The 72,089-nt window shown below is 36.4% G+C and overlaps 3 protein-coding genes and 1 long non-coding RNA gene across 11 annotated transcripts; 1 reads left to right on the top strand and 3 right to left on the bottom strand.

The window, feature by feature from the left end:
• Positions 1-30,519: 30,519 nt before the first annotated feature.
• On the bottom strand, positions 30,520-33,050 carry LOC107798578 (uncharacterized). The gene is made up of 3 exons (XR_001650930.2): positions 32,845-33,050; positions 32,667-32,737; positions 30,520-30,843 (listed from the first exon to the last, which is right to left on the bottom strand). It is a non-coding gene; the product is annotated as an uncharacterized LOC107798578 (long non-coding RNA).
• A 6,506-nt stretch (positions 33,051-39,556) lies between these two features.
• LOC142177070 (B3 domain-containing protein At5g26805-like) lies at positions 39,557-40,036 on the bottom strand. The gene has a single exon (XM_075245531.1). The coding sequence runs from the start codon at positions 40,034-40,036 to the stop codon at positions 39,557-39,559; it is 480 nt and encodes a 159-aa protein (XP_075101632.1).
• A 368-nt stretch (positions 40,037-40,404) lies between these two features.
• LOC107791513 (cytochrome P450 716A75-like) lies at positions 40,405-55,033 on the top strand. 7 transcript variants are annotated; one of them, XR_012705908.1, is made up of 6 exons: positions 40,405-41,050; positions 41,138-41,284; positions 41,405-41,480; positions 42,999-43,063; positions 44,381-44,464; positions 45,194-46,750. XR_012705908.1 is itself a non-coding variant. In XM_075246257.1 (5 exons), the coding sequence occupies exons 2-5, from the start codon at positions 45,211-45,213 to the stop codon at positions 54,854-54,856; spliced, it is 816 nt and encodes a 271-aa protein (XP_075102358.1). In that variant the 5' UTR covers positions 44,407-44,464; positions 45,194-45,210; the 3' UTR covers positions 54,857-55,033. The 7 variants fall into 7 exon arrangements, 2 of the variants coding, with proteins under 2 accessions (XP_075102358.1, XP_075102359.1); XR_012705907.1 differs by having other exon boundaries at positions 40,405-41,284; XM_075246257.1 differs by lacking the exons at positions 40,405-41,050; positions 41,138-41,284; positions 41,405-41,480; positions 42,999-43,063 and adding exons at positions 51,541-51,814; positions 53,029-53,216; positions 54,554-55,033 and having other exon boundaries at positions 44,407-44,464; positions 45,194-45,261.
• Positions 55,034-55,174: 141 nt separating this feature from the next.
• LOC107791511 (equilibrative nucleotide transporter 3-like) lies at positions 55,175-59,590 on the bottom strand. 2 transcript variants are annotated; one of them, XM_075246256.1, is made up of 9 exons: positions 59,089-59,587; positions 58,876-58,980; positions 57,552-57,707; positions 57,321-57,464; positions 57,116-57,221; positions 56,832-57,007; positions 56,547-56,750; positions 55,605-55,863; positions 55,175-55,493 (listed from the first exon to the last, which is right to left on the bottom strand). In XM_075246256.1, the coding sequence occupies exons 1-8, from the start codon at positions 59,134-59,136 to the stop codon at positions 55,708-55,710; spliced, it is 1,095 nt and encodes a 364-aa protein (XP_075102357.1). In that variant the 5' UTR covers positions 59,137-59,587; the 3' UTR covers positions 55,175-55,493; positions 55,605-55,707. The 2 variants fall into 2 exon arrangements, with proteins under 2 accessions (XP_075102357.1, XP_075102356.1); XM_075246255.1 differs by having other exon boundaries at positions 57,321-57,707; positions 59,089-59,590.
• Between the last annotated feature and the right edge of the window lie 12,499 nt (positions 59,591-72,089).

Genomic DNA, 72,089 nt, shown 5'->3' on the forward strand with positions numbered 1-72,089 from the left:
CCTATTGATTAGTTCCTAGAAAGAAATCGGGATCTGACTAGAATTTCGATATTGTTGGAATTGGTCTCGAAGATGTGATTGCCCCGGTACCTTTAGTTATAACAGTCATTCAGTATTGTTCTGGCGATCCATTTGTTGAGTACTGTCCAAGTTGTAGATTTTGTGTTTTGGAATAACTATCCAAAATTGAATCATTTATTGTTGCACTTTACATAAGTAACTTCAGAAATTAAAAATCACATACGAAATCTTCTTCCCAATTGTTTGTGATACTAAAAACTAACTTGCTTCACAATGTATGGAAGGATATAACAAGAAACTACAAATGGAATCAAGAGCAACGAATGCCCTTAGATAGGACTTCATCTATGAATAAAAGAGATTTTCTTTCTAGTAGAGCTCATCACGACCATCATAACCTAATACCTATGCCAAACTCTACTTTTGTTGTTGCCAGGTGGAATGATTCATTCAACCTCGATATCAGCAACCAAGACAACCTTCTCCGTCGAATGAATCTTCAAATCATCATTTTCAACCCACAACTCCGATCATGATTTTCAGTTGACTTTATCTAAGGTGACAGGGGCAGGAGAACACTTCACAAAATGCGCTTTGACAGCAAGCGAGATTCTTTGAAATTCAATTAGAACAATACTGGGTGGGTAATTAATTTGATATTTTGATATTATCGCCCCCAAAGAAGAGTTTTCAGATTTTCCAGAGAAGATGTGATTAGTAATTAATAAATTTAAAACTATATTTTAAAACTAAGTTGTCCCAACGCTGACAGTGTGGTTTCACTAATATGTACTCACTTATCAGTCTCTCCAATTATTTTAGTCTCTTTCTTGCATGCACAAGCAAGATTCGGATTGTAATTAAATTCTAAAGTGACATGGGTAATGCTTCCAAATTAAAAGCTCCAAAATTTGGAGGGAATATTACTTCTTACTTAGTGTAAAAGTTTTGTCATGACACAGATAAAAATAAAATCTTTTGATAGTGGCACTTTGTATTGATTCATTTGTTTGTTTTTTTATTTTTTCTTTTCTTCTAAAGATGAACCAAAATTACTAGTTATATAAAATAATAGTGAATATTAAAAAGAGAAATATGATAGCTACATTAAAAACAATCTAACTACTATTTAATATTTACTAAAGCCTACTTCTTACAAACTAAATTTAAGTAAAAGTATTTTTGAAATATTCTTTCTTATCTTTTCAAAAATAAAATGTCAAGACTATTTTTGTATTTTTTTTTTACTTTTATGGAAAGTAATATAAACTAAATATAACTAGACGAAATACCAATTCGCTAAATAAAGAAAAATATTTTGTCGTTTTTATTTTTAAAATAAAAATTAAGCAAAAAGTTAAAAATAGTCAAAATAGCGATATTAGACCTAAATAAATATCTAAACACAAATATATATATATATATAAAATTTTAGGGAGGGTAAAAAATTTTGTGTCTACAAAAAGGCTAAAGTATATTTAATTAGATTAGCTTCTAGTCACATGTTTCACGTGCATTATGTCTCGTGCACCGTACGTACATCTTGTCTCGTGCGTCTTACGTGCAGTCAATTAGTAATTTTTTTTACAAATCACAAAAGTTTCAAAACATATGTGAGGCATATATAAAATAAAATTAAAAGAAAAAAAGTGCGAGTTCAAACATTGAAGGATATATGCACACGAAGTTAAACCCAAAATTACAAATATACTATAATTGCTAAGTATAACTTAGAGTGGAGCTACTTTTGGCATGACTCGAATATCTATTATAGTAGGAATTAGGAAGAAAAGTGTAAGGCACCGTAAAATTTTTGCAAAAGAAAAATAATGTTTCATGGTGTTGGACTAGGCTTACGTGTTTGAGGATTGTAAAAATTTTTTGCGGCTCGCAAGCTCGTCGCGGCTCGGACTTTTTGGGTTAAACAATGCACTGAAAATTAAAGAAAAAAATTTTGGCAGCGAAATGCATTTCTTGGTCCATTATGCGACCGCAGAATCACTCTATGGGCCGCATAATGGCCGCAGAAATGAGGCAAGAGAGGGTCAGTTTGGATGGAATTCTGTGGTCGATTATGTGACCGCATAATTGTTCTGCTGTTCACTATGCGGCCGCAGAACAGGTCTGCGGGCCGCATAGTGACCGCAGACACAGTCAGATTTTTGCCAGTTCTGGACACCAATTATGCGACCGATATGCGGTCCGCATATCGATTATGCGATCGCAGACCTTGTTCCAGAGCTTCATTTTGGATTTTTAAAACCCGACCCTACTTCATTAAATATACGCTTTGGGCCATTTTTGAGCCAAAATATGACATTTTAGAGTGAGAGAGAGTGCCCTAGAGTGAGAAGGTATTCCTCAATAATTAATTCTTCAATTCTTGGAAGATTAACAAGGAAAACCCACAAGGTCTTCAACCTAAAGGTAAGATTCTACACCCTAACCCTCAATTTAGAATTTGTCTAGAAATGGGTAATTAACAAGATAATTTATGGGCATGAGAGTTATTTATTTTACATGCATGTGTTATCAAAGGGTGTAGGAAGATTGTTGAGCTAAAAATGGTAAAGATTGGGTTGTGGGATGATGGAATCCTCCATAAAAGGACATTGAAACCTTAATGCATACATCATCTTCCTAATTTTGATTCAATTTATTATATTTCTATGATAGATTGAAGTTGCTAAGAATTCCGGAACATTTTAGAGTTTAAGGAAACTCAATTGAGGTATGTTGGCTAAACTCTTCTCTTAGAATTGAATCTCATGATATTCATCTAAATTGTGTAAGTCCCGAGTGGTTCATTATAAAATTGGTTATTCCGAGTAAGATTGGGTTGAAAGACATATGTTCACAAGTATCCCAAATGCTTTATCTATATTATATTATCAATTGAGGATGTATTAAAATATGGGCTGTGCATTAATAATGTTTCGACTTCTAGTCAAGTTCAAATGAAGGCTATTATGCCAAATTTTATGAAATATCTCTATGTACCTTAGACCCTTAATTGCTCACAGGTGTACTACACACCTTGAATTGAATTGTTGTTGTTGGTAATGATGACGTTGATGTTTGAAAGTGAAAAGGTGAGCATGAAATACTAAATACGTCCAACGTGCCAAGAATGATCTTATAATTATGGCCATTAGTGCCAATGAAGTAAAAAAGATGTGAAAGTAATATGAAATGCAATGATTGATACAAAAAGGTTGATGTCTCGAATAAGACAGCCTAGCCGATCGGATGGTGATTGTGCTGAAAATTATAATTGAAATTTTAATTATGGTCGATGTCCCTAATGGATAACCTAGCCGATCGAATCGTGATCAGACTCCGTGTTAAAGACGGTGGTACTGATACTGAAAGTAATTGCGGTTGATGTCTCTAATAAGATAGCCTAGCCGATCTGGTCGTGATCGGACTCCGTGCTAAGAGTACGGTGGTATTAGTATTGTGAATAATGGTATTATGAACAATGGAATATCGATACTAAGAATCTCCCAATGTGAAATATGGAAATTAATTTAAACATTGTCTTGATCCTAAATTTAGGTTTGATGTTGATTAAGGCTTTCATTGATATTATGATATTTTTGTTTGTATTATTTGTTCTATTAAGAGGGTGTTTAGTTGTACATACTAGTGCTATTCAACGGTACTAACGTCTCTTTTGCCAGGGGCGCTGCACCTTTAAATGGATGGAGGTGGTTCCACAGCAGGAGATATTGATCAGTGATAGCAGTATACCTTCTTCCAAGCTGACTTGGTGAGCCCTACCTCATCGCGGGGTCATGTATCTTTTGTACTTTGTGTATTCTGTTTGAGGTATAGCCGGGGCTTTATTGCCGGAATTATCATTGTACTCTTCTTTATCTATAGAGGCTCCGTAGACATAGTGTTGGTTGTGTATTGGTGCTGGAAAACTCAAAATATGTTATGTTGTGGTTGTATTACTTGTCTATTTGAGACTTTAAAAATAATAAAACTATTGGTAATGAATTGGTATTGTAGACATGCTTACATTCTAGTTTGATTGGTAGTTTTCTTTTGCTAAATACAAGAATTTATTTCATGTTAAAAATAATCGATTTTTAATTGAGTACTTAAATTATTCATCACTAGTTGATTCAATTATCATCATTATATCTTGGTAAATGATAGATTTCTCAAAGAGCAATTGGTTTGATAGTGTTACATTGAAAATTTAGACTCCGGAATATGGGTTTGGTAGTGTATGTCTCATATTTAAGAAAAAAATGATAAATAACCGAAAAAAACAAAAAATCGACCAAAACCGACAAAAACCGAATCGATAAAAAACCGACTTAATTGGTTTGGTTTGGTTTGGTTTCAATATTTGAAGAACCGACTTAGTTGGTTTGGTTTCTTTTTAGGAAAAAACCGAACCAAACCGAACCATGAACACTCCTAGATACACCCAAGTCCAAAATTACCATCCGGACCTAACGGAACCATCAAAACTCCGATCTGAGGTCAAGTACTAAAAAGTCAAATTTGGTCAACTTTTCCAACTTAAAAGCTTCCTAGTTGAGAATCATTTTTCCAAATCAATTCTGAATAACTTAAAAACTAAAACCGACGATTCACACAAGTCATAATAAATAATATAAAGCTACTCAAGTCTTCAAACCGCTGAATAAAATGCAAATGCTCAAAAAGAATAGTCGGGTCATTACAATGGATGTTTGATTTGGAGCTTCGGGGGCTCGGGTGAGTTTATGACGTGTTTCAGAAAGGTTTGAACTGAAAACAGGTTGTTGGTATGCTGGTGATGTAGTCGTCACAATTGCAAGCACCAACATCACAATTGCGAACATGACAGGGGGGCTCAGGTATTGCAATTGCGTTACCTGGTTCGCAATTGAGAAATCTGGGCTTGGGTAGGTGTGTTCTCATTTGCGATAATTTTCACTTCACATTTGCGAAGTCTGTGTCGCAATTAAGACATCTCCTGGGTTTGTCAGTAGCTGCATTTGCAAGGCACTCTTTGCAATTGCGAGGGTTCTCAATTGCGAATCCAATGTCGCAATTGCGACATCTGCAACTGAACAAAAAGTTAGAAAGTCGGGATTTCATCTCATTTTCTCTAATTTTAGAACTCTAGACTCGATAAGAGGCGACTTATATTATTATGAGCTGTTGTTGGACTTTGACATGTGTTACCAACTCATCACTAATCTCAACCTAAAGTTAGGTTTGTTACTTGTTGAGTACATGGGGTCGGTTGTACTCATACTATACTTCTGCACCTTGCATGCAGATATTGGATGTTGATGTTGCTGTGATCGATGGGAGCTGGATTTGAAGATGTAACTGTGTTTCGGTCGTAGCTACCTCTTGTTCATGGTAGCCTTATATTTATAAAAAAAATTTATTTATGTACATTTCGAACAGATGATGTATTTATTTCATACCAGCTTTGTAAACTTTAATCTTAGAAACTCATGATTTGTACTACCAGTCCTTGGGAAGTGTACTAGAGTTAGTTAAATATTAATTGAATCGGATTGTTGTTATTTGGCTTACCTAGCGAGTGAGGTTAGGTGCCATCACGACTAGTTGGATTTTGGGTCATGACATTGATGGACTTCACGACCAAGGAAATAATGTCATAAACCGATATCCGACATCTCAAACTCATTCATCATTTGAGACTTAAAGTCATTCACATGAAAAGTAGAAGAGCTAGTGTAAATGATACCATCAACATAAAGACAAATAATGATGAAATCATTACCTTCCTTCTTCACATACAAGGTGGGTTCATTTTCGCTTCTCATATATCTTTTTTTCTGAAAATACCCATCGATTTTGCTATACCACCCTCGAGGGCTTGCTTCAAACCATACAATGACTTCTTTTGCTTGTACACTTTTGTCTCATTGCCACCCTTTATGAAACCTTCTAGTTGTGCTACATAAACTTCTTCTTGTAAGTGTCATTAAACTTGATATCAAATTGATAAACTAGCCAGTGCTAGAACAAGTCTCACAGTTTCAAACCGAGCTACTGGAGAAAATGATTTTTCAAAATCAACACCATATTATTGTGCATAGCCTTTTTTCACAAGACGGGCTTTGTGCTTTTGTAGGCTCCCATTTGTCTTGAACACCCACTTCAAGCCAATTGCATTTTTGCCTTCCGGTAATTCTACCATCTCCAATGTGTCATTCTTTTCGATAGATTTCATCTCTTCTAACATTGCTTTCTGCCATTCTTCCTTTTTAGCTGCTTCTTTGAAGGATATAGGATCTACAACATTGAGAGCAATATGACAGGTGTCATAAATATCATTAGCATATTTAGGATTCGGCTTTTTAAGCCTTGTTGATCTTCTTTGTGGATTTGGCTCATCTGAAGTCTCTTTAAGAGTCGGAGATGAAGAGCTTCTGCTAGGTGATGTCGTAGTTGATGAATTTGGAGAGGCCGTAGAAGAACCAGGTGGTGTAGCAGTAGGTGTTAGTTGTTGACTTCCATCAGAAGTAATTCCAATGGGCATAAGAACCTGTTATCGTATCTTCTCATCGCTTTCACTCCAATCCCAGCTTCCATTTTCATCAAATACTACATCCCTTCTAATCATGGTCTTGTCACTAAGTGGGTTATACAATCTGTAACTTTAGATTGTGTACAATAACCAATAAAAATGCATTTTTTCTGATTTTACATTCAACTTATGACGAAATTCAGAATTTACCAAATCATAAGCAGTGCATTCAAAAATTCTTAAGTAGCTTACAGATGGGTTTCTACCATGCCAAGCTTCATATAGAGTTTGATTCATGACAGCCCTTGTGGGAGAAAGATTAAAGAAATAGACTGATGTTGCCACAACTTCAGCCCAAAATGATTTGGATGTCCCTTCGCTTGTAACATGCTTCTTGCCATCTCCACAACAATGCGATTCGTTTGCTCAGCGACGTCATTTTGCTCCGAAGTATAAGGTGTTGTCAACTCCGTGTGAATGCCATTTTGTTCACAAAAAAAAGATTATATTCAGTGGACAAGAATTCACCGCCTCCATCAGTGCAAAGAGCTTTGATGAACTGATCATTTTGCTTCTCAACTTTGGCTTTGAAGTGCTTAAATTTCTGGGAGATTTGTTTTCCAATAAATAAACCCAACTCATGCGACTACAATTGTCAGTAAAGTGTAGAAAATAACGACTCCCACCAAAAGATGTAGTATGCATAGTTCCACATAAATCAGCATGTATTAATTCAAGACACTTTGAAGCCCTCCAAGCCTTTCCAACAAGAAAAGATTTTCAAGTTTGTTTTCCATAAATGCACCCTTCATACAATTCAATAGAGTTAATTTTAGGTAGTCCAAGAATTATACCTTTATCACTTAGTAGTTTCAGGCCTTTTATGTTGAGATGCACGTACCTCAAATGCCACAACTTTGAGTCACTCATTGCACTTGTATCAAGTGTTATTGTTCTGTATTGCTGTAATAAACAATTAAACTTTCTGAAATATATAAGCAAAACAGAAAGTTAGTAATACTTGTTTAACGAAATAAATTCTGGAAAAATAGTATAGGAATAAATCGAGCCCACTAAATACACAGTGTGTCCTTAAGAAAATTATTCCGCTCAAGTACTCGAGGTGCTGGAATATATCCTCCCAGGATAGTACGATTTAACTCACCGGAGGGTTTTTACCAAAACGCCGGTGAACAACGAGCCACTCGAAGGCTGTAAAAACCCACTGAAATTTTTGTGCAGAAGAAGATCAGAAAATTTCGTAAGAAAAGATTCTGGGATTCACACTCTATTTATAGAGTTGCTGGCATTGTTTCTGAAAAGGTTTGCAACCTTTCAGAAATAGCCATGGCTGTTGGAACAGGGTTATTTGAAATATTGTGGGAAAATGGATTTAAAATAATTCGAAAAAGAAAATGGGCCTGACCAGACCGGGTCGCGGGTCATGGGTTATTCCGGATTGAATTTTTCGTTAATTATTTAATTAATTAATTAAATAATTAAAAAAAAAATTGTCCAAAAAGATTAATCAATCAATCGTTGACCAGATCTGAATCCGAAGCCGAAGCCGAGCCGAGCGAGCGACGACGACGACGACGACGACGCGAGGCTTGCCTTCTTCTTAACTCTTTAAGAGCTAGAAGAAGAGCAATTATATATATACCCATCAAAAGCCTTTTCTTCCTCCAATATGGGATAATGTCCCTTTGCCAAGGAGGGAAACTCAGATATTTCATTTTCCCTCAATTTCTCATTCACCCTCTTTAAGTTACACAAGCTTAAAATCCCAACAATCCCCCACATAAATGGGAAATGTCGATAAAATAAAGGAATGCACGGACGCGTGTGTGTTTTACATGCAAGGATTAATTGCATCTGGATAAGTAGGTTTTCCTTTGAACTTTTCGTAGTGAACTTATATCGGATATACTCGATCAATCGGTAGATTTGATATCTTTGAACCGTCGAGCTTTGTTGTATACCTAGACAACATAAGTCACACAATCAATCCTTAACCATCTATGGTTCTCACGGTTGTGTTCGTTTCAGCCATGAACACTGCCTAGTTTCATGAGTGCTTAGAGAATGGGCCTTTACTTTCATTCCCCTTGAAGTGGCTTACACTTCACACTCACATAGGTGATTTCTAAACGTGTAATCCTATAGACACACTATCTGGTCATATCCTGCCAGACGTAGCAAATCATTAAAAAACCTTTAAGCTTTGTTGACTCATCAAAAAGCCTTAATGTTTTATCTCGATTTATGAACATTGTCTTCATCACGAGAATGGGTTGAGTTATTTGACAATGTTGAACCGTCATTCATAACTTTGTTTGATCTCTTTGAACCTAGCTCGTGGGATCTCCAGTCTGCTAGGTAGAGTTACCGCCATGATGACTTGTCCTAGACCTTAACCCCATACCCTTTGATGATCTTTCAACTGCCTTTTTAGATAGGCCTTTTGTAAGTGGATCCGACACGTTATCTCTTGACTTTACGTAGTCAATTGTGATAACACCACTAGAGAGTAGTTGTCTAACGGTATTGTGTCTCTATCGTATATGACGAGATTTTCCGTTATACATAAAGCTCTCTGCCCTGCCTATTGCTGCTTGACTATCACAATGTATACAAATAGGTGCCAAAGGTTTGGGCCAAAATGGAATATCTTCCAAGAAATTCCGGAGCCATTCAGCTTCTTCACCGGCCTTATCTAAAGCTATGAATTCAGATTCCATTGTAGAACGGGCGATGCATGTTTTTTGGATGATCTCCAAGACACTGCTCCACCCCCAATTGTGAAAACATATCCACTCGTGGATTTAACTTCAGATGATCCAGTGATCCAATTTGCATCACTATATCCCTTTTTCTTTATTTTACACTAACCTATATGCAGGTTCCCGATCAGGGCGGTTGAAAGCCCCAATACTCGTTTCATTGCCATACAATGTATGTGATTGGGATTACTTGTAAACCGACTCATTTTACTAATAGCACATGTTATATCTGGTCGCGTACAATTCATTATATACATAAAACTTCCCAATACTCTTGCATAGTCCAGTTGTGAGTCAGTTTCACCTTCATTCTTTTGAAGTGCATAACTCACGTCAATTGGAGTCTTGGAAATTTTGAAATCCAAATACTTGAACTTGTCAAGTACCTTTTCAATGTAGTGAGACCGTGATAATGCTAGACCTTGTGGAGTCTTGTGAATTCTGATTCCTAAGATCACATCAGCAACTCCTAAGTCTTTCATATCGAATTTTCTAGCCAACATGTGCTTAGTAGCATTTATATCTGCCATGTTTTTGCTCATTATCAATATGTCATCAACATATAAACAAACAATGACTTCATGACCTGGAGTGTTTTTAATGTAAACACATTTGTCACACTCGTTGATTTTAAACCCACTTGCCAACATTGTTTGGTTAAATTTGGCATGCCATTGTTTGGGTGCTTGTTTAAGTCCATAAAGCGACTTAACAAGTTTGCACACTTTATTTTCTTTACCAGGAACCACAAAACCCTCAGGTTGTTCCATGTAAATCTCTTCCTCTAATTCTCCATTTAAGAAAGCTGTTTTAACATCCATTTGATGGATTTCAAGACCATACACGGCCGCTAGTGCCACTAACACCCTAATAGATGTTATCCTCGTTACTGGCGAGTAAGTGTCAAAGTAATCAAGGCCTTCCTTTTGTCTATAACCCTTGACAACAAGTCTTGCCTTATATTTGTCAATAGTGCCATCAGCTTTTACTTTCCGTTTAAAGATCCATTTCGAACCTAAAGGCTTATTTCCCGGAGGAAGATCTACCAATTCCCATGTATAGTTATCCAAAATTGATTGAATCTCACTATTGACTGCCTCTTTCCAAAATGCTGAATCAGAAGATGACATAGCTGCTTTAAAAGTTTGAGGCTCATTTTCAAGCAAGAATGTCACAAAATCTGGTCCAAAGGAAGTAGATGTTCTTTGACGTTTGCTACCCCTTGGATCTTCTATACTTGGAGTATTTTCCTTTGGTTCTTCCCGAGGTCGTTTAGGTCTTTCACTTAACGACTCACATTCAGTTTTATACGGATAAATACTTTCAAAGAATTCAGCATTATCTGATTCCATTACCGTATTAACGTGAATTTCGGGATTATCGGATTTATGAACCAAAAACCGACATGCTTTACTGTTTGTAGCATATCCAATGAAAATGCAATCAACAGCTTTTGGTCCGATTTTAACCCTTTTAGGTAAAGGAACTTGTACCTTTGCTAGACACCCCCACACTTTGAAATATTTCAAGTTGGGTTTTATTCCTTTCCATTTTTCATATAGAATAGATTGCGTTTTGTTGTGGGGTACTCTGTTAAGTATTCGGTTAGCTGTAAGGATAGATTCGCCCCACAAACTCTGCGGTAATCCGAAACTTATTAATAAAGAATTCATCATTTCCTTTAATGTCCGATTTTTCCTTTCCGCAACTCCATTGGATTGAGGTGTGTAAGGTGCAGTAGTCTAATGGATAATTCCATATTCCAAACATATTTCTGCAAATGGAAATTCATATTCTCCACCCCTACCACTTCTAATCATTTTGATCTTTTTATTCAATTAATTCTCCACTTCATTCTTGTATTGCTTAAATGCTTCAATTACTTCATCCTTACTATTAAGCAAATAAAAATAACAATATCGAGTGCAATCGTCAATAAAAGTAATAAAATACTTTTTCCCACCTCGTGATTATGTCGACTTCATATCACAAATGTCAGTATAAATTAAGTCTAAAGGATTTAAATTCCTTTCAATAGACTTATAAGGATTTTTTACAAACTTAGACTCAACACATATTTGATATTTTGATTTATTACACGAATATGCCATAAATCATTTGACTCCAATAAATAAGAAGAAGCTGAAATTTTATTCATACTCTTAACAACCATTACATTTAGTTTGAAGAGGCCCTCTGTGAGGTAGCCCTTTTCAACATACATTTCATTCTTTATTACAACAACTTTATCAGAAACAAATACACATTTGAATCCATTCTTAACAAGCAAAGAAGTAGAAACTAAATTCTTCCTAATAGTAGGAACATGAAAAACGTTGTTGAGCATTAACACCTTGTCGGAAGTCATCTTCAGGAATATCTTCCCATAACCTTCAATCTGGGTTGTTGCAGTATTTCCCATGGAAAGCTCTTTTTCGGGACCAGCAGTAGAGTAAGTCGCAAATGCTTCCTTGACAACACAAACATGTCGAGTGGCTCCAGAGTCAATCCACCACTCTTTCGGATTTCCAACTAAGTTGCATTCCGAAAGCATTGCACACAGATCATCAATGTCATCATTCTTCTCCACTATGTTGGCCTGTCCCTTCTTCTTATACTTTTTCGGGAGACAAAAATTAGGGGATTTGTGACTGGTTTTTTCACAATTGTAGCAGCTGCCCTTGAATTTCTTTTTGTTCTGCTCCTTAGTCTGTCCAGAAGACCTCTTTCTCTTCTTACTTTTTGGAGCAGTCTCCTCAACGATATTAGCCCCCATTATCGTTGAATTTCCACGAGACTTCTTCTCGGCTGTTTTGTTGTCTTCCTCAATCTTGAGACGAATTACAAGATCTTCCAACTTCATTTCTTTGCGCTTGTGCTTAAGATAGTTCTTGAAATCTCTCCACGAATGAGGTAATTTTTCAATCATTGCAGCCACTTGAAATGCTTCATTCACGACCATACCTTCAGCAATAAGGTCATGAAAAATAAGTTGAAGCTCCTGAACTTGGGTTCCAATAGTTTTGTTGTCTATCATTTTATAGTCTAGAAACTTGGCAACCACGAACTTCTTCAAGCATGCATCTTCAGTCTTGTACTTCTTCTCAAGTGCGTCCCATAATTCTTTCGAAGTATTCATCGCACTGTACACATTGTACAAGTCATCCTCTAAAGCGCTTAAGATAGAGCCTTTGCAAAGAAAATCTGCCTGCTTCCACGCCTCAACAATCATCAATTTCTCGTTGTCCAGCATGTCCGCAGCAGGCACTGGAGGTACTTCACTAGTGAATTTCTGCATACCAAGTGTGGTAAGCCAGAAGAACACCCTTTGCTTCCATCCTTTGAAGTTGGCTCCGAAAAATTTCCCCGGTTTCTCTGCCGGTGGAACAGCAGTCCGGCTTGACAAGGCTATCATCGTTGCCGCAACAGTTGCAGAAGAATTTCCGTTATCAATTGCCATTTTTTCACTGTAAACAACTAAAGAATTCAATTAATGGCAAAACCAGAACAGTAAACAATACTGTTATTAACAAAAAAAACAGTATGTATAAGAAATAAAATCAAAGTTTTTTATATACTATTTCACAGAAAACGATGAAGTTTTTATTTTCTTCAAATCATTTTCTGAATTTCAATACTCTGATGAAGTTTTTATATCTTCAAATCAGAATAGTAAAATTCAGAAGGAGTAGAAAACCACATAGGTTTTAATCTCCACAAACAAAAATACAGAATAAAATAATTTCCTTAAGATTGTTATTGTTCTGTATTGCTGTAATAAACAATTAAACTTTCTAAAATATATAAACAAAACAGAAAGTTAGTAATACTTGTTTAAAGAAATAAATTCTGGAAAAATAGTATAGGAATAAATCGAGCCCACTGAATACACAGTGTGTTCTTAAGGAAATTATTCCCCTCAAGTACCCGAGGTGCTGGAATATATTCTCCCAGGATAGAACGATTTAACTCACCGAAGGGTTGGTACCAAAATGTCGGTGAACAACGAGCCACTCGAAGACTGTAAAAACACACTGGAATTTTTGTGCAGAAGAAGAAAAAGATCAGAAAATTTTGTAAGGAAAGATTCTGGGATTCAAACTCTATTTATAGAGTTGCTGGCATTATTTCTGAAAAGGTTTGCAACCTTTCAGAAATAGCCATGGCTGTTGGAACAGGGTTGTTTGAAATATTGTGGGAAAATAGATTTAAAATAATCCGGGAAAATGCCTTAGTGTCTTTCTTCTTGTTAGCTCGCAGTTTGTTTTCTTCATCAGGATCTACATACCTTGTTCTACCAAGTTCCAAAAGCTCCTGAGAGTTGAGTACAGTTTTCATACGGATGCTCCAGAACTAGTAGCCTTCTCCCTTGAAGACAAGAATGAGTGGTTGTGCTGCACCCAATGCACTGCTGTTACTTGCCATTGTTCTCTATCTCAAATGTATCACTCAAGTTTGTGTTTTCCACTACTCACTCTCCATAACCTGGCTCTGATGCCGAAGATGTTGAGTAACGTAAGTAATAGATTGAAAATCTGAGGAGAAAATCTATGGAGTGCAAGATTTGTGCTGAAATCTTTTTAACTTCATTAATTAATAAACTGAAGCAAACATTGTCTTTATATAGGCTTACAAATAAACAGACCATTAAGCCACTAAACTGACCACTACTACGACTGATAAAGCAACAACTATCCATTACCAGTAAACCATAAAACTATACAATAACTACTGCAAACAAATCCAAGAATATAGGACACTACTAACAAACTCAAATTTGACCAAGTCATGCTTTGAATCATTTGTCAATAATTCATCATTAATATATATTCTTGGCTTGGGTGTGCTTGTGTAAAGATCCGATCGATCGTTTTGAGAATTTGTATCTCATTCGGCGGCTTAAGATCTCGAGCAGCTTCGTATTATGTGTTATCACTTGCGTGTGTGGTCAAGTTCGGTTTTCGGATAATTCGGGATCAATTTGGAAGAAAGATTCTTGTTTTAGAAGCTTAAGCGGTAAGAGTTGACCAAAATTTGACTTTTATGTAGACTACTTCAAAATGGTGTTTTGATGATTCCAATAGCTTCTATGGTGATTTTGGACTTAGGCGTGCGTTCGGATTTGGATTTGAATTTGGAGATCCGTAGGATAATTTGAAGTATTTCGGCAAAAATTGGAAAGTTAAAATTTTTGAAAGGTTGAGAGGATTGACCAAGAGTTGACTTTGGTGATATCGGGGTCAGAATATGACACCGAGAGTTGGATTAGCTCCGTTATGTTATTTGAAACTTGCATGTAATATTTGGCGTCATTCCGGGATGATTTGATATGTTTCGGCACGAGTTTTAGAAGTTAGAAGATTTAGAAATTTATAAGTTCGATCTGTGGTGTGATTTGTAATTTTGACATTGTTTGATGTGATTTGAGATCTTGAACAGGTCCGTATTATGTTATGGAACTTGTTGTCATGTTTCGACGGAGTCTTGAGGGCCTCGGGTGTGTTTCGGATGGGCTACGGGCCATTTTTTCTAGTCTTTTGAGTTGCTGGTTTCTGGTGTCGCTGTTGCTCTTCGCGATCGCGAAGATGAAGAACGATCGCGTAAGGTTTCTTGGAGCTCAGGGATTTTGTTCATTGCGAATGCGATTGTGGTCACGCGTTCGCAAGATTATGCAGTCAGATGTCCGCGTTCACACTCTTCTTTCTGCGATCGCGAATTGCTTTTCTTTGGGCAGTGATATTTCACCTTCGCGATCATGTAGTGTTTCTATTGGCAGGTGATGATTCCTTCTTCGCGATCGCATACGAATTTCTGCGATCGCTATGCATGTTACCTGGGAAACAGAATATATTTTTCAAAATCGTGGGTTTTGTCCATTTTTCATCTTTTGAGCTAGAGACCTCGGATTTGAGCGATGTTTCGTGGGTTTTTCAAGAAAATTATTGGGGTAAGTGTTCTTCACTTGTAATTGATTATACTTCATGATTTCATCTTTATTTTTATCATTAAATTAGTGTTTTGAGTTGAGGACAAATGGAAACTTTTGAAGAAATCTTTCAAAATGTAAAACGAGGATTTGAAGGGTGATTCGATATCGGAATTTGGTAATTCTTGTATGGTTCAACTCGTCATCGAATGAATGTTCAGGTTTTGCAAATTTTATCGAGTTTTGAGGTGCGGTCCCAGGGGTTTACGTTTGGGTTGACTCTTTAGTTTTTGTTAAAGATTGAAGCTTTATTATTCGGAATTATTTTCTATGAGTTTTATTTATGAATTGAAGTTATTTTGGCTAGATTTGAGCTGTTCATAGGTTGTTTCACTCGAGAAGGTCATTTTAGAATATCGATCTAGCTTCCTTGAAGTAAGTACCTTGCCTAACTTTGTGTGGGGGAACTACCCCTTAGGATTCAAGTCATTTGCGCTAATTGTGTCATGTGAAGGTCGTGTACACGAGGTGACAAATACGTGCCCAGGCTTATTTGTGGAAGCTTGACCTTTAGGGCTCTTAGGTTCTTATGTTCATTAAATATGAAGTTGTTTTGTCATGTTAATTTTCCTATTTACTGAATATACCCTTACGTGTCTTATTTGGAATTAATTGTTTCATGTTCTACCCTTATTGCCGATTAAAATCTTATGCGCCTTAAATGAAGTTGTTGCCTTTTTTATTGCCATGCTATGCTCTTCGTAATTGTTTATCCTTGATTGAAGTTATCATTATCTTTCCGTAATTGCCGATCATTAGTTGAAGTTATTATTATCTCACCCATAAATTGCTTATCCCTAATTGAATTTGTTGTATCTTTCCGCAATTGCTCAGCCCTAAATGAAGTTTTTTATCCCTCATCATTATTGACTTATCATTATTTGGAATCATTGATTCATGTTATCCCTCCTATCGTTGAATTGTACTTTTGTGGTATCATTGCTACACATTATCTCTTCCTTGTTGAGCTTGTTCTTCCGTTTCTTTATGTTTTGAAGTTCCTGAGTTGATTTACTTGCCGTATTCTCGTATTATTGTCATTGTTGCTATTGTATTTATTGTTATTGAGCTGAGGGCTATGCGTGGTTATGATATTGAAATTGTTTTGAGAATATGTTATGGCATATGGGCACATATTGTGAAAGTCATTTTGTTGAGTTTGTTATGTTTTGGCATACGTGTTATTGTTGAGATAATTTTTATGTTATTTGCATGAGGTTTTTGCCGTGATATTGTCATTGTGTTTGCACGAGGTTTCTGTCGTGTTATTGTTATCGTGTTGCATGAGGTTTCTACCGTATTGTTGTTATTATTTATACGCGTGTAGTGGTATAAGGTATGGGTGTTGAAACGCATGTGGTGAGATAAGGTGGGCTTGAAACATATGGCTAGTAGGGGAACTACTAGAAGCCATGCAATGTGATAAGGTGGGCTAAAACACGGGATGCTATTTCGGAAAAAATGATTTTCAAAAACTAAATGTAAAGGCTCCCGCGATGATATAAGGAAAGTTTGTGATTCATTTTATGATTTGAAACTACGAGGCGGTACCTCGGTAGGGCTCTTGGTGTATTTACCCATCTTTTGTACTCGTATTTAATTATTGTCTTCTTAGAATACTATTAATTGTCTTCCTCCATGTTGCACTATTTGCTTAGTTCTATGTAGCTAATCTTGTTGTGCTAGTCGTTGCTTCAACTTCATTGCTGCCCTTATTATATTGTACATTTCGTGGTGATCATTTCTTATGTGACATTCATTGTCTCTACTCTTATTGGTTGACTTGAATTGTATTAGAACACTTGCACAAGCATACGCGTAATTAAATCACCCATATCAGTTATAGAAGATGAATCCTGATGTTATTGACCATTATACATACTCTTGTCTACTTGCCTTCTGTGTGATGATTGTTTTATTGGCACGTGAGTCGTCCGTGCGATTATGAGTTGTAATGTGGGCATCCAAGTGATTAGGGTTCATGAATTCGGACCCATGTGCTATGATTATGAGGTTCTCGTGGGAATTCCTGAACATATCTGGTGTGAAAGCGGTTGTTCTTATTGAGTTGTTGTTGGTTTTCCTTTATTTGGTTTCACCGTACTTAGACTGTGATCAGCGTAGTCTACATTATTATTACCTGATTGCTTCCTGTTGAACATTGTTGTTACTAGTGTATCATTGCAAGTATTGTTCTGTATTCCTTATCCTGCTTAGCTTTATATTAATATTGTTTCTCTATTAGTTCACCTTCAACTTGTTCAGGTTGTTTAGTCCGATAGGCATCTTGACTGTCCCTTGTCACTATTCCACCAAGGTTAGTTTTGATACTTACTGGGTACCGCTGTAGTATACTCATACTACAATTCTGCACATTTTTGTGCAGATCCAGGTGCCTCGGTTATTGTTAATTATTAGCTAGCTGGTCGAGCACTGCTGTGGAGACTCAAGGTAAACCTGATATCGTGTTCGCGGGCCTCGGAGTCACCTTCTATTATTGTACTTGTACTGTTTAATTCTAATCCAAACAGTTGTATTTAGGGACTTTGTAGAAAACTCAGTAGAGCATATGACTTGTACTACCGGTTTTGGGATTGTAAGTTGTGTATAAAGAATTCTATTTCATATTTATCAGTTGATGGTTGAATTCTTTTATTAATGCAGTAAGTGTCAGGCTTACCTAGTCTTAGGGACTAGGTACTGTCACGACATCCTACAGAGGGAAATTGGGGCCGTGACAAGTTAGTATCAGAGCTCTAGGTTCATAGGTGCTACGATTCATAAGCGAGTTTAGTAGAGTCTTGTGGATCAGTACGGAGACGTCTGTACTTATCTTCGAGAGGCTACAAAACTACTAGAACAGTTTCACTTCTTCCATATGGGAGTTTATTGATCTCAGGGTTTGAACTTTTGTCATTCTATTCTCTCACAAACGATGAGGACACGAGCTGCAGTTACCGACGATGCTGCACCCAGAGCCGGTATTGTTAGGGTCTAGGGCATAGGTAGAGGCAAAGGTCGAGGAGGAGCACATACCGCAAGTAGAACACTTGTTAGAGCTGCAGTTAAGGTGTCGCCAGTAGCTCCGGTTGGGGGACAGGCACCGAAGGCGCCTGTTGCTACCCCGGGACTTCAAGAGATTTTGGCATAGTTCTTGAGAATGTTTGGTACATCGGCCCAGGCGGGGTTGATTCTGGGTACACCAGCTACTTCACAAATCGGGGGATAAGCTCAGACTCCCGCCCCCGTACTCCAGAGCAACGAGTCCATGTTGGTCAGGTTCCAGGTGTCATGCCGACACAACCTGTTATCCCAGTTCCACCCGTGGTTAGAGCATCATCATCTGAGGAAGAACAACTCAGGTTTGCGAGGTTCAAGAAGTATTACTCTCCTACGGATGCGCATGGGTTCCTAGGGGAGTACTACCATATCCTCCGCACTATAGGTATCAGTGGTGGCGAGCGTATGAGTTGGGTAGTCCGGCCGATGCAACTTCACTTTTATGGGTTCAGTTTTCAGGGATGTTCTTGAGAGAGTTTGTTTCCCAAACCCTTCGGGATGCACGTCACATAGAGTTTGAGCAGCTGCACTAGGGCACTATGTCAGTGCCAGAGTATGCTGTTATATTTAGTAATTTGTCCAGGCATGCGCCTACTTTAGTTTCTACAGTTAGAGAGCGAGTCTGCAAGTTCATTAAGAGGCTCAGTTATGATATCCGGTTCAACATGGCTCGGGAGTTGAAGTTGGGTCTGTAGATTCATTGAGGGCATGAAGGACCATGAGGGAGAGGTCATTCTTGGTCAGGAGAGAGAGGGAAGGGAGGCTAAGAGGCTTTGTAGACCGGAAAGATCTATTGGTCCTAATTTTGGAGGCAGGGTACGACATTGTAGAGGTTTTGTGGGTCAGCCAGTTTTGTTTGCACTTCAGGCTTCGCATAGTGGTACAGATACCCATAGGTCTCAGGGTACCCGTACTGGACAACTTTTACAGCCATATCAGTGAAGAGGTTGTTTGAGTGCGGAGAAACTAGCCACATGGTGAGAGATTGTCCCAGACTCTGGACATGTGTGTCGTAGTGGTGTATTCAGGATATGAGTTTTGCTTCAGTTACTGATATCCCTGCTCCGCCAGCTTCGGGTGCAGGTCAGGTGAGTAGAGGGCGCCCAAGAGGGGAGGTCCGACCCGTTGATGTGTTTTCTACAGTAGGGCCGAGGCTGCTACACCAGATGATGTCGTACAGGTATGGGTTCGAATTGTTATAGAGGAGCATCGTTCGAATTATTATTGGCTTACCTAGTCTTAGGGACTAGGTGCCGTAACAACGTCCTACAGAGAAAAATTGGGGTCGTGACAAGTTGGTATCAAAGAGAGAAAGGGAGAAAATAATTGGAGCTTAATATATTACTTTGCGTGCAATTAGTAAAGATAATTAAGTTAAGTAATTAAATGAGAACATACATAATAACGGTAACTACGTTTATCATTTTACATATATGGTAAAAGATTCCTTAATTTTAACGGATACAACACTCTTATTTAAAGAGGAAGCAGATAGCCAATCAAGTCTCAGTCCAAAACATATGGGCTAAATTAGCTGGTTAGCCATTTTTCGTGAAACAAAAGGAGAAAAAGAAATAAAAGATTTCAAAACCATAACATTTTTTGGGGATGATCTTTAACTTTTAACCTCACTTGTCCCATGGACAGAATTTTAAAGTCAAAGGTTAAAAGTGTTTCTGTAACGACCCGGCCAGTCGTTTTGAGTGTTGTAGCCTTGTTTCCCCATCTACTGCTCATTGTATGCTTATTAGTTGCTATGTGAGTTGCTGGGGTAGTTGGTTCAGTTCTAGGGATGTTTCGGAATAAGTTGAAATACTTAGTCTCAAGCTTGGAAGCTTAAGTTGAAAAAGTTGATCGGATGTTGACTTATATGTAAATGGCTCCAGAATAGAGTTTTGATGGTTCTGATAGCTCCGTTGGATATTTTGGACTTAGGAATGTGTCCGGATAATGATTTGGAGGTCCGTAGTTGATCTAGGCTTGAAATGGCAAAAGTTAGAAAATTAGAAGTTTTGGAAATTGAGAAGTTTGCCCGAGAGTTGACTTTGTGGTTACCAGGCTCAGATTTTGGTTCCGGGAGTTGGAATAGGTCCATTGTGTCATTTATGAATGTATGTGAAATTTAAGGTCAATAGGACGTAATTTGATAGGTTTCAGCATCGATGATAGAAGTTGGAATTCCTTAATTTTTATTAGGCTTGAATTGGGGTGTGATTCGTATTTTTGATGTGATTTGAGAACTCGACTAATTTCGTATCAGGTTTTAGGACTTGTTGGTATATTTGGTTGAAGTCCCGGGGGCCTTGGGAATGATTCAGATGAGAATCGTGTTGAAATTTGAACTTGAGAGGAAATTTGGGTTGTTGGTGTCTGGTGTCATTGCACCTGCGTGGTTCTGGTCGCAGGTGCGTGACCGCAGAAGCGAGGGAATGGTCGCAGGTGCAGTTTTGACGAAGCTGGGTAGTGATCGCAGGTGCGAAGGGTTGTCCCACCTGCGAGGTCGCAGATGTAGAGAGGTCTCACAGGTGCAAGATTAGGAAAGGAAGCCTGGGGGCGCAGGTGCGGAAGTATATCCGCAGATGCGGATGCGCATCTGCGCATGAGAGACCGCAGATGCGGAAGAGGGCTGGAGGTCCTAGATCACAGAAGCAATAAATAATCCGCTGAAGCGAGACCGCAGATGCGGTCAAGTGATCCGCAGAAGCGAAAGCACTGGGCAAATTATATTAATTCGAGGGTTTGTGATTTTATCCTTTTTCGACATTTCAAGCCCGGGTTAAGGCGATTTTTGAGAGGGATTTCGAGGGGTTTCTTGAGGTAAGTCACTTGTGATCATTTTTATTCAATATTTTTTTTCCCCATTGAAGTTTCCATCTAGTTTGTGTGTTTTTTATGTGGAAATTGGGAGTTTGAGGCTAGGGATTTGGAGAGTTTAATTTGGGGATATGAGTGGTGATTTGGTATGGTTAGACTCGTGGTTGAACATGCTTCCGAGTTTTGTAACTTTTATTGGATTCCGAGACGTGGGCCCGAGGGTCGACTTTGAGATGACTTTTTGACTTTTTATTAAGAATTTAGTATTTTCTTATGGAATTGATTCCTTTAGCTCGTGTTGATTGTATTGAATTATTTGTGGCTAGATTTAAGGCATTTAGAGGCCGATTCGCGAGACAAGGGCTTATTGGAGTGACAATTTGCACGGTTTGAGTTAAGTAACACTTCTAAACTTGGTTATGAGGGTACGAAACCCCGAATTACGTGTTATGTGATTGGTGTTGAGGTGCCACACATGCTAGGTGACGGGAGTGTAGGCGTGCACCATAGAAATTGTGACTTGGTTAACTCCATGGAACTGTATAGTTGAATAATCTTGCCGTTACCCGTATTTTTACCATGTGTTAGGGAAGTTGAGCTGCCAGCCATATTAGAAATCATGCTTAGGCTACGTGTTGGTACTGTTGGAACTTTAAGAGGTCATGTTGCATGTTGAATTATTTGTTTAATTTTCTATTTTATACTCAGTCACAACTATTATTTGCATATTATATCTCAGTCTTTGTTGTCCTTTATTGATATATTATATCATCATTGTTTGGGCTGATTATCATGATTTTTGTGAGCCTGAGAGACTGGAGAGATTGATGACTGAGTGAGGCCGAGGGCCTGATTGTGAGGATATTTATGGGATTGGGCTATTATTGATACTCAGTCACAACTATTAATTTATGAAATTGGGCTGCACGCTGCATCATGTTTATTTGATTCATGCCATGATTGGCTTATTATAGCACTTGGGCTGGAATTGCCCCTCCGGAGTCTGCACATCTACAGTGAGCGTAGGTACCTACTAAGTGCAAGTGCGAGTCCCGAGTGATTAAGAAGACTGGGTGTCACAACCCAAAACTCACTATAGGCCGTGATGGCGTCCAACGTCGCCGTTAGGGAAGCTAACGGGGAACTACCAACTTGATTACACATTTTATTATTTTCGAAATCATGCATTTTATTAGATGAAGAAATCAATTGTTTAAAATCATGGAAACTTAAAAGTGATGAAATTCAACTCAAGAGGAGTGATTTTGAACAAGGACAAAAATCAAGCAAAAAGGCTAAAGTGCGGACTGCAGAATTCTGTCTGCGGCTGCAGAACAAGAAGAAAATTTGTCAGTGCTGCAATGCAAAGTGCGGACCGCACAATAATTGTGCGGCCGCAAAAGTCAAGATTCAGAGAGTTGGGAATTCAAGACAATCAAGATTTGTGGACCGCACTATAATTATGCGGCCGCAGAAATCAAATGTGCGGCTGCACCCAGAATTGTGCGGTCTGCAAAACTCAAGAAGTGCGGCCGTAGTGCAAAATTGTGCTACCGTAGATCCAACTCCTATCAAGAACTGAAGCAAAGTGCGGACCGCACATATAACGGCCGCAGAACCTTCGAAAGGGCAATTTTATTAGAAAATTTCAGCTTTGTATAAATAGACTACTTTCACGAAATTAAGGCAAGTTTTGAATACCAGAAAGCCTGTAGTCGTTTTTCTTTACTCTTTTAGGCAACTTTAGTTTTATCATTGGATTTTCATCTATTTATCTTTCAATATGAGTTTTATCATCTTTTCTTCTTTATTTTCTTCATTACCCACTATGAGTAGCTAAATTTCTAGCTAGGGTTGTGACCCAACCCTAGTGTGGAAACCTAATGGGTGTTTGATTTAGGGCTTGTTTATGGTTGGGTGTGTATTATTTAGCCTAGTTCTTGCTATAATTGTAGAATTAATAGTTGCAAACATGGGTTTAAGCCTATTTGATTTGGTCTCTACTTGAGAAAGAGAGACTTAGTCTAGAAAAACTTGGCTAACAAGAGTTTGGGATGAAATCAAGAGATTGATAGTCCCAATTAAAGGGTTGAACCTAGAGATAGTAAAACCCGACTTGAGCAATTTGTCAATTGTTTAGTTCAATACCTATTTGGACTTGAAAAGGCCAAATTGGGCAAAACCACTCTCTCACCGAGAGGTATTGAGTGGGTATTTGAGTGTTGATTGCTATAATAAACCCCGACCAACGAAACTCGCTCTAAAGCCCACAACCCGTTAGGCAAACACCTAGGTGGAAGACACAACCCTAGACCTTTTACACATTTGATAAACAACAACAAAAATATTCTTCTCTAGTTTCATATTTTTCAATTGTAATCCTTAGTATAATTTTAGAAGTAAAATCAAAACAAAGTTTGTGAAAGTGCAACTTAGATAATTCACGGGCTTAGATCAAATACATACCACTAATCCCATCTATGCTCTATGTGGATTCGATCCCGACTCCTAGTTGAGTATTATTATTACAATCGACCGCTTCACAACCCCAATTTGTGGTGTGACTTGGGCGAGATTAATTTTTGGCGTCGTTGTCGGGGAGTGTAAAAAACGAATTTAGCTATATATTTGGTTTTGTGTATGAATTATCTTCTTTTCCTTCCATGTAACTAATCTTTTTGGTGAAACAATTGTAGGTGAAATAATGGCCCTCAACAACAATGATCCTATCGGAAACATGCCTTTGGGGGATGTAGACGTGGAAGATGACCAAGTTGAAGAGGTTCCACCTGAACCTCAAGCAAATGGACGAGGTCGACCGTCTCAAGACAACATTCCCGTTCCACCCCCACCTCCACCAAGAGCGGCTCCACACCGGGTGTTGCCGAATGAAGGGTAAGCAAGTGTCATAGTCCCGCCCCACATTAGGGCAGGAAACTTTCAAATCACAAATGTTATGCTCACATTGCTCGAGCAATGAGGATTCTTCATCGGGGCTCCAACTCAAAATGCGTAAAAACACTTAAAAGGATTTGTGGACACTTGCTGGGGGAGTAAACAGACAAACGTCTCCGAGGATGCTTTAAAGTTGAGGCTATTTCCCTTTTCACTACGGGGGGAAAGCCTTGGATTGGTTAGAAAAGTTGCCAAATCATTCCATCCATACATTGGATGAATTGGCGGAGAAATTCATTGCCAAGTTCTTTTCTCCCGGGCATATGTCTACTCTTAGAGTCGAGATTCTAGCATTCAAACAAGAACTCAATGAGCCTTTGCATGAGATATGAGAGAGGTACCGAACTATGGTGAAAGAGTGCCCGAACAATGATATGATGGAGGTTATGATTCAACAAACTTTCTATAGGGGGATTAATACTACCAATCAATGCATGGTCAACCAACTTGCCTGTGGAAATTTCATGACAACACTATATGCCGAAGCTTGTGAGATCTTAGATGAAATGGATGATACTTCATCGGCATGACAAAGTAGAGCAAATGTTCCTCAAGGTGATCCAAATATGATTAACCTACATAAAGAATTACATGATCATGGGCAAGCAATTGCCGAGTTGACCACTACAATGAATCAATTAGACAAAGCTCAACTTCAACAAGTTCAAGGTCCTAAGCAAGTAAATACAATGGAGGGTATCAATATGATGGTAAACAAGAGAAGGCAAAAAGGTCGTCAAGTGCAAAACCGTGCGGAACATTATGTGCAAGAAGATAGTGGGTTCGATCACGATGAATCTTACAATGACCAAGAGGAAGAAGTACAATATGTGAACAACTTCCAAGGGCAAAGAAACAACTCTCAAGGCCCGAATCAACAACAATGGCGCCCGAATCAACAACAATGGCGACCTCATAGTAATAAAGGGAATTAGAACAATCAAAACAATCAAGAAAATTGGAATGGTCAAAATAACCAAGGCAATTGGAGTGGAAATAGTCAAGGATATTGGGGAGGCAACAACTAAGGGGGATGGAACAATAACCAAGGAAATCAGGGGTCGGGCTTTCAAAGGCCCCCGATGTATCAACAACCGAGCAACCCGCCTCCTTATCCTTCCCAAGGTCCAAGTCTTCCAACAATGAGATAGGGCGAGTTGAGAATATGTTTAAACAAATGATGGAGAAGAATGTCGACTCTGATGCTCAACTAGCCTCGCACAACACTTCAATTCGCAATTTGGAAGTTCAATTGGGGCAAATCTCGCAAGCTTTGAACACTCGTCCTAAGGGGGCACTACCAAGTGACACGGTGGTGAACCCAAAGGGTGGAAACAACACAGGACATGCCATGGTTGTGACTACAAGGAGTGGAAAAGGTGGGGTTTTAACCACCTCAAGTCAAAGAAAAATTGTGGATGATGAACAAGTGATTCAAGAAGATGAGATTCCAAACAATGTGGTGCAAGCAAATGACAAAGTGAAAATTGATATTGATGAAAATGTGGAGGAGACTCAAGAAGAAGTGAACCCGTCTAGGGAACACATTGTTGACATATCGAAACCGGTAGTGCCAAAGGTTAAGGCACCAATGCCAAGGCCTCCTCCTCCATACCTTCAAAGGCTTGCCAATAAAAATGGTGAGAACCAATGCAAAAAGTTCATTGACATGATGAAGAGCTTATCTATTAATGTGCCATTGGTTGAGGCTTTGGAGCAAATGCACGAATATGCAAAGCTCATGAAGGATTTGGTGACAAAGAAGAGGTCGATAAATTGTGAGACTATAAAGATGACATATCAAGTGAGAGTAATTGGGCACTCAATGGCTCCTAAATTGAAAGATCCCAGTGCTTTCACAATCCCTTGCACCATTGGAAGCGCCGACTTTTCCAAAGCTCTTTGTGATCTAGGGGCGAGTATCAACTTGATGCCCTACTCGGTTTTCAAAACGTTAGGGTTTGGGCAACCAAGACCCACTTCTATAAGGCTACAAATGGCGGATCGTACTATGAAGAGACCATTGGGTATTATTGATGATGTGTTGGTTCGAGTTGATAAGTCCATCCTCCATGCGGACTTTGTGATTCTTGATTGTGAAGTGGACTATGAGGTGCCTATTATTTTGGGTAGACCTTTTCTTGCTATGGGGAAGGCACTTGTTGATGTGGAAGCCGACGAGCTCACCTTCCGGGTGGGTGATGAAAAGGTATTTTTCCATGTGTGCAAATCTATAAGGCAACCAAATAGCAATGAAGTTTGTTCGTTTGTGGATTTAGTGACCGACGTGATTGATGATGATACTAGTGCCATGATGAATGTTGATAATACTTTGGAGGCTGTATTGCTTAATCATGATGATGATGAGAAGGATGGCTATGTGGAATGTGTGAATGCATTGCAAGGAATGGGATCGTACACTTATGAACCCCGCAAATTGTCCTTAGATCTTGAAAACCGGAAGACTCCTCCAACAAAGCCCTCAATCGAGGAACCTCCCACTTTGGAGTTAAAGCCATTGCCTCCACATCGCAGGTATGAATTCCTTGGCACGTGGTCTACTTTACCTGTTATTCTTTCCTCTTGTTTGACTAATGTACAGGTAGACTCTACTTTGGCGGTGCTACAAAAGAGGAAGAAAGCTATCAGATGAACATTGGTGGATATTCGGGGTATAACCTCTGCCTTTTGCATGCACAAGATTATTTTGGAGGAGGATGCCAAACCCTCCGTTGAACATCAAAGAAGACTAAATGAAGCAATGCAAGAGGTGGTGAAGAAGGAGATCATAAAGTGGTTGGATGTCGGGGTTGTTTACCCCATTTTCGATAGCTCGTGGACCTCTCCGGTGCAATGTGTCCCAAAGAAAGGGGGCATGATTGTGGTCACCAATGACAAGAACGAGTTGATTCCTACAAAACGGTGACCGGGTGGAGAGTGTGTATGGACTATCGTAAGCTCAACAAAGTCACAAGGAAAGATCATTTTCCATTTCCATTCCTTGATCAAATACTTGATAGATTGGCCGGTCGTGCTTTCTATTATTTCCTTGATGGATATTCCGGCTACAATTAAATTCTTATTGCCTTGGAGGACCAAGAGAAGACCACTTTCACATATCCCTATGGTACTTTCGCATTCTTACGGATGCCATTTGGGTTATGCAATGCACCGATGACTTTTCAACGGTGTATGATGGCTATCTTCACTGACATGGTGGAGGATTTTCTTGAGGTCTTCATGGATGATTTTTCTGTGGTTGGGAAATCCTTTGATGATTTCTTGAAAAACTTGGATAAGGTCTTGGCAAGATGTGAGGAGACAAACTTGGTGCTCAATTGGGAGAAGTGTCACTTTATGGTCGAGGAAGGCATTGTCCTTGGCCACAAAATTTCAAAGAATGGTATTGAGGTCAACAAGGCAAAAATAGAGGTGATTTCTAATCTCCCACCCCTACATCCGTGAAGGGAGTGAGTAGGTTCTTGGGTCATGCGGGGTTCTATTGCCGCTTCATCAAGAATTTTTCCAAAGTGGTGTACCCCTTGTGTAAGCTTTTAGAGAAGGATGACAAATTCCATTTCAACGAGGATTGCATGAAGGCATTCAATTTTCTCAAGTTCAAATTGACTACTACTCCTATTATCACCGCACTGGATTGGATCTTGCCTTTTGAGCTCATATGTGACGCAAGTGATGTGGCGGTCGGAGCAGTTTTGGGGCAACGTATCAACAAAATCTTCCATCTGGTCTACTATGCTAGTAAGACCATGAACGATGCCCAAGTTCAGTTATACGGTGACCGAAAAAGAGCTCCTTGCTACTGTCTTTTCTATGGAGAAGTTTCGCCCGTACTTGATGGGTACAAAGGTGATTATCCACACCGATCATGCGGTGCTTCGGTACTTAATGAGCAAAAAGGATTCAAAGGCGAGGTTAATGCGGTGGGTGCTTTTATTGCAAGAGTTCGATCTCGAAATCCAAGACCGCAAAGGCAGTGAAAACTAAGTGGCGGATCACTTGTCTCGTTTGGAGGAGGAGGAGAGGCCACATGACGGCCTTGAGATTAATGACTCCTTCCCCGATGAGCAACTTCTAGCCATTTCAATGACCGAGATGCCATGGTTCGCCGACTTAGCAAATTATCTTGTGAGTGGTATTGTACCGAATTAGTTCTCTTCAAACCAAAGGAAAAAGCTCAAACGGGATTGCCTTGATTATTATTAGGATAAACCGTATCTCTTCCGGATTTGTACCGATGTTGTGATTTGATGAGGTGTGCCGGAGGAAGAATAAGTGGAAATTCTTGAGGCTTGCCACTCTTCACCATATGGTGGTCACCATGGTGGAGCGAGAATGACGACAAAAGTGTTGAGTTGTGGATTCTATTGGCCTACCCCCTATAAGGACATTAGTGATCTAGTCAAGCATTGTGATGAATGTCAAAGGGCCGGTGGGATTTCTAAGAAAAACGAGATTCCACTCACCACCATCTTGGAAATTGACATTTTTGATGTGTGGGGCATTGATTTCATGGGACCGTTCGTAAGATCTTGTGGGAACACATACATTTTGGTAGCTGTGGAGTATATGTCAAAGTGGGTTGAGGCCGTTGCTCTACCCAACAATGAAGCTCGAAGTGTGGTGGCATTTTTGAAAAAGAATATCTTTACAAGATTTGGTCCAATCACACCAACAAGTCCAATACATGACACAAACCCGCTCAAGGCCTCAAATCACACCAAACAATATCAAAACTATGAATCGACGATCGAAATCTTTGTTTAAACTTTTAAACTTCGACGAACGTGTCCGAATCATACTTAAACATTCTAGAATGATGCCAAACTTTACGCACAAGTCATAAATCACGATACGAACTTATTCCAAGGCTCGAAATCCCAAACGGACATCGATAACACTAAAGTACACCTCAAAACCAAACTTAGAAAATTCTAAAACTTTCAAAATGTCAACTTTCCATAATAAGCATCGAAATGCTCTCGGGCGACCCGATACTCAACCCGAATAGACGCCCAAGTCCGAAATCATCATATGAAGCTATTGGAACCTTCAAATTCTGATTCCGATGTCATTTATTCAAAAGTCAAACCTTAGTCAACTCTTCCAACTTAAAGCTTTCGAATTTAGAATTTTCCATCCGAATCAATTTCGAACTTCCCGATATTTAATTTCGACCACACGTATAAGTCATAATACCTAAAATAAAGCTACTCAAGGACTCAAACCTCTGAACGACGCGCTAGAGCTTAAAACGATCAGTCGAATCGTTACACTGGGTGACTGTAAGGATGGAGTGAATGGGAGGACTGGGTGATTGATACTCTAAGAGTATGCATATGATTTCATCACTGTCTATACTTCAGTTGGCATACATAAATGACATGTAGATATCAAGATGTACCATATCTTGTTTCAATTGAACTTGACATAATTTACGTGTTTGGGCTTTAACTTTTTAACTTAGAAGTATGCATACATTATTTATGTACTGTAATTTTGTAATTGAACTGTAACTGTGAAGTCCGTCACTTCTTTCAGCCCAATAGTTAGACTTATTACTTATTGAGTTGGTTGTACTCACGCTACACCCTGTACTTCGTGTGCAGATCCAACCCTGCACTGAGTTGGTTCTCAGAGTTTACTGTCGTTCGGATATATTCACTACAATAAATCTATCTTTTAGTAGCGACCAAAGTCTCCACAAAATCATTGATTGTAGCCACTAAATGTTTACAGTAGCGACTATGGAACTGCTGCAAGTACTTCCATTACTGAATGTTACTAGTGGAGACAACATGAGGTCGCCACAGAATGTATACATGTTGTGACGACATTGTCGCTACAAAAACTAAATGTACTCGCCATAAGAAAGAGTTCCACCAGACTGATTTTATTGAAGTCGCTACTGAAGAGTAACATTTAATGGCGACTTAGTCGCCACAAAAATAATTAATCATCAGTGGCAACTCTAAATAGCGCTACTGTAGAGTGATGTTTAGTAGCGACTTAGTTGCCACAAAAATGATTAGCCATCCGTGGCAACTCTGATACCGCTATTGAAGAGTCACATTTAGTGGCTACTTAGTTGCCACAAAAATGATTTTCCATTAGTGGCAACTCTAATAGCGCTACTGTAGATTGACATTTAGTAGCGACTTAGTTGCCACAAAAATAATTTGCCATCAGTGGCAACTCTAATAACGCTATTGAATAGTAATTTTTTGTGGCAACTGAAACTCGCCATTAATATTACTCTAGTAGCAACTGAATACTAGAGTTTACATTAATATATAAGTTTAAGATCATCCAATAGTATTTAATAAACACCAAAATAATTTCTTAAACCAAATACTAAACATTTCCATTACTAAAAGTTCAGTTACATATATACTATGCAATACTTCATTATCATTGTACGCACATACATATAACCAAAATGCAAAATATTGAGTGCCTTAGCTTCAAGCTCCTCCGCATATACACTACGTGATACATTATTATCATTGTACGCATATACATATAACCAAAAAGTAAAATATTGAGTGCCTTAGCTTCAAGTTCCTCCGCATATATACTAGGTAATACTTCATTGTCATTGTACGCATTTACATATAACTAAAAAGAAAAATATTGAGTGCCTTAGCTTTAAGCTCCTCCTTCATTGTCACCACTATTTAAGAACCTTGTCCCTATTATTAAAGAAACAAATACAAGATCATATTGTTAGAGCTTGAAGATAACATCAAAGATACAGATAAGAACATTAGGCCGAAGAAGCGACTTAAGCTCGAGAGTCATAATAAACAGAAAATCCATGCGCAAAGCATTGATAATTTATTTCTAAGACAATAACCAAGCTTCATTTTACTTCAAAGCATTGATAAATCAGTATGATACCAAGACAGAGAGATTCCATAGAAATGCCACCAATCCAATAACTAAACATTTGCACAAGGGTACTACATCGAACAGAAAAAGCTATATGCAACTACTTTGGTGTAGAAAGTAAATTTATCTACAACTATCCAACTGTAGGAATATTTGGATCCAAACTACTTTGGTGTAGAAAGTAAATTTATCTTTTATTAGATGATTAATCTCTGAAATCTACTTATCAAGCAAAACAAATATAAACACAAAAACAAAGCATTTCACATGTAAAAACAATTTGAGAAAAGGATTTTGTAGCTTGCCATTATCTTAAGAGTATCTGTTCAGTCACAATTACTGCAAGCAGAGAAGACATTCCCATGTTAAACCATTCCAAGTTTAAAATAATAATTTAAAGGACCAGTGATTGTATAAGTGTTATAACCTTCAAAATATTCCTATTTTGTTCAAAAGTGAATGTGTACTAGTGTCCTTTCACCAGTCCTATTTGTTGTTCCTTTTTAAAACAACAGAAATATTTCCATTGAGTTTTGGGTCAGTTCTTGCTGATGACTCATTATCAGGAACTTAAAAGAAAAGGAAGGACACCATGTGAATAAAAGTCGGATATTCTATCCAAGTGCCTTGTTATCACAAAATAAAAGAGTAAGAAAAAAAAAGGTACTGCAACACACTATACATCAAACAGCTTCCTTAATCTATAAGTTCACACTTTTTAGACAATTATCAAATTTCGTTTTCATCTTTTTCTTTTGAGAATGATGAATTGTATCTTCTTAAACAAATACATGTGGAAGATTTGGCACAGACTGAAAGCAAAGGCTACTGATAAGTAGTTCATTAGTACAGTAAGTAGTGCCACAGTTAAAAAGGAGGGGAGATCCCAAAATAGATATGAAGAAAGTTCTGTCATTTTTAAGATGATCAAATTTCCTCCAAATGAAATTAAAATATTACAGCTCCATTATAGACTTTAGCAGTCGTAGAAGCTAGAATTCAAGAAGCTTCACTTCATTAGTGAAACGGGGGCAGAGGATTACTGTTTGTCACTCAACCGATGAGGTGTACCTTAGAATTTTTCAGCAATGTGTTGGCAATTTTGTAGGCATAATATAATTAGAGCTGAGCAATTATCATCTGTGTCGCCATCCTAGATAATTTTTAAGTCTGCGAAAAGGCCAATCATTGTATGCTTGTTCATTCTTTCATCAAGTTATAAATTTGTCCGAATTCGGGTTGCTCTAACCATCTACGTGAGCCTCAGAGCTTTTGCAGGCTTCTGGAGGTATGGTTAATTGCTAATGTACTCCAAATAACGTTCAGTAAAAAAATATAGCAAATCGAAAGCTACAACCTTAACAAGCACAGTTAAAAAAGACTAGAAAAATAAACCAACCAACCAAATAAACAAAAAGGAAAAAAACAATATCGCGCAAAAAACAAAGAATCGCGTAAAAAATAAAAGAATCAGTTGAAAACTGCTATTTAGAATTTTGTCGAGAAATATCAGAAAAAATAACAGACCCATACCACACACACATCTCATTTCAGCATTTTGAGAGGAATACCAAACATGCAATCACCAAAAAGTTCAGAATTTCCAAAAAAAAAAAAAAATTACCCAGCGAAGAGATTGTCAACACCGAGAAGGGCTTTACACGATGATATTGTTGGAAAAATTACTTTCTACTCCTGTAGATTTTAAATGGGTTAAAAAAATTAGAGGTAAATATGATGAAATAGTCACTCTTGCTAACTGCATTTAACACCCAAAAGAATTTGGGGTTTGAACACATTACCCGATTTGAGTACAATCTTAAAATACAAATGGTGTTAGGGCTTTTGGGTTTCATAAATTAGATTCACATCTTGTGATTAAACAAAAGTGAAAGATTTAATTTGAGAATTTGAAAGAAGAATTTGGGTTTCATAAATTAGGTTTCAACCTGGCTTTTGCAGAGAGAAAACGAGAAGAGGAAAGAAGAAAGGGACCGTCGTTCGGCCTTCTTTTATTAAATGAGAAGATTTAACTTAGGTATTTAGTTTTTTATTGTTAAATGTCAGATATTTACACTATTAGAGGCGACCCTGTCGCCCTAAAATACCTTTAGCGGCGACTCTCTATTAGTCGCTACTAAATATTTGAAGCCAAAATTTTGGTCATAGCGGGAACACATAATTCAGGATTTAGTGGCACATATTAGAGGCGACCTGCAAAAGTTGCCGCTAAAGATTTTTATTTTGTAGCCACTTATCAGGTCGCCAATATTAATATACCATTTGTAGCAATAAATAAAGTCGCTACTAAATATCGCCACTAAAAGACAGATTTCTTGTAGTGATTCGAGATAGCTGCCCTAGCGTCTGCAGACCTTGACTCTCATCCCCTATCTCTCAGTCTTATTTATTCAGTTTCAGTTTTTTTAGACAGTATTTCATACTTGTGTTGTATAGATACTCATGTACTCAGTGACACCCTGATTTTGGGAACTTCTGTATTGAGTTGCGACAGTTTTATCAGTTTTATGAGATTTTTATTTATTTAAACCTGTTTTAGCATATCTTAAATTTGAAGATGTTGGAATTGTCCGAGTGATCAGCTTTCCTAATACCATGATAGGCGCCATCACGACAGGTTGAGTTTTGGGTCATGACAGTTGCCCATGAAGTTATTGAGGAGCAACACTTGTCTTGAAGTTCTGCCCATGGGGCAAGTAGAAAAAGAATTCAAGACCATCCATTTTGAAGGCTATTTGTGTATTTTACCTGAAAAGAAAGGTTTGGATTTATGCAAATATATCCTTTTTAGGTTATTGTTTAAATTTTGCCTCTCTTTTAAAAAGTTGTGTAAATATAAGATTATCGTGTTTGAGCAATGTGAGACTTGAGTCTAGTGTTTGCTAATACGATTTTTAGTTTGCTCACAAAATATTAAATTGTGATTTGATGTTTGTAATAATTTATATAAAAAATTGATTTTGATTTAACCATTTCTCATAAAAAAATTTATTTGCCAAAAATATCTTTAGACTGCAGTCTAAAAGGTCACTAGCACAATATATTGCAAAAATATTTGTAGCAATGATACAATAAGCTTATGAATGTTATGAAAATATTATATTGTGGATGTCCATTTATTACACCGCTATAGATAATCTTTCTAAAGAATATTATCCGTTAGTACTCTATTGAAGTTTATCTACAAATAGCTGATGCAGGTAGGTTGCAAGCAACTCAATGAAATGATTTGCAACAGCTTCTTATTAAACAAGTAGGTTGCGGGCAGCTAATGCAGACTGCTTCCTAAAAAGACTTGCAGTTGCTTCCTGAAAAACCTCGCAGCTGCTTTCTTTCTTCTATAAATAGAGGAGTTTTCAGTTCATTATGTACATCAGTTTGAAGTTGAATAATATATCAATCTCTATCTATACTTGTCTTCAGTTTATTTACTTTACAGTTTTTATTTTATAACACGTTATCAGTACGAGACTCTGTCATTTTGAGCACTTACTTCGAATTTACTTTCTATTTTAGTGTTCATCTCCGATGTAAGGCGATGCTCTTACGTCCGTGGTTAGATCTTCTTCATTCCGAGCATCATAAGGCAGATTACATCCTTAAGGTGGTGAATAGTAGAGCTTTAAAATTAAGTTTAAGTTCTGACCAGCTGAGGTGTTGAGATGCTGGCAGTAACGTCCTTCCCAGTTAAAGATATGTTAGCTTTGCATGACATGGTTATCTTGTGTGGTATTATGCTCATAACCGTTTAATTCCAATTATATTTTTCTTGGCTTTATTGTTTGAAAGTGTTCCAACTAAAGTCACTCTCTTGGTTACGATGATTTCATGAGCAACATCGTCTATCATGTCTAAAACTCAACCACCACTTTAAAAGCATTTCATGCTTATCAGGTAAGGTTTTTACCTTAAATTGAAGTCCTATAACTTGATTCTAAAGGAAATCAAAGACAATAAGTTTACTTGCAACTCTGGTAGAGTTTGAAAGTAAAATACGATCACTATAAAAGGGTAGATCTCATATATTTTATTGTAACTAAATTTATTAACCATCATAAGTGGTATATACCTAGGACCACCAGAATTAGTAATTTAGGCTTGCTATGGTTACAATGAAGATAAGTTAGAGAAAATTCTCTATATTATATGCATACCTCAATTTGCTCCCGAAGTAGAAAATATCTTAAAAGAGGTTCGAAGCTTGTAAATATGAACACACACACTTAAGTGTGATGATATCACAATTCACCTCCAGAAGAGGTAATACGATTGAGAGAATATATTCTCAATATTTCATATTTCAAATTTCTCCTGAAGTAGTAAATAATTAAAATTTCCTCCTGAAGAAGAAAAATATTATGTAGTGGTAAAAATATTAAAATTCTTAATTTTTGTCATTTATAAATTTAGAATTGTCTTTATATTGTTCATTTGATTATGATTTTCTCTCATGACACCAGAAGTGTCTGAGCAATATCTGGTAGTACAAAATTTATCAAAAGCTCATAGAATAGCTAATTGTTTGTCTAGAAGACACATTACACAAGTAATGTCTGAATAATATTTGATTGTGGACAATAAATTGAAGGCTCCTAAAGAGCTTATTTGTCATTATTGTGGTCAAAACATATGTTATGATAAACCCAAAGTTTACTAATACAAATAACTATCATACTGAGATTACAAATGATTGAAAGATTGAAAATCTTCTTGTTTCAACAATCATAAGGGGTAAATATGTATGTGAGAAGCTACCCGCCTTATTCTTCAATTTGTACTACATCACATGTCACAGTAAATCAGAAGTTTTTACTGAGGCAAAAGTAGCTACAGTAAATCAGAAATTTACCGATACAAAGGTAGCCACAGTAAATCAGAAGTTTACTGATATAAAAGTTTATTCCATAGTAAACCAGAAGTTTACTAAAAGATAACACATGCCATTATAAACTAGAAGTTTTTATTTGCCATCTGGTTTAAATATGATGAGCTAATTGAGAATTCTAATAAGCATATATTGAAGAACTAGAAGATTCTTCAAGAATTCTCTTGTGTTGCTTGAGCTCATAATAAATTGATTATACCAGCTAAAGTTGGGACTAAGACCCCTGATTCTGAAATATGTAAAAGGTGAATATGGGTCCATTCACCTATCATGTGAACCACTTATAAATGCATATATGAGATGGTTACATGGGTGATTATTGTCAACCTGTAGTTTGGCATTTGAAATTGCTTTTCTCAAATAAGAGCATAATTTTCAGATTATGAAATCAAGTCAGTTCATCTTGATAATGCTGGTTTATATCCAAGCCGGTTTAGCATTGAATACCTCATATTAATGGCTAAACTATTGCTTATGAGATGAAAGCTTTATGTGTTGGTCTAAGATTTTCTAAATTACATACATCATCACTTGTATGCATCAGACCAATAATATATGATAAGTCCTCCCCTCACAATTGGTTTAGCATCGGAAACCAAATATTTTTACTATCTAGTAACTTTTGATGTGTTGTATATGATTAATTTCTCTACCATAATGCACAAAGATAGGTTTCCCAAAGAAGATTGGGGATATATGTTAGTTTTTCTAACATTTGGGGGATGAAATAAGCAGCTAGAGAATATGCTATATGAATTGAATTATTATTAATATGATCCTCATTCAGAAGATAATTCAAGTCAAATGCAGAAGCATTTGCTGATCCAAAATTAAATATCATATTTCAGCTGTAAATGCTCCTATTAAAATTAAAGTCCCTAAAGGATAAACTTTACTGCAAGCATGAAGCGTAGTAAACCGGTCGGTTCCATAGGTAACAATCTTAGAAAAATCATAGGAGCAAATGATCATAATGAGGAGCAAATGAGCTCTAGAAGAGCCCACGGCATAACATTTGATGAAACTCCAGAAGAAGTTCAGGTACCCAAAAATAAAGAACATGATGCGATCTCAACAAGTTATGTCGCTTAGGAATTGATACAAAATAATCGTTAATGATATATTTGATACAATATAGTGCACAATATTGTAAAAGATTGTAAGTTTAGGTACCTGGAAATAAAGAAAGTGATGAGAAATGTACTCGATCATATATGACTCATTTGATCAAATTTATATGAAGATCCCTGAAGGATTTAAAATGCTTGAAGCATATAATTCAAATTATTGAGAAATGTACTCGATTAAACCATAAAAAATTATGTGTACGATTTAAAGAAATCCGGGCGCATCTGGTTTGATCGCCTCAGTGAATATTTACTGAAAGAAGGTTACATAAAAGATGTTATCTGTCCATGTATTTTTATAAAAAAAAATATCTTCAGAATTTGTTATATTTGTTGTTTATGTTGATGACATAAATCTTGTTGGAACTCCAGAAGAGCTCAAAAAGACAATTGAATATCTTAAGAAAGAATTTGAGATGAAAGATCTTAGAAAGATAAAACTTTGTCCTGGTTTGCAAAATGAATATTTTGCAGACGAAATCTTTAGCTATCAACCAACCTATACAGAAAGGGTCTTAAAACGCTTTTACGTGGACAAAGTGCACCCATTGAGTACACCAATGGCTGTTCGCTTACTTGTAGTGAATAAGAATCCGTCCCGACCTCCAAAAGAGGATGAGGAACTCCTTGGTCCTGAAATGCCATATCTCTGTGTAGTTGGTACACTTAATGTATCTTGCTAATGCCACAAGTCCTGACATAGTATTTTCTGTTAATTTACTAGAAATATATAGCTTTTCTCATACACAGAGACATTGGAATGAGATTAAGCATATATTGTGATATTTAAAGGGAACTCTTGATATTAGTTTGTTTTATGCTAACAAAGGTAGTGCAGATCTTGTTGGTTATGCAGATGCAGGTTATTTATTTGATCCCCATAAAGCTCGATCTCAAACCGGATACGTGTTCACATATGGAGATACTGTACATATAATGGCACTCCAAAAGCAATCTATTGTTGATACTTCTTCAATTAATGCTGAGATAATAACTATTCATGGAGTAAGTAGGGAATGCGTATGATTGAGATCAGTGATTCATTTTATTCGAGAAAAATGTGGTCTGGAATGTGATAGAAGACCCACAATTTTATATGAAGACAATATTGCATGCATAGCCCAATTGAAAGGAGGATTTATAAAAGCACATGATCTTTAGAAAAACGGTGACATTAGTGTGCAACAAATCCGTTCAAGTAAAAATCAGGCAGATTTGTTCACCGAGTCTTTGCCAACTGCAACCTTCAAGAAGATGATATACAAGATTGAAATGCGAGATTTGAATATTTTAAATAAGGTTTTTCATCAAGGGGAGTGAAATACGCGCTGTATTCTTTTTCCCTTACTAAGGTTTTTTTCCATAAGGTTTTTCTTGTAAGGTTTTTAATAAGGCAGCTAGAAATGCGTATTACTAAATATGTGTACTCTTTTTCCTTCACTAGAATTTTTTCCACTAGATTTTTCCTAGTAAGGTTTTAATGAGGCACATTATCTTTTAATAAGCATCCAAGGGGAAGTGTTATAAAAATATTATATTGTGGATGTTCATTTATTACACCGCTATAGATAATCTTCTTAAAGAAGATTATCCGTTTAGTACTCTATTGAAGTTTATCTACAAGCAGCTGATGCAGGCAAGTTGCAAGTAACTCAATGAAATGATTTGCAGCAGTTTCTTATTAAACAGACAGGTTGCGAGCAGCTCATGCAAACAACTTACAAGTAGCTCAAGAAAAGGCTCGCAACTGCTTCCTAAAAAGACTTGCAGCTGCTTCCTGAAAAGTCTCGCAACTGCTTCCTTTCTTCTATAAATAGAGAAGTTTTCAGTTAATTATGTACATCAGTTTGAAATTGAATAATATATCAATTTCTCTCCATATATGTCTTCAGTTTATTTACTTTACAGTTTTTATTTTATAACATTGAAGAGGTTCTTTGTACTTTTTTCAATTCAAAATTATGAATATATTACAATGTGAGATAAGTTGTCTTAGCAAGTTGTCTTTTTTCTTTTTGTATTGGAAAGAAAGCAGATAATATAATACTTTCTCGGTCACAATTTATGTGAACATTTTTGCGTTTCGAAATTTAAATTATGTGAACTTTGATCAACTTTTTAAAATATATATTATCATATTGACACGAAAAGAATTGCAACTTATAGTACTTTTCATATAATTTTTGAATATTTAAATTTTATTTAAAATATTGAGTGATAGATCTAATCCAATTTAGCTTTGAAGATTTAGTAAATTAATTCTCGAAAATCCACTTGCAGCAAAGTATAGGAACAGAAATTAAGTAAATTAAAAATAAGATCCAAACCAAAATACTGACAAGAAGTTAATAGTTTCATTATCACTATATCATCACTACTCTTTTATTTAATAAGAGTATCTTTCAATCTCCATATAGTTTGAAAACTAATAAGAAGAAAAAAAAATCTACAATTAATCATTATGATCTAGTTCCTGAATCATCAAAATATTTCCTTAAACACGAACGTAGAAGACCTAGGATCCCAATATAATCCAATCTCATCATCAACACTTAATCCTCGATCTTTATACAAATCCAAGCACACAAGTGCATAATCATCATTAGGCAACATCTCAAAATAATTATCATACTTCTTAGGGTTATTCTCTTCTGTAACATCCCATAAACTAACATTAACCTTGTGCCCTGACACTACAAGGTTAGCCATATCCAACGTCCAATATCGAAAAATATACTCGAAAACGTCAATAAAAGGCAGCACTAGCTTTCCGACGACCGCCTCGTCGTACGTGACGGTTTTCTTGATTTGCCATGGATTTTTTAAATCAAGAACTGGAGGAGGGTATATGTCTCTTATTTCTATTAGCTGACGAGTTACTACCCACGGCGTGTTGCTAGCTTTGCATGCTTCTTCTTCTGCTTTTGATGGGATGAAATTGTAAAAGAATGTCTTCTTCATTATAATATGGAAGTATTTGATGAATTGATTGAATTCACATACAAAGAAATTGTGGTACAACGTTGAGAGCAAAGGTGTTTAGGATTTTATAGGGATGATTTTGTATTGATTTTGGAAATTTAAGGTACTAGGGAATGTTTTCCTAGTAAAATTGGGTTTCCTATTTTTACTCTATATAGGAATATAGAATAAACAACTTATGTCGGTTTATGAAACTTGCCTTGTATTATTACCATTTTACTACCATATTAACTATATAATAAGTGATCTTTTTGGTACGACGAAGGGTAGTTTCGTAATAACATTATTTCTTATAGGTATTTTGGTACTTGTGTTTCAACCCTTTTATTTCCCATTGGTGGACTCATTCGATTTGGGCATATCTTCTTCTTCGTCATTCTTTACTCTTTTTCATTCTCAGTTCCTTCCTGGTCTCTTCACTCATCTCATCGCCTGCTTCTATTGTTGTCTTTGGGTTCTGTAATTTTTAGGTGCAAATAAACGGCCATCTGTAACTCTAGAAGTTTCTTCACTTTCTTTTATCTTCATTTTCCTCCTACCTATCTCTTTTTCTCTTCAAATTTTAGTGTCCTCTCACTTTATATCCCTTTTTGTATTTTCCATTGAGTTTTATAGTATTCTGGTGAGTATTTTGTGTTTTGTATTTTCCTTTGTCCTTTTTCATTTTAAACGTGTCCATTAATAAACAACACCCAACTTGCTCTTCTTCTCCCTTGTAATCTGAAAGCATTTTTCTTCTCTTTCTTTCTCTTGTGGTGGGTGGTTGTCCGTTTGATTCTTAGCTTTGTGTTATTTTGTAAAGTTAGCAGCGTCTTTTCGGATTTTTTTTGATTTACAGAAGCATAACTTATAAACTCAAATATTACAGTCAAGAAAAGGGAGGGGAAGTCCTTTTCTTTGTGGGGGAAATGCATCAATCGACGAGATATATTTTCCTAAAACTTCTCCTGGCTTAAACATAACATGCATGTGGCTATTTTTTTGTGAATTTAGGTTTGTCGATGTAGCGATTTCTGTATTTATCTTTTTCGATTCTATTTAATGTGATACTGACTACCTTTTCGTTTCCTCTTATTTGAGTTATGCTTTACTCTGCACCGCCGCATCTTATGGGGTAGGCGTCTAGAAAAGATTGGAGTAAAGGGTGCTTTCCCCTACAAATTGGCTGAAAGTGATGTCGGACTGGTGGAGGATTTTGTTGAAATCTACCACAACGGCATACGATATGTAAAAATTGTTCTTTTGCAATTCTAATTTGTGATAAGTTATGGTTGCAATGCGTTCATTGATTCCATCCATGACTAACAAAGATTAATTGCATTTGCTTATTTCTAATCTCTATTGCAGGCAGTGGCTTGCCTTCAGGAAAAATTAAAAAGCTTTTAGGAATATAAGTTCCTCCATTGCATAATTTGGAACACAGGTACTCTGGAATTATGCTCTGCCCTTGTTCAATTATGCAGCAATTTTTTTGTAACGACCCGACATGTCGTTTTGAGTATCACAACTTCGTTCCCCCATTTACTGCTCAATTTATGCCTCTCAGTTGATTTATGACTTATCGGGTTAGTTGGTTCGGGTCCGGAAGGATTTCGGAGTGAAATGAGATACTTAGTCTCATAATTGAAAACTTAAGTTGGAAAAGTTGACAGGATATTCACTTATGTGTAAACGACCTCGGAATTTAATTCTGATGATTCCAATAGCTCCGTATGGTGATTTTGGACTTAGGAGCGTGTCCGAAAAATTATTTGGAGGTCTGTAGTGGAATTAGGCTTGAAATGCCGAAAGTTGAATTTTTGGGAAGTTTGACCGGGGGTTGACTTTTTGATATCGAGGTCGGAATCCGATTATGAAAATTGGAATAGCTTCATTATGTCATTTATGACTTGTGTGCAAAATTTGAGGTCAATCGGACTTGATTCGATAGGTTTCGGCATCGAATGTAGAAGTTGGAAATTTTATAAGACTAAAGTTTCAAGTGAGTTCGCACAAGACCTAACTTAAAATGAGTACAACTCTCACAATACAAAGTGTTATATGGTGTATTACCTATCAAATAAAAGATCTTTGAGTCTAGTTTCTAACGCTTCAAGCCGTTCGTCATTTGGACATTCCTACAAAAAGTTATGACCAAATTACCAAAGGCTGGAAAAATGCAATTCTGCGACCAATTATGCGATCGCAAAACAGTTATGCAATCGCAAAACTGCTTCTGCGACCGCAAAACTGGTCGCAGAATGGACCAGAAGAGCCCAGTTTTGGGCGCCGATTTTGCGATCAATTTTGCGGCCCGCATACCCATTCTGCGGTCCATTATGCGACCGCAGACCTGCTTTCGGAGGGTTAATTTTTCTATTTTCATAACCCGACCCCATTTTGATAAATAGGCTTTGGGGCTTATTTTGGGCAATTATCTGATGATTTTAGAGAGAAGTGAGAGTGTTCTAGAGAGAGGAAGTAGATGAAGTGTCTTGTTCATCAAATTCTTGTCCAAGCCTTGAAATCCAACAAGAAATCCCTCAAGTTCTTCATCAAAGAGGTAAGGTTCTAACCTCTAATCTTCAATTTCGAGTTTGGGTAATGATGGTGATTAAGAGTATGATTCTTGGGTGTAATAGTATTATTTATACGTATCAATAAGGTTTATGGAAAGAGTATTGAGTTCAAATGGGTAAAGATTGGGTTGAAAATGGTAGAAATCTTCAAAGACTTCAATTGAAGATTTGAGGGTCGAGTTGATGTCGGAATTTGGTGAAATTTGTATGGTTGGACTCATGGTTGGATGAGCGTTAATATTTTATAACTTTTGTCGGGTTCCAAGACGTGGGCCCCACGGACATTTTTGAGTGTAATTTCGGATTCTTGGAAAATATTAGTATTTTGATATGGAATTAATTTCTATAATTTTTGTGGGCTGAATCAAATTAATTGTGACTAGATTCAAGCCGTTTGGAAGTTGATACGCGCAGAATGGAATTTCTGGAGCATTTTGGCTTGTTCGAGGTAAGTAACTCTTCTAATCTTGGAGTTGAGGGTATGAACCCTGAATATATGTATTTCGTGAATTGTTGGGAGGTGACACACATGCTAGGTGACGGGCGTGTGGGCGTGCACTATAGAAATTGTGACATAATTGTTTCTGTAGAATTTTGTAGTTAAATGATCTTGGCATTTTTCATGCGGTTTTATGAGTTAAAGAAATTGAGCTGAAAAGCATATTAAAAATCATGTTGAGGCTATGTGCTAGTATTATTGGGACCCACAGAGGTCATATTATTGTGAATTATTTATTTTAAATTGAAAATTTATACTCAGTCATATTCATGTCATTACATATCATATCTCAGTCTCTGTTATTATTTATTGATACATCATATCATCATTTTGGGCTGTTCTCATGACATTGTGAGCCCATGAGAAAGAGACTAGAGAGATTGATGACTGAGGGAGGCCGAAGGCCTGATTGTGAGGATATTTTTGGGATCGTGCTGCACGCCGCAGCAGGCCATGTTGGCTTTATATATATTATACTATTGCACGTGAGTTGGCCGTGCGGATCCAGACATTTATATTATGGCACGTGAGTTGTCCGTGCAGCACGTGAGTTGTCCGTGCAGCACGTGAGTTGTCCGTGCTTATAGCGCTTGGGCTGTAGGAGCTCCTCATGAGTCTGACACACCCCCAGTGAGCGCAGTCGACTATAAACAGGAATCGGGCTGCACGCCGCAGCAGGTATTGTATAGCGCTGAGTGATTGAGTGTGCTGAGCACAGTGAGAGAGAATGCGAGACAGTGAGATTGAGTACTCTGAGAGTGTGAGTACAATCTCTGAGATACATTGCATTGACATACACACATGACATATATGCATAGAGATGTGTTTTGCTCATGCTGTACGGTATCACATTATTCATGATTTCTCACACATGTTGACAGATGGGTATAGTGATGCATTTGTTTTACAATGGTTATCTGAAAAGAAAATGAGATAATTTATTTATTATTGAAAGGATTTTGGAAAAATTTCTGTTTTCAAACTTATTCATATTTTTGGTAACTTTGGCGAAAGATTTGGGTTTTCACTGATGTACTTGGAAGGAAGAACTATTATTGCTGAAATCATGATGTGACTGGGCATTTTATCTCTGAGTTACTTATGGTATTATTTGCTTTATGTCGTTATTAACTGTTGTGGATTAGTGGATTTGGACCCGACCTTGGTAGAAGCTCGTCACTACTTTCAACCTAAGGCTAGGTTTGTTACTTACTCAGTACATGGAGTCGATTGTACTGATACTACACTTCTGCACATTGCGTGCAGATGTTGACTGCTGATGTTGCTATGCTATGGTTGCGAGATTTGAAGATGTACCTGCGTTCCTGTTGTAGCTGCCTCTTGTTCATGGTAGCCTTAAATTTATAAAAGCTCTGTTTATGTACTATTCAAACAGACTATGTATTTATTTCATTTCCGCTTTGTATACTCTATTCTTAGAAGCTCATGATTTGTACTACCAGTTCTTGGGGAATGTATAAGGTTAAGATAATTATTTACTTAAATTTCTTTAATAATTGTTATTGGAATTGGATAGTTGAAAGTTGGCTTACCTAGCGGGTTGGGATAGGTGCCATCACAACTAGTTGGATTTTGGGTCGTGACATTTTTCTTCTTTCACACTAGGAGCAAATCGTTTTTCAACAGAAGTGTACTTTAACATTTAATAAATGAGTGTAAAATTCAAGTGGTAAACACTAACAAGCACTTGGTAATTCTGATGTGTGGCATTTGAACCTTATTAATAGTCCAAAAGTTTTCACTTCTTATTGCATTTCTTTCTATAATCTTACACCTTTGTACTATAATTATAATTGCACTTTGAACTCTATAGTTGTCATTGGGTATTCATAATTTCTCATTCTTAATTGAAGCATAATGTCTACAAATACTCATTGGATGTCTAAACATATACTAAATTACAAATTGATATTGATCTTAAGTAATCAATAGCAGTTTGTTATTTCAAATTGCTATATCTTAGTATGATACTTTAGTTCCATTTCAAAAAATAGTGTAATAGTTCTGTTTATCAGATCTCATGAATTTTTTTCTTCCTTTTTTACCTTTTGCTAACAGTGGCACCCAAAATATTGATGAAGCTTTATCTCTTCAGTTTTCTCAAGGAGGTATATTACAGTGTTCAGGTACCATTTCTAGCTCCAACTTGCTACCTAAAGTAAAATTCGAAAATTTTCAATTATGTTGTGTGCATACTTTACGACAGATTAATCTTGGGAGTTAAAAGAAAAAATAAGTTATGCTTTAGTAATCCAAATGGAAGAGTAATGATGCATTAGCAAAATATCTGTGGATTATTGCTTGTTCTTCTCTTAAATTCTCTATTTGATGTCTGGTATTAGGATATGTTCAAGATCCTTAGTGATAAATAGAAAGATAATTGACGATCAAATCACTTAGGTAAGTGAGGAATTCTACCTTTTGGACTTCCAAGGTATTGGATCCCCGTATGTAAAATCTAGATTGTTTATTTCGTTACTCATATGTTCTTTCGTTATCTTTTGATACGTAAATCTACAGATGCTGGAGTTAAGCAAGTCAATCCGGCAATTAGATTCTATTCCTAGGGTATGACGAATTTGAATCCGTCTTTAAGGCTTGTGCTGAGTTTAGTCAAGAATTATTCAGAGAAGATACGTGAACCTCTTTTTTGAGTGCAAAAAGTTACTTACTGTCGTATTTTCTCACTCCTGAAAAGGTAAGACTAAAAATCTTGGTATTCAGTTATTAATGATGCATAAGCTTTTCAGTTTTCGATCTTCTTTTACGGTAAATAGAGTCAATTACTGGTTGTGGTTGTTTTTTTCCATAAAACTTTTCAGAGTGAAGCTTTTCATATAAAATATGTGTCGTTACACAAGTAATTAGGTTTATGATAAATGGTTGGTTAAAAAATGTTTGCATTTGTTCCCTTTATCTCCCGTGGATGGATCTTGTGGCTTATGATGAATGGTTGTTTTGGATTGGTTGTTCATGTTTGAAGAAAAGTTTGACCTATTGAAAAGTATTAACAAAAGTTTAACTAGAAAGAGTTATTTTTATAGTGTTAAATTTAAGGATGATTCTTACCTTTTCCATGTTAACATCTTTACATGTACCAACAATCTTTTGAAGCGTTACACTGCCTCAAACCTCATGTTTGAATATTACTTTGCATCAATAAAGTGGTAACTTATATGGGAGAAACAAAAGCATAGTTTAATTTGAAGAAAAACACATAATTACAATCATACAGATTCATATTTTCTTTCCTTAAATGCACAGATTTAGAGTGATTGGATATGTGCAGTATCTTGACTTCGAAAAATTGAAAGTTATGCTTGATGAAATACTTGGTTAAATTGAGATATGTACCTTTTATGTGTTAGCTATACAGTAAGCGTTCAACTAACACCATCAATTATTTTTGTATGACTCGATACTCTGCGTAATAACATAATTATGTTTTTTACCTTCAGATGTTGTAATTGGTTGCAAGTTGTGCGTCTAGACTACCTCTTTTGTGTCTAAACTTTTTGCTTCTTTTTCTGCGAGGAGTATACATTTCTTATCCGAATTTTGAAGGTAAAACATTCTCCATCATTCTTCAATAAATTTCTCAGAAATTGACTGATCTTTTGAGATTTGTTCATTTTTCACATATACCATGCGTTCAGGAAATAGTTTGAGAAGTACCTATATCTCAAAGAATGCGACCGTCTTTGCCGTCTCAGTTATTATGTTGAAACACCTTTTAAAAGGTCTAATTGACACAACAAGTCGGGCATATATGTGCACGGGCGCCACCTATCTAGTCATATTATAAGTTAATACAGAGTAAAAGAACAAAGCTGTTGGAAATCGAAGAAGAGAACTAACAACTTCAAGAATTTGGTACTAATTAGTATTTTAATGAGGTTCTTATATTAATTAGTTGGTTCTATTAAGTCAGGTAAATGTTTGAATCACCTACGCACGGTAAGGGCATATATGAGATGACCTATTAACGATAGCCATATCTGCCCAATTTCGCAAAGTTGAAGGGACTATCTGCCCCCTTTTCTGTTTAATTTATAAGATAGGATCTAAGCCAAACTCCCTGTTATCTTAAGGTGGCTTTTTGTTAAAAAATATAAGTAAAAAGTCATTTTTGCTCCATTGTGGGTGTAATTTCTCTCAACTATAATATTTATTCCATCTCCCTATTTCCTAATAGTTAAGTTTACTGGTGAAGTAAGATGAGAACTGAGTGTTTATTCAATACTGGAGATTTATTTTTATCTCAATGATGCATCTCTTTTTGGTAAAAATTTATCTGACATTCGATATTTACACCAAATCATACTACTTTCATTAGTTCATATAATTAAGTGATAAATTAAGGGTAATATATATGATTTGATTGATGTAAATAAATTTTTACCCTCTTTCTTTTTCTTCTTCATCGTTGCCCGTCCGCGATTCCTCTCTCTCCTTCCTCCCCTCAGAAATATAAGGGGGGAAAAAAGGGATTCCGAGGAATTGAAGATGTTAACTTGTACTATGTTCCTTTTTCATGTACTTGCCTTTCTTTTCATCAACAGCTATAACTATACCAAACCCCTCAGGTTTGAAGCTGGATTCTTCTAAAAAGGTTAAACTAGAGGGGGGAAAAAAAGGGGGGGAGGGGGGGTGAGAATATTACTACAACAACAACAACCCAGTATAGTCTCACTAGTGGGGTCTGGAGAGGGTAGTGTGTACGCAGACCTTACCCCTACCATGAGGTAGAGAGGCTGTTTCCAATAGACCCTTGGCATCCTTCCCTCCAAGAATTCTCCACCTTGCTCTCGGGGATTAGTAAATTTCAAATGAAACGGATAAAATGTCCAAATATACTTTTGTACTATCTGATATTGCTTAATATTTTTGTCCTTCGTTACACTTTGGGTTCATTTATATCTCACAGTTACAAATTACTGGATATTTTTCTTTATTATTAACAGAGTTCCCGCGTGAACTGTAAACGTGTGAACGTACATAAGCAAATTTGACCATTTTGATTAAAAATATACTTCCGTATCATCTAGGCTTGTGGAAAGATACATGTAAACGTGTGAAGTACTTAAATGCAAAGCTTACCACCAAAGTATATGGTGCGGATGGGGCTGCTCCTCCCATAATTAGATATTTCGATTTCGAGCTTTGAGTATAAAAAAATCCTTGCTAGGGAATCAGAGGCGGATCCAGAATTTGAAGGTTGCGGGTGCCACTATACATACATAATATACCTACCACTAGCCACAAAGACCGAATAGGAAGGATAGATCGATTCAGTTAGTTTTTGGTTAATTCAATTAGGTCTTTTATTCACAAATAGGCAAATAAGTTTGATTTTAGTTCAATTTTTTAATGCTTGATTTAATTATATTTAGAATAAAATTAATATATATATATATATATATATATATATATATATATATATATATATATATATATATGAAAGCATGCCTCCAAATATAAAAATTTCTTAATTACTATATATTCTTTGTTTGATTTGATTAATTGGTCATCGTTCTTGGGTTAGTTTTCTCAATTTAATTGTCGAGTTATATGAAAAATATTTTCAAAGCAAAAGTTTCAATTTTCATTCTATGAGTTTGTTTTTTTCAAAAGTCATTAAATGATACTGCTCAAATTATACTCCAATATATAAATTAATGTTGTATCATTAAGATGAGAAAAATTACATATTACCTAGAATCATTAAAAATTATGCATCAAAAAAAATTGTTCGTGAAATAAGTTGTAATTATACAAAGCAAAATGAAGGCTAATATAAAGAAAAATTTAAAAAGAAAGAAGATAAAGAGATTTAGCAACAAATAACAGGAAGAAAAAAGAGGGGAAAAAGAAAAGAAAAGGAAGAAGAGGTGAGGCCCAAGGCCCAATGAAATAGGGATTAAAAGTAGGAAAAAGATAAAAGGAAGGGAAAGATGGCGCTGTCGGAAATCGAACTCGAGTTGCAGAGGCAAATGAGAAACCTCAGTGGCAATGCTGAACTATGCCACCCACACAATGTTTGTGTAATCCGAGTGCGACTTTATCAATATAACCGCTTTTGCACAGATATCAACATGCTTGCTAAGAATTTTTGCCGAACTATATATGCGAGTGACGTACCACCCCTACGCTATAAGGTAGATCCGCCCCTGTACGGAACACTTTTCCCCGAATGGGGCGCTACCCGGCGCGAATTCTGATATAATCGGGCTTCAATACATGTAAACGTGTGAAGTACTTAAATGTAAAGCTTACCACCAAAGGATGTGGTGCAGCGGATGTGGCTGCTCCTTCCTTAACCAGAGGTCTCAGGTTCAAACCCTGGGTATGGAAAAATCTTTGGTAGGAAGCGCCTCCCCCCCGAATGGGATCCTACCCGGCGTGAATCCAGATATAGTTGGACTCCAATGTTGGTATCGAATACCGGGTGGGGAACTAAAAAAAATAAAAAGCTGAAGGACAATTTGTATGATTTTATTCTTTTAATAAAAGCAAGAGATAATTAATATAGCACGTAGGACAAAGATTAATTAAAGAGGTGTTCAACTCTCAACTCTACGACTTGACGTACGTATCACAACAAATCGACGTACATTTAATTTTTGTGCTCATCAACACGATATTTAAGACCAATATATGAATTCCAACAAAAACTAGCTAGGCTATATATTTTTATTTTTATTTTACTTTTTCTGGGATGAGATGAGAATTGCTTTATACTCGAGTGTTTGAGAAAATCGATATTTGATCCAAATTTAAAGGGGATAAATAATCTTATTAGCTGGACAGCTATATGTCTCAAGTTTTGGTTGAAATGGGTTGGAGATTAAAGAGTCGAAGTAACTTTTGGGAAATGTCACATGCTCTCTTGTTATTTAGACTTGTAACTCTACTTAATAGTGTTAGATTAATGACGGCAACAACTGCCCAGTGGTGTCCCACAAGTGGATTTGGGAAGGATAGTGTGTACGCATACTTTATCTCTACCTTGAGAGGGTAGATAGGTTGTTTCCGATAGACCATCAGCTAAGGAGGGAAGAAAGAAATAATAAAAACAGGTATTACCAACACCAAGTGCCAGAAAGATAATCACAACAAACTACGAGCCAAAAAATAGATGGAAGAGGGCAGTAGCATCGAGCATCAACCACATCGAGAAACTAACAAACCAACGCAGATGGTAATGGGAAAACATATAAAATTAGCAATCTAAGAGTAAGAAAACACTATCAAACTACCCGAATTCCCATGTATGGATCTAGAAGTTGCGTTCGACTACCTACTAACCTTCTTTCCTTATTATCGACCTTCACACCCTCCTGTCAAGTATCATGTCCTCGACAAGCTGAAACTGCGTCATGTCCTGCCTCACACCTCCCCCTAATATTTCATAGGCCTCCCTCTAGCTCTTCTCATATCCACCAAAGTCAACCGCTCACACCTGCGTACTGTAGCATCTGGACTTCTGCTCTTCACATGCTCGAACCATCAATAGTGCTGATTAATGGAAGAATTTATATATTCGGAAACATAGGTGAAAAAAGGTTGTATAATTTGTATTAAAGTAATATAAAAATAAGAGTTTAACTTATATATACTAACATATTAAAAAAATATTGTTAGGCCACCTAATTAAAATATAATTACATCCAATCGTCCATATATATAATAATATTTAATAAAATAAAAATAAACTAATAAGATAATTTATCTAATGCATGCAACATGTAAATATACACATGCATAGTTGATTGGAGACAAGAAGTTAGCTTCCACAAGATCATAGTCGAATTCCCATGTTATGTATCTAGAGCAAGAAAGAAACGGGATTGTTACGCAAATAATTGGTCACATTTAATATTTACTTTTTTTAATCCGTATATATATATAGATATAATATGTCGATGATTTTTAGTTTAAGATATGCATAGATTATATATTGATTACATATATTATATATCTGCAGGCTATTTTTAGTTTATGAGATTAGGTGGACGGCTATTTGGGTTAATTCTTAAAAAAAAAAAGAGCAACCAATATTACAATTTTACTATATATATGGCAGAAAGATTTTTCCTATTTATAATCTTGCAGGTTACTTGTATGGTATACTTGAACACCACACTTAGTCAAAAATGGACCTCTTCCTCCTCTCTATTGCAATCACACTTGCTATAATCATCAATTTTTTGTTCAAATATTCCCTTGCTAAGCCTAAAGAAAAACTCCCTTTAGCTCCAGGGACTTATGGTTGGCCAATTATTGGAGAAACGATAGAGTTCCTTGTATCACTTCGTTATGGTTTGGTCCATGAATTTGTTCAAAAAGAACCAAAAGATACAAATCCAATGTCTTCAAAACCTCATTACTTGGCCAAAATGTAGCTATATTTTCAGGTCAAGAAGCCAATAAATTCATATTCAACAATAGCAACAAGAAGAGTAGAGTTACAAGAAAATCCAGATCTTCCAAAGGTTGATGTGTTAACACAAGTGATCACTGAACAAGACGAAGATGGCAAGTACTTGACAGAAGTTGAAATGGCTGATAAATTATTTGGCTTTATAGTTGGTGGTTACGATACTACTGCTACAACTATAACTTTGGTCATGAAGTATCTTAAAGAGAAGCCTGAGTTCTTCAATGAAATAATGGAAGGTATTTCTTTCTCTTCAAATTAAATTGCACGATCTATATGTTACGGATTCGAGTCGTGGAATTAGCTATTAATGCTTGCATTATGATAGGATGTCTATATAACATTCCTTAGGGTGTGACCCTTCCCCAAACCCTGCGTGAATACGAGATACTTTGTGTATGAGGCTGCCATTTTTTAGTTAAGCAAAAATACAAGATTTTTGAGCTAAAACAAAAATACCGGGCCTATTACATGTCATTATTTTATTTTCAATCTATCATATAAAGTTTGTCATGAAAATTTATGTGTTGTTGTAAGTCAACTAACTAACCAAATGGTGTAAAGAATTTATGCATAGTAGTTTGTTATAGCATACAACCTGCCTTACTTTTAATATCACAATCTTACTTTTAGATGATTATTTTTAGTAGTTATTTTTTTTTATGAAACTGATAGTGTAAATTTTTTTATACGATTGTCCGTGTATATATACAAGTTAAGCTCTTCCACTTATGTATCTATAATTAATTACCTTCTAAATGACCTGATAAAATTAAAAACTCTACCCGATTAGCGTACATAAGTTAAACTCCATTCTAAATTCTGCCAAAACAAAATTCAATCCCTCACAAAAAATATTGAAGAATTAACCTAAATATACAATCTGTAACATCAAAGTACCTCCGGGGGCTGCTGAATGCATAATATATATATATATATATATATATATATATATATATATATATATATATATATATATAATTTATGTATAATTATTTATAATATATGTTTATCATTTAGGAAAAATAAACGGGGAAGCCAAACGGTTATTAGGGTAAAAATCCCAACAATGTAGCCAAAATAAAACATTGACCTTTTTTATCCAAACGTCTCTAAGTGTTTGTGTTCTAGAAATGAAGTTCTACAAAACATTATCTAAATTTTACCGAAACGATTGGTTCTCTTTATTAGAGGCAGAACTAGGATTTGAAGTTTATATGTTCATGTCACAATCTCAAATTAAAATACAATAATAACTGAGTTCACAATTAGATATTTATAGATATTTAGTAGATTTTTTTTAATAAAAATAAAGTTACTGGGTTTCCCGGGAACCCATATATTGTACTCTAGATCCGCCACTGCTCTTTATCACAGCATGAAATGGGGATTCTTTGCATGAATATTCTTAAAATTTTCTGACTTTTTTGCAAATTCGGATCTAAAATGACAGAGCAAAATGAGATTTCAAGGAATATGATGCCAAGGATAGTGCTATGTTGGGATGACATTCAGAAAATGAGGAAAACTTGGAGCTTTGTGAATGAAGTATTAAGAGACACACCAGTTGTTCAAGGCCTTTTCAGAGAAGCCATAGAGGACATCACTTATAATGACTTCCTCATACCAAAAGGATGGAAGGTACGTACTCCTCGACCTTTTAAGATGTCTGAAAGTAATTAAGTGGAAATTCTGAGGGCGTAGAAGCTGAGAATTAGGGTAGATGGTTAGTAGGTAGTCGAGTGTTTTTCTTTTTCCATACCATCAATATTAGTGTTAGTCTTGTATTCTATTATTTCCTTTTCGCTGTTACTTGAGCCGAGGGTCTATTGGAAACAGCCTCTCTAGCTTCACAACCCAGACCCCACTTGTGAGATTACATTAGGTTTGTTGTTGTTGTAGTTGTATTCTATTATTCTTAGATTTCTATTACTAAATGTTGTTTCTTTCGCTTCGTTTTCTTATTATTTTGTTGTTGTTACTGCTCTGCTTTCTTTTCATCTCTCCTTGAGCCGAAGGTATATCAGAAACAGTCTCTCTACCTTCTCAAGGTAGGGATAAAGTGTGTGCACTCACTAGCCTCCCCAAACCACGCTTGTGACATTATATTGGGCTTTTTGTTATTGTTGTTATTGTTTCGATTAAATTTTTGTTCTTTTTATATATTGCTCCATCGTCCCAAAATCTTAAGAATAATGGATATTGTATCTAATTTAACTTCAAAAATTAGCTTTACGGGGTGAAAATTATCCAAAATCAAATGAATAGACTACACTTCATTCCCTCAATCAATACAGAAACAATAAATTGTTAACCACTTGGAAAATAATTTCTGCATTAATAATTTAAAGAACTTAAACTCTACCATTAATCTTGTAGCCTTTAACTTGATTCCTAATTGACAAATTAGTCATTACACTCATTGTGATGAGTATAATATACTACTAGGATTTTAATTCTATGTACTAACAAGGTCATTTAATATATAAGTAATACATAAAATAGGCATTGTTTAATAACCTAAATTAAATGGTAAGTAACCTGCAGGTTAAATCATGGTATTCTTTACACTTTCAGTGTATATAACTAAGGGGTCATTTGGTTTGAAGAAAAGTTATGCTGAGATTAATTATACTTGAATTAGTTATATTGGTATTATTTCTTATTAACTGTTTGGTATGTCGTATTGATCATTAGATTGTCAATTTTACTGTTATATCTTGGGATAACTTATCCTGGATTATTATTCCACCCTCTGACATGTATAAGTTATCCCGGTACTATTATTACTTATTCCAAGATTAGTAACCAAACAAGGGATAAGGCGGTACTAACTTTTTATCCCATGATTATTTTTGCTTATCATCGTAACAAACAACCCCTTAAAGTTTTAATAATCCCATTTCAGTAACTCTTCTTTTTTTGCTATTGACTTTCTTAGCATTCTTTGCTTCTAAGTATGCTATCAAAATTTGCAGATATATTTGAGTTTTGGAGCTACACAGAAAAATGGTGAATATTTTCCAAACCCTACAAAGTTTGATCCTTGTAGATTTGAAGGAAATGGACAGTTAGTTCCTTATACATCAGCTCCATTTGGTGGAGGACACAAAATATGTCCAGGAAGAGAATTTGCAAGAATATTAATTCTTGTTTTCCTTCATAATGTACTGAAAAACTTTCAGTGGGAAGCTAAGGATCCTTCAGAAAAGATATTGTGGCCTTATTTCCTAGTACCCATCCCCACAGCTGGATATCCTGTAACCCTTTCTACTGTGTGAGTTTTTTTTTTAAATTATGCAAAAGGATGTATCCTAGTTAACGCTGACAACCAAACACTGAATAAAATTATGCATGAATTAGTTTTTCTTATACAGCCAACCAGTTGATTGTTAGGCTCAAGACTTCCAGTTTTGGTATTGCCTTCAGGATCGGGATTGTATGCAGTTTATTATGATGCTTCGCGTGTTGGTCTTGAGTGTGTTGTTGCAAGACGGTAGGGTGATTGTCTATGCGTGTCACGCCAGTTGAAACTTAGGCAGATATCATCAATCCTCAGCTCAAACACGTGTCGCACCCACAAGGACACTAACAACATGTGAGATAACGTTCACGATCCCTTGTGTGGTTTAACTTATCAGAGATGACCTCATATTCTTTTTTCTTGAAAATAAAATCTATTATATAGGGGATTAGGTAAGGGGACGCACATCTACTGTGTATGACGTTGTTATCAATATCTATATATATACATACCACTATGCAGCTTGCCATATGATTCTATCAAATTTTAAAAAAACTGGTCTTTTAAAATGTCCCATTACCAATAATCCATAACTAATCCAGTGCAACACCACACAATATTCCAGCCAGTAGGCATAACACCAGCAAGTTGCCCAATGCATTTTGCTCAGGCCCCTGTTGAAACAGAATCCAGTAAGTTCAAAACTTTAAGCAAAGACTAACTAATGAAGAAATTAATGTTTTTGTTTGTGTTTTGTATAGACTTTCGAAGTAAATTTTACCAACCTTGTATCCCTGAGGAGCAACTGTGAGGACACAAACAGTGAGATAACCGTTGGTCAATCCTAGGACGGATACGAGAATTATCATCCATCCCTGATCACCATACTTAGCAGTGAAGTAAAAACAAGGAATGAACAAGAAACGAGATAGTGTTGCGATCATTAGGCCCTTTCGTGATTTTAGCTTGATTTTCTCGATCAGTGGAATGTATCTTGCTATCAGATCTAACATGTTGTAAACTGCTATTAGGACTAAAGCATACCTGAAACAAAAAAACCTTTCCTTTTACTAACATTATTCATTTAGCAGATCAACCCGTTCATATACTCTATGTAATTGAATGTTTCTTGCATGCATGAGTTCTATACAAAGTAATAGTAGTTTCCTTAAAGCGTCGTCTTCTAGTACTCCTTTTGTTACTCAAGTTGTAGTTAAACCAACTTAAGTTTAACTCGAACACCGGTATTTTCTATTTTTGGTGAGACTCCAAGGAACCTAGTTGACTCTGCACGTGCTCAAAATTTATGGATTCTGAATTTACAGCCGAACACAAAGCTCTTCTTAGTTAATGGGTTCGCAATTAAATATTTTTACATATTTAATGGATTTTCTAATACAAATAGAGGGTCTAAACAAAAGCTATAGGGTTCTTCTGAACCCGTACGTCAAACTTTGGCTCCGCCCCTGCATGAAATGGTGTGCTATATAAGATTTCAAGTTTAAAGCATGTTATTCCAATGTACTTACACAAGAATACTACTTCAGATCGAAATAGTTGTGTGTATGTGTTTTTTGTACTCTCTCTGTACATTAGCTTAAAAAGCCTACTCTTTTATGAAAGGAAACAGTTCGAGCGAGAAACTGAAAGGTGTAGCAAAAAATTTAGCAAGAACTGAATGCAGGACATAGCAAACTCGCCAGCTGAGAAGAGACAAGCAAACTTACCATGAGCCTAATTTGTGGGTACCAGTATTCTCGTACAAGAATCCAGGGAAGATTGACAAAGTCAGGACATAAATCAAGAACAAATCCAGGGAAGATTGACAAAGTCAGGACATAAATCAAGAACAAATCCAATAAGTAATCAATGTTCTGAAAGAACAATTGTTTGTTGCTCAGGCGCTCCAATTGTATAGCACTATTAACAGCCTGTTCAGTTGACAAGAGCATATCGAACATTAAGGTCAAGAAATCAGTAACAAAGTTTTTAGTTAAGGATAAGTTATGTACTCTTTTGGTTGCTTCAGTCTGGATGCCTGCTGCAGCTAGGTCCGCTGCAACCGTTTTTGATCCCTCTGCTGCTGCCTTTGTGCGGTAGTACTTAACGATTGGTAGCTTAGGAAAGATGAATGCATACAGAAGAATGCATAGAAATTCAAAGAATGTGGAGATAGCCAGGAATAACACTGGAAAATCAACAACCACAAGATTCTGACTTAGAAAAAAAGATTATCAAATAGAAACTACATAGTGTTCTAACTTTTGATCTAACAACAGGATTTCAAATCACGTACTAACTCCTTTGTGAAGACCGTTACTAGACTTTTCAAAAGCTGCTTTAGTCACTAGCCTTAAAGCAGAGGTGAGAGCCCCAGAGGCAACCAAACCAGCTAAGTACGACTGCAAATTCATAACAATCGCAATACAACATTTCGCAAATGTGATTCAAGAAGTATAATAGTAACTTACTAGAAAAAAAAATAGAACTTTGAATCTTACTTGGATAAATTCAGGGCACATGAAGGATAAATCTCCTACCATCCCACCTTCAACAAAAGCATCTGCAACTCCAAAAGCAGCGATTATAGCACATATACCGATATAATTTCCAAGACCACCCTTTCCTGATGTGGCCAAATCCAACTTGCAAGATGTGAAAAGTAAAGTCAAGCCTGGATAAACAAAAATTAGAAAAGAAAAGAAGTGACTAGGAAAATCATTAGAACATACCACTAGGAGCGCGAATGTGGTTAAGAAGAAAAGAGTAAATCCGGCTAGGTTGCGCTTTCTTGTATCAATTCTTGCCTCATTATATGCAAGAATTGCCATTGTTGCCAGCGCAAACGGCTGATAAACGAGGGTAAGAACCCTTGAAGGATGGTATTTCTTCATTGTACATGACAAAATAAAACTAGTTAGCAGATAGCTGAAATTTGAGCCCGTTTTCTTTGAAGAACTAAGAAGCCATTTGGGATTGCATCATTTCAACTTTTCTATGATTATTATACTGTAAAGTAGATATTACTAACCCATCTAACTACAAAAATTTCACTCTTTGCAGGTCATAGGCTCGCAGAAACCCTGGTCTCAACTTTTATTCATACAAAAAGGGCCTAACTCTCCCAATGAAAGTCAATTAACAGAATCAATTCCAACAGCTTACAGTCAAGTGGTACCGGTGGGCAGTGGCAGAGCCAGGAGTTTATACAACGTAATTCAAAAATATACTAAAACATTTAGGATATGAACCCGCAACGCAAAAGTAACCCTTTTGCCACCCTATAGAATCTTCCCTTAATAGTGTATATATAACCAAAAAAAATTGTTTTTAGCCATATTATGCAGCATCATATTTCGCGAATAATCGAATCCCTTGTCCATAACCTAGCTCCACCTAAGATGGTGGTAGTCTCTCATACAATAGGTGTGTGTTCAATTCTCATTGTCCTTCTTCCCCCTTCCCTAAATATAATAAAACAATAACAACCAAGTGTAATCCCACTAGTGTAGTTTGGGGAAGATAGGATGTACGTAGACCTTACTCCTACCCGAAGAAGGTAGAGAGGTTGCTTTCGGAAGACCCTCTGCTCATAAAGGTAGAGAGGAAAGAGTAACACCAAGCAGCAACACCAACAAACCAAAAATAAAAACCGAAGCAAGGGAAACAGTAAGCAATAACAGAAATCTAAAAATAAGAAGATACAAAACTAACACTAAGGGATGCATTAAAACTACTGGAACAAGCAAAGAAACTGCTCAGTTACCTAGCCTACTACCTTAATTCTTGACCCTAAATGTAATAAAAGATTTTTAAAAAAAATGTATTGAAGGATTCAACGAAGATTTTTGCCCTTCTCTCTTCTTTGTACATATTCAAGTTACAAAAACAACAACAAACCCAATATAATTCCACAAGTGTGATATGGAAGGTTAATGTGTACGCAGACCTTACTCTTAAAGGTAGAGATATGTTTCTGATAGACCCAAATGTGTACAAATTAAAACTCTATTGGAGGAATAGATAAAAGGAAAAGATGATTAAAGGGACACTCACTGGAAACAGTGTATAATAGTAATCTCCAATTGTTAGCATACTATTCCAAGCAACAAGTGATCTAAGTCCAAGAATCCAACATACCACCATTCCACTATATTTCCCCTGAAAATTCAGATACATATCTCAGTCAATAACAGCAATTTAAATTGCAATTCCATTAATGGGATTAAAAGTAATAAGAGTAACAGAAATTGAGAGTCTGAAATAAACCTCTAGCCTTGTTGGGCTTGAAATTCTGCTTGAATCAGCAATAGTCATGGCTGAACAAAGTATTTTATAACAACAATTCCAACAAAGACAAAAAACCACTAATTTATTTCTTTCCGTCTAAGCTTTGGTGAGCAGAATTACTAGAACTGTTATACACAAAATATCAAGAAATCATCTACAGCTTAATGGGAATGAAACTAAAAAGATACTCTTGTTTATATCCAAAAGATATTTTCTCAATACAAATGGGAATGTAAAAGGCATTAAACTGAAATTCAGAAGAATAAGGAGGAAGAGGAGGAGGAGGTTGGAGTTGTAAAATATGTGAATATACAATAAAGAATCTAATGTGAAAAACTATGAGATTGCATTATTATTGTACAGTGGACTTATCAACTGCCAGGATTTAAGAAAGATTAGGAGAGTGTGAACACTGGTGTTGACAGCTAAGTATTAAAAGAATGCGAAGTGCAGTTTAGTTAGTAATCTTTTGTGAATTTTCTTAATGTTTTTTTTGGGTCAATCATTAATGATTATAGCGGAGATATCAAAACCTTATAAAACGGCAAAAGTGGTTGGTCCCAGACACTTTTTATTTTTCTAATCTATTAAAAAATCATTTTTTTTATATATTTGGCCATTTCCCGATTAAAAAATCATGTTTTTATATTTAAAATAAATTTTAGATTTTTTATTTTACCCCTAATATCATATGCTTTATAGCCATAATTTGTGTAAATGCACAAGTTTTAATGGAGTGTCTTTTTTTTTTTAAAAAAAAAAACTTTATGTAATAAAAAGTAAAAAGTCAAACAATCAAAAGGACAGAGTATGCATAATGTGTGGCATTATTTTGAAAATGTCAGTATAATAGATTTAATATAATATATGAAGATAGTTGAGGCTAACATGTATATAATTTCTTTTTTTTAAATCACATTGCATATTGATTATTAAAATTTTTCTACACAATTAGAAGCTCATCTCTCTTAATTCATGGTGTTATGTTCAGATTACTGAGTGTACTTCTTTTTTTAAAAAAACAAAAACTCCTTTCGTCGAGTCAAATTGTCAAATTACTTAAAAGTGTTAATAGTTAAATGGCTATCAGTTGACAGTTAGGACTTCCTCTTAATCTGGACAAAAATATTAAAGGGTTATTTTAACATTTTAGATTAGTACTTTAGAAGTACTAATTTTAGAATATGAGATGAAACTATTTGTAATTTTAATTTCTTTTATTACAGAAAAGACTAAATTAGGAGGCTACGGTGGATGTTATACCAAGAGTGTTAGTAATAATTTATTTTCATGAAAGTCAAAACCGTTAATAATTTCAACTATTGATATAGAGAGGGCAAGAAAGTGATCAGTATCTTACTTGAAATAAAGGACAAATATAGAATTTAATAGTAAAAGGTGGTTTTAACTTTTAAAGGGAAAAGAAGCCAACTTTCCTTATTTGTAAATCAGATAGCGACATAGTACATGAGTTGGTTAAAGATCTTAATCATTAGTGTAAAGCTTTTGACCAGAGGATCCAATGAGACAAATATTAGACGATGTGATGTCGTGTCCTCTCTTAGAGGAGATACTTTTATTTTTTAGTTTCTTCTAAAATAAATAATATATTTTTAAATTTAAAAATAATTTAACTTTAAACTCTTTATTTTACTCATTTTACCTTTAATGAAAAATTTTTATAACCTTACAAATATCATGGTCCTACAAAACTTTTACCCCTTAAATTTTTAATACCATAAATTTCAAAAGTCTTCTTCCTTTTTCTTAAATTTCGTGCCAAGTCAAACCACTTCATCTAAATTGAAACGGAGGGAGTAATATTTTTTTTAAATTAACTTTTACTTTAATTTTTTTTTATATTTGGTTGATTTAAATATTAAAAAATGTGATATCAGCTAAGTAATATTTATTGCCATCGTGGCTCTTATGAATTCAAATTGGATCCAATGGAGCACAGCTTTAGTCGTACGAGTTTAACATTTAAAGATAATAAAAAATCATCATTCGCAATAAGTAAAATTAGTAGTTTGTATTAACAAAAGAATTTTGTAATAACATATTAAGTTAAATAAAAATTAGAATTAATTTTACACTACTAATGCATATAAGTTAAATATATTTCATTTGCTTCAATTTGTGCCATACTCTTTCCTTTTTAATTAGTCTCAATTCACAAAAGAATAATATCTTTCTATATCTCCTAACAACTTAAATTAAGACTTCTTATTTTACCTTTATGAAATGATTTATACCCGCACAATCTATAACTTGCTTTAGATTACGTAAGTGTTGGACATAAAAATAATTTTTTATGAATCCGAATTTAGTCCGCCCCTAATATGTGTATCAGATACTGAGTAAGAATCTAATAAATAAATATTTTTTATTCATATTCAACTTGACACGTAGGAAGGGCTTATTCTACTAGTAGTTCGGCTCGCTCCCTTCCCACACTATTCATGCCCTTTTTGTTGATTATTAATTTTTCTTGATTTATTTTATTACTAAAAACGTATTTATCAATCAATTTATTTGTTGATTCAATAAAGAGTTGTTATAAAACAATAAAAGAAGAAAAAGAGTATTGCAGAGAAAAGTAGAAAGAGAATTCTTGTTGATTTGGGATGAATTACAATGAAATAGAACCCCTCTATTTATAGGGGAAAAATGACTTAGTCATCAAGTAACAAATCCTAAAATCTCTATAATATAGACATTCACCTTAAATATAATTTTATTTATAACACTCCCCCTTGAATGTCAACAGATAATGTGACTCGTTAAAACCTTGACTAAAATAAAATCCAGCGGGAAAAAATTCTAGAGAAGAAAAAAGAGTACACATATTAGAAATATGCCCTTTAGTTGCCTTGTTAAAAATATTGCAAGAAAAACTCACTGGGACAAAAACTTGTAAGAAAAAAAGAGTATAATGCGTATAAACTCCCCCTAATGAGAACATCAATTCAAATATTTGAGTCTTTGCATTCCAATTTTGTGCACCATCTTCAAAACATTATTGGTATAGATTTGACAAATAAATCAGCCATATTAACTTGAACGAATATGTTGCACCTTGAAATCATCATTCCTGATAGAGATGTGTTGCCCTCATATGATCTTGTTGGAATCGTCATTTCAATATCTTCACATAGGGGTAAAGACCCTTACTATCGTATTATCATGCTTATAATTATAGAAAGATACATATGTGCACAAATTACACTTAGGATGTGGTAATTTAGGACAAAGAAATTCTCCAAGAATTATATATGCTATCAACATTTTAAATCGTTCGTGGATTGTCATATAAGTATAGTCAAATAATCCATATAAATAGACTTAAAATTTACATCAAGTTTTTATGTCATGCCAGACATATAAGATACATAAAAGTAATTTGTAATGACCCGACCGTTCGTTTTGAGTATTACAACCATCTTTCCACACTTACTGCTTGATTTATGCTTTACGCATGTTATGTGACTCTCCAGGGTGATTAGTTTGGGTCCGGTGAGGTTTTGGATTGATTTGGAATACTTAGTTCCAAGGTTTAGAACTTAAATTGAAAAGGTTGACCAGATGTTGAATTATGTGTAACGACCCCGGAGAATTTTTGCTAAGGAAATTAAGGTTTTGTGGTGCCGAGGTAGATCAATTAGTACAAAGGTTATAGAACTTTCTCCCTTGGATGTTAATTTCAAAGCAATAAGACTAAAGAAAATACAGTGAGCTATCTCCCCAAAGCGCAGCTATAGTACAAGAGGGAAGCTGAAAACTTTAGCAAACTAGCGAGCTAAAGCCTTATAGCACAGGGATAGTACCAATGGAAAAATATTGTATCCGATTTTAGCAAACCAGTGAGCTAAAGCCTTATAGCACAGGGATAGCACCAGTGAAAAAATACTGTACCCGATTTTAGCAAATTAGTGAGCTAAAACCTTATAGCACAGGGATAGCATCAGTGAAAAAATATTGTACCCGATTTTATCAAACCAGTGAGCTAAAGCCTTATAGTACAGGGATATCACTAGTGAAAAAATACTGTACATGGGCATATTAATACATAAGCGGGGAGAAAGAAGAAGAAAATGATTTCAAGACTAGGGCTTTTCTCTCCATCACCCATCCGGCTAAGGCTTCTAATACACACTTAAGGTGAGTTTTTAAGAGTGTTTTTATGATTATTTCACTTCTCAATCACTAGTTACAACAAGAAATCACCTGAATAGAACCATGTTTCCTTTCTTTTATCAAAATCGTGAAGGTCGTCATTTGAGTACTCCTGCCGTGGGTCTCGTTCGAGTTTCTTTATTCGGTTTGTAGTCGCCAGTTTTCCTTGTATGATGATAATGGAGCTACATATTTGCTCTTTTGAAGAAGCTTATTTGAGTATAAAGGTTCATTCTCGCCTTCAAGTTTCTTAGTCGTTTTCTTCTTTTTATTTTTTAAATTTTGTTTGTTCATGAATTTATGTCCATGTGTTTTACTTGGTTTCTGTCAAGCCATGAGTATAAGATCCTTGATGAAATTTCCTTTGAATGCTTCTTTGTGAATTAATTTTGTTTCGAACCTAGCACACTAGTGAGTTTTGTGTTTAACTAGAATCAAAAGTTTTGGGTTTCACTTGATTTAAATAGTTAATGTACTGAAAAGGTATTTTGGTCGAGTAAGGAAATAGTTGGGGCTTGAGATTAGGTATAAACTTATTTTGATCATTTAGCTCTTCATGTGAATAATTAATGCGTTAGTGGTGCAAATATTTTGTTCTTAAACTAATTATCAATTGCTTGAAGCATGAATTTAGGTTGTTAAACAAAGTGATTAGAATGAATTGTTGGTAAACATCAGTTGATGTCTTGGTATAAAATAGGCGTATAGACACCTGAAAGAAACAAGCAGTGGTATTTTATTTGTTTGGAATTGAGAGAAATTGGGTGGAAAAGTTTTTTGGTTTTGGAGATTATGTGGGTAACGATCTCTTTCACGTCTTGGGTCGTGGGGGTGGCATCAAAAAAATCCAATCGGGGCCAATAAACATTGTTGGCCCAGTTTTAACAGTATGAGGCACGCCTTTTTATCCCTCAATAAGCTAGTTTATCTTTCCATAATTAATCTACTTTATCCCTTTCACAATAACTTCCATAATCAATGGCCTCACAATAATCTCAAAGTTTAGGAAGAATAATGAACACTGATAGAGTGTTTTAGGCGTGCTTTTAATTAGTTTGTCACGATTATATATACGTCTGCGTGGCATAATTGTAATTTTTAAAATTAAAATCGAAGTATGTGTTCGCGCAACTTTGGCCAAAACAATCTTAATATAATAAAATACTATTAATTGTGTATACGTACGCGTGATATGATTTTAGTACAATAAAAAAATAAATTCACACACGTGATTCGTTTAAAAGATAATTTAATATTTTAATAATTAAAAGCGGATAGATAAAATATGGAAAAAAATAAATCATAATTTATTCAAAATTAATTCAAGCCAAGTTGTAGTCAATAAAGCGACCGTGCTAGAACCACGGGACTCGAGGAATGCCCTACACCTTCTCCCTGGTCAACAGAATTCCTTACCCGAACTTTATTTTCGCAGACCAATAATAAAAGTGTCAAATCTTCCTTTGAATAATGATTCAAATAAAAGGTGACATGGAACACCCAAAAATCAAATTCCAAGTGGCGACTCTGAATAATAAAATAATCTCTTCTTCAAAAAGTCACTTTAATTGAAAAAACTCTTTAACCCACAACAATCTATGATACTTATCTTTTGTGGGGTAAAAAGGGGTGTGACATCTCTGGCGACTCTGCTGGGGAACTCTCAAGAATTCGAGCTTGTACATTGACTTTATTTGGCTTTATTAATTTTTGTATATATTGTGATTATTTGGGCCTAATGTGCTACTTGTCCAGTTTTTACCGCTTTGATATTGTTGAATTGTACATATAAATTGTAGCCTCTCTCGCACCCCTTTGAGTCTTCTGATAGTTAGTTATGTTATGTTTGCCTACCAGCATCACCAAAATTCTGTCTTGAGATAAAGCCAGTTAGCCTACCAGCTTCTGGTGAAGGATTTAGTCACACATGTTTAGGCGGGAGAGCCGTTAGCTAGCCAGTGCTGTTCTATTACTGGTGACACTTGACGCTCCTCGGCTCGGGTTGTCCGTCCGGGTAAGCCAGGTCTAGCTATCATCTCCTTTAGGATTTTTAAACCTAGAAGAACAAGCTGCATGTCTGTTTATCCCTAGTAGGATCACTTTGTTACATCATGTGCATTTGACGTAGCGAAACTCGATACAAGGGCCGGGTCCGTATAAAACAAGTATTCTTTTTGAGACCATCATATTCACTTATGTGCTACTTGTTGCATCATTTGGAAGGCTTGCTTGCATTGTTGACTGGATTTAGAAAATTAGTTGAGCAGAATTGAAAAAAAAATAAAAAAAATCATGCCACCAGTTTTGTACCGAACTACGTAGGCCCCAATTTTTAAAAATCCAAAAATATTGTCTTTTAATTCCTTCTTTAGAAGTCTTACCTTAGAAAATCCCAAATAAAAAAAATTAAAACAAAATATTTTCTTTCTTTTTATAAGTCTTTCATTTGAAAAGAAAATCATATCAAAATTCAAAAATATGTTTTTTTAGAAGTCTTTCTCCAAAAAAATCGAAATTCAAAAAAAATATAAAAAACGATTCTCTTTTCAAAAATTCTAAAAAGAAAGAAAATCGAAAATAAAAAATATTTTCTTTCTTTTTTAAAAGTCTTTTTTTCGAAAATTAAAAAATAAAATAAAAATTCAAAAGAAAGGGTTAGTTTATTTACTTTATTCCTAATCATAGCGAACTATGCGGGTCTGATTCTCACCGGATATGAGATATGTAGGCAAACCTCATCAGTTCCGGCCCACAATTTTTAAAAATCCAAAAAACAAATTCTTTAATTCCTTATTTAGAAGTCTTTCTTTGAGACGTCAAATCCAAAAATATTTTCTTCCTTTTTTAAAAAAAAAAAAAGTCTTTCTCCCAAAATTAAAAAGAAAAACAAATCAAAATTCAAAAATATTTTCCGTCCTTTTAAATTTACAAAAAAATGAAAATCCAAAATATTTTCTTTCTTCTTTAAAAAGTCTTTCTTTCGAAGATTCCAAAAAACAAAAAACAAATCTAAAAAACAAATCCAAAATATTTTTCTTGTTAGGAGCTTTTATGGGATTATTTGTATATGAGTAAAAAAATAAGAGTTAGTTTATTTACTTTATTCCCGATTTAAACGAACTACGCGAGTCTGATTCTCAACGGATGTGAGATACGTAGGCAAACCTTATCGATTCCACGCTCTTCCTAAATCACCCTTTTAAATTTGGAAAGGCTTATTTGCGGTAAAATTAGTCGATCAGCGGTGCAATCGACGGTTCTGTGCCTTCCCCTCTCAAGTTGTCCACTTGAGGGTACTGGTCTAGACTCTTCTAGAAATCCCCACTCTAATATTAACTGTGCATGCATCATGTCTAAATCTAGTATGGGTTAGAACGCTGTTCGCGTAATAACTCTCTAAGGCAAGCCTTGTCCAAAGCCCGTCGGGATTTTCTTAAATCCCAATGGGTACAATAATGATATGTGCATTATTTGGAGAAAACGTGCCGATATGCTAATCATTAATATGTAAATAGTCGAATCTGGAGGGGAAAAAGGCTAGCTTTAATTGTTTTGCAGAAATGAAGTACGAAGTCCCCAGGTTCGGCATGGTTCGAAGTATTCCACCTTTGTTGCTAGATTGGTGGGAAAATCTCTCGCCGAGCGACAAAAACCATGTGAAAAGAGTTCTCGGGAATTTACCTTCTTTGTTAGATATTCAGCCGAACAATGTGTTAATTGAGGCTGCCACAATATTCTGGGATGAGAAGAGGGTCGTCTTCCGTTTTGGTGATATAGAAATGACTCCTCTTCTAGAGGAAATAAGAGGCTTCGCTGGGCTCCCATGTGATAGCCCTGGCTTGTTGGTACCGAAAAACCGTACTTCTCGAGGTTTCCTAAAAATGATGGGTTTCAGGAAAAATGATGAGTTAGTCTGTCTGAAGAAATCTTACATACCATTCGACTTCCTTTACGAGCGTTATGGTCACAGCAAGTCATATCACCTTTACTATGATGAATTTGCCATCACTTCTTTGGGTTGGACTCACTGCCGGATTTTTATATTCATTGTCTGTTTTCTGGGGATGCAGATATTCCCGATACAAGGATAAAAGATCCACACTCACCTAGCTATGGTCACTAAGACCCTAATGGAAGGAATTGAGGGGCAAACTTACACTATTATCCCAATGATCGTGGCTGAGATGTACCGAACCCTAGACCGTTGTAAAAAAGGATATAGGCATTTCGAGGGTTGCAATATGTTGCTGCAAATGTGGTTGTTGGAACACCTTCAGAGAGGACAATACCGTCAAGAATTTTCGCGACGACCATGGAATGACCACATAGCTTATCACCATCCGAAGAGAATGACTTGTATCCCAGACAGGTTTTCACAACCGGGAAACGCTGTGAGGTGGGTACATTTCTTTAGCAATTTGAGTGATGACAAGATACATTGGATGTTCGAGTGGTTCCCTAGCAGTGAATTCATCATCAGGTCGAGAGATGTTCCTCATCTAGTGCTAATCGGATTAAGGGGAATCTATCCTTATGCTCCTATCAGAGTCATGAGGCAAGTTGGGAGAAAACAGGTTATACCACGAGTTTCCAAAATGGTTCATTACAAAGTAGATTTTCAAGGGAATGTTATTCCATTCAACTTCTAGGCACAACACATGTGGCATCAAAAGATTATTGTGGAGAAAGATACCATCGAGCCAGACAGGTATCATGCCGGCCATATGTACTTCTACCCATCATGGTTGGTCGATGACACAACAGGAGAGGTCAAGACATGGGTTGATTTGAGAAATAGGGTCATAGACGACGCTGCTGAAGCACAAGTCAAATACATGAGGTTGCGCAAAAGGGTATTTGAATCTGAGTCCAGGCATTTGGAACAGCATAAAGTGGACATGGAAGCAATCAATGAATGGAGGGGAATCACTACTAAATCAACAGAAAGGTTGGAGTATTTGGCACAGAGTTTGATGGAACTTGAGGAAAAAATGAGGAAAAGTATCTCGGATTGTCAGAATGCAGAGGGCAATAAAGGAGGACATCTAGCAAGGGCGTATCTGCTATTGGGCATGCGCGACCTGGGGAATCTGATTGACGGGGCTAAGAAGGCCAAGCTTGGAGAAGGTCCCTTTGGGACCAAATAGATTATGGGTGATGTTTTCTAGATTTGTTTTAGAATTTGATTGTAGTAAGGCAATTACCACTAGTGACTCTTTATAATTATTGTCGTTTTAGTAGATATTTGGTCTATTTATCATATTAATGAAATGATGCAGTTATTAGTATTGAGTTTTCTCCAAAGATATATGTCGCTAGGCCTACCTCGGGCACGATGAGGTCCCCAAATTAGGACGCGAATTCCGCAATACGTGTTTAAATATCGTAAATATCATTTTAATACTCTTTATTGACTTGTTTACCTTTTGTTTTTCTTCTTTTCTTTGTTTATTCCTATCCCCTAAGGTTGGTTTGTGCATACTAGCATCATCGGCATATCATACCAGATCTAGAGGTCCTCCACCTCCTCCTCCTCCAAGTGATCCTAAGAACAAAGGAAAGGCTAAGATGGATGATCTGAGCGGTATCAGGAAAGACAACGCTACACATGCAGAGAATGTTGAGACTTCGGATGGTCGGAGTACTCCGGCACAGAACGACTTGGTTTTGCGATTAGAGAAAAAGATACTGGAGGTACAAGGGGAACTTGAGCAGGTCTGTAACTTGGCAAACCTTTCCCTTACCCTGACTATTCCCGACATTAACCAACAAAACGCCCAAAACTCAACACCTCCTCAAAACACACAAAACCAACACCCGCAAAATCCTCCCACACCTCATCAATACGCCACGCCTCCCCAAAATCCTAATCCTCCACCAGCACCAACTCCTCCACAACATCATCATCATCCGACCCAATACCCATAAACTACCACATACCACACTTATCAGAATGCACCACAGCCTACTCCTGACCCGCAAAACTCAACCAATGACCACCATTACGCCCAGATTCCCGGAGTCCACCAAAGCAATCCCATATATGTGGAAACCTTACCCCACACCCCACAACAGACCCTATACATACCCGAATCTGCCGAGAATTACCTGCTCATCAAGAACATAACAGAGGAACTCAAGAAACTTACCGACAGGATTCAAAATGTCAAAGGGGGCAAAGGCATTGAGGGTTTGAATTATGAAGATTTGTGTATTCAGCCAGATGTAGAATTGCCAGAGGGTTACAAACCTCCTAAATTCGAAATGTTCGACAGAACTGGTGATCCGAAGGTGCACTTGAGAATATATTGTGACAAGCTTGTAGGAGTTGGTAGGGATAAAAGAATTCGCATGAAGCTGTTCATGAGAAGCCTCACTGGAGATGCCCTGTCTTGGTACATCAGTCAGAACCCAAAGAAATGGGTTAATTGGGTAAGCATAGCATCGGATTTCATGGATCGGTTCAGGTTTAACACAGAAAACACACCAGACGTTTTCTACATTCAAAATCTCAAGAAGAAGCCAACAGAAACTTTCCGCGAGTATGCTACTCGGTGGAGGTCCGAAGCTGCAAAAGGGAGGCCAGCGCTGGAAGAAGAACAAATGAATAAGTTCTTCGTCAGAGCTCAGAATCCGCAATACTACGAAAGATTGATGATTATTGAAAACCATAAATTTTCTGATATCATCAAGTTGGGAGAGAGAATAGAAAAAGGGATCAAAAGCGGAATGGTGACAAATTTTGAAGCACTCCATGCCACAAATAAGGCCCTGCAGTCAGGAGGTATCTCCAAGAAGAAAGAAGTAGGTGCAGTAATGGTAGCCCAAGGTCCGAAATATCCTCTCACATACCAAACACCTCCACCACATATCAACCTTCACCTCCCAGATACCAATAACCTGCTGCCACTTACCATACCTATAACACCCAACCCACATACTACCACTCACCACCAGCCTACCAAAACTACCAAAAACCTAGACCAAATTTCGACCGCAGACCACCCAGACAATACACCCTAATTGCTGAACCTATAGACCAACTATACGAGAGATTGAAGGTTGCTAGTTATATCACTCCCATTCTCGTTGTCTCCATGGAAAATTTCTCTCAATGGGTCAATCCAAATAAGACATGTGCCTATAACTCAGGCATGAAAGGTCATACTATTGATGAGTGTCGTACTTTGAAGGATATGATTTAGACACTAATTGACACCAAAGTCATACTGGCAAAGGAGGTTGCACCTAATGTCTGTAACAATCATCTCCCGGATCATAGGGGCGGAGGGGTAAACATGATAGAGACCGATGAAGAATGAGACTCAGAGGGGTCAATTGGACTCATTCGAGAAAGGGATAATCCTGAAACATCTCCATTCACTCTCACACCTATCATGGTACAAACTCAGTCACCAATTGAAGTTGAGGTAGCTGCACCAACTCCATTTGAGGTTGAAGTAACAACACCCTTCACCGTGATGGTAACACCTACACCGTCTTATAAGTCTAATGCTATACCATGGGATTATGTTGCGGAAGCAAGAAGGAAAGGAAAGGGGAAAATGGAAGAAACTGGTGCAACACAAGGTATGACCAGAATTGGTAGGGTTTACATGCCCGAGCATTTGGGGGGAACAAGTAAAGAAGTCGCTTCCAGGTAGACCATCATTGAAATCGGCCCGGATGATCTTTGGAGAAAGGTGCAAGCAAGGGAGTATTATGTGGTTGATCATTTGAACAAAACCCCTGCTCAGATATCCATTCTATCACTACTGCAGAATTCTGAGGCACACAAGAATGCGTTGATGAAAGTGTTGAATAAGGCTTATGTATCCAACAACATTAGCAGTGGAGAGATGGCCAATATGATAGGACAAGTGTTGAAAAGCCACAAGATCACTTTTCATGAAGACGAGCTACAAGCATAAGGACTAAGTCACAACAGGGCACTGCATATCACAGTGCAGTTTGAGGATAAGTTCTTCGCCAGAGTCCTGATAGATGGGGGTTCGAGTCTTAGTATATGTCCACTAACTACTTTGAAAAGATTGGATAAAGGCCTGCACGAGATACGAGAAAAAAGTATGAATGTGAAAGCATTTGATGGGTCTCAAAGGGCCACAATTGGGGAAACCAACCTCAGCCTACAGATGGGCCCAACCTGGTTTGATGTTGAGTTTCAAGTGTTGGACATATCTGCTACCTACAACCTATTGTTGGGATGACCTTGGATACATGCCGCTGGGGCCGTAGCTTCTACTCTACATCAGGTTGTGAAGTCTGAGTGGAACCATCAAGAAGTGATCATCCATGGGGACGAAAGTAATCCCATTTACACCAGTTAAATTGTTCCGGTCATCGAGAATAGAAGGAAGTTGGGTGGAGAAATATACCATCGCATCAAGCGCATCAACGCAATTGAAAAAGACAAATGGTGGGGCAGTAAGAAAGAAGGCATATTGGCATGGACATGGTATGAGCCTGGAAAAGGTCTTGGTAAGAATCTCCAGGGGATCACCAAACCAATACAGCTAAAGCGTCACGGCACAACTTTTGGGCTTGGGTATGAATACACCTGGCACGAGTATCAGAATTAGTCGACACCATAGCGTGGTCCTTATTACCCTCTAGAGCAACCAGTACCACATTTGAGCCACTTATTTCATCAAGCTGACATGATGTGGGAGTCCGAAGAAGATGAAGTTCTAGCCGGTATAAGGAATCTGTTTCTGGATGATGAAGACATGGATTGCAATGCGATAGTTGAGGAGAAGGAGGAAGGCCTCATTATTCTGACCGTT

Source organism: Nicotiana tabacum, chromosome 23 (assembly GCF_000715075.1).
Source record: "Nicotiana tabacum cultivar K326 chromosome 23, ASM71507v2, whole genome shotgun sequence".
Lineage (NCBI taxonomy): Eukaryota > Viridiplantae > Streptophyta > Magnoliopsida > Solanales > Solanaceae > Nicotiana > Nicotiana tabacum.

Coding starts and splice junctions, on each gene's coding strand:
- LOC142177070 (XM_075245531.1), bottom strand. CDS start 40,036: ATGAAGAAGACATTCTTTTACAATTTCATCCCATCAAAAGCAGAAGAA.
- LOC107791513 (XM_075246257.1), top strand. CDS start 45,211: ATGAAGCTTTATCTCTTCAGTTTTCTCAAGGAGGTATATTACAGTGTT. Junction 45,262..51,540: donor AGGTATATTACAGTGTTCAG/GTACCATTTCTA, acceptor GCCAAAATGTAG/CTATATTTTCAGGTCAAGAA. Junction 53,217..54,553: donor TCATACCAAAAGGATGGAAG/GTACGTACTCCT, acceptor CAAAATTTGCAG/ATATATTTGAGTTTTGGAGC.
- LOC107791511 (XM_075246255.1), bottom strand. CDS start 59,136: ATGACTATTGCTGATTCAAGCAGAATTTCAAGCCCAACAAGGCTAGAG. Junction 58,981..59,088: donor CAAGCCCAACAAGGCTAGAG/GTTTATTTCAGA, acceptor CTGAATTTTCAG/GGGAAATATAGTGGAATGGT. Junction 56,751..56,831: donor AGACTGAAGCAACCAAAAGA/GTACATAACTTA, acceptor TCAACTGAACAG/GCTGTTAATAGTGCTATACA.